Source organism: Dermacentor andersoni, chromosome 7 (genome assembly GCF_023375885.2).
Source record: "Dermacentor andersoni chromosome 7, qqDerAnde1_hic_scaffold, whole genome shotgun sequence".
NCBI lineage: Eukaryota > Metazoa > Arthropoda > Arachnida > Ixodida > Ixodidae > Dermacentor > Dermacentor andersoni.
This window is the reverse complement of record NC_092820.1, coordinates 114,860,524-114,932,612: the sequence shown is the minus strand read 5'-3', so window position 1 is coordinate 114,932,612 and position 72,089 is coordinate 114,860,524. Positions and strand designations below refer to the sequence as shown.

The 72,089-nt window shown below is 46.9% G+C and overlaps 1 protein-coding gene across 1 annotated transcript; it reads left to right on the top strand.

The window, feature by feature from the left end:
• Window positions 1-42,610: 42,610 nt before the first annotated feature.
• LOC126533959 (uncharacterized) lies at window positions 42,611-70,645 on the top strand. The gene is made up of 9 exons (XM_072289505.1): window positions 42,611-42,663; window positions 45,482-45,879; window positions 53,667-53,880; window positions 55,371-55,524; window positions 59,292-59,407; window positions 61,255-61,402; window positions 66,484-66,654; window positions 67,979-68,095; window positions 69,958-70,645. Exons 1-9 carry the CDS (start codon window positions 42,611-42,613, stop codon window positions 70,105-70,107), a joined length of 1,521 nt encoding a protein of 506 aa, XP_072145606.1. The 3' UTR covers window positions 70,108-70,645.
• The last annotated feature ends 1,444 nt before the right edge of the window (window positions 70,646-72,089 follow it).

Here is a 72,089-nt window from a genome sequence, read left to right as displayed (position 1 = left end):
CCAAGCGGGAGCTCTGTAGCATCTCATCATTTAGATTATTTTAACAGGAACACAGGGAACGCATGCTTAACAGAAGTTTCGCTATTTTAATCAAATTTTTTAAAATTTCATGTGACATATGGCATACTTCTTGTCCTTGAGCTAGATTATTTTAAGAGGCAGACATTACTAGTATGAGACATTGAAACACATGTTCAACTGATTAACAAAGATTCACCAATTAACTTCGTAATTATATTAGTGCACATATTGCAATTTATTCATTGTAGCGTGAGCACGGAAGACGTATGCACTTGAACTTCCAGGATGACACCAGTTAAGAAATATTCCCCAAAGTATAGCACAATAAACATGGGTGTTCCAGGTACTTTTGTGCATCAGTGCATAAAAGGGCATGTTGTTAAAAAAAAAGTATGTGGTACAGCAGTGCATTTTTACGGCAACTTTGATGGTGCATGTCTCCAAACAGGCGGCGGCGTTCCGACCTGCGACGCTCCAGAGGGTGCTAAGAATCCCTGGTTCCGGACAGGCCGCCATTGGAATCTGAACCTGGCAACGTTGAACGCTAGAACGTTGTCTAGTGAGGCGAGTCTAGCAGTGTTATTTTAGGAATTAGAGGGCAGTAAATGGGATATAGGAGGATATAGGAAATGGGATATAGGAAAAAAAGAAACTGGGAATTGGCAAGAATCGAATGTATGCGTTAAGAGACAAAGTCAGCAATATCATTACTAATATGGATGAGATCGTTCAAGTGCCTGAGGAGTTCTATAGAGATTTATACAGTACCAGTGGCACCCACGACGATAATGGAAGAGAGAATAGTCTAGAGGAATTCGAAATCCCACAGGTAACACCGGAAGAAGTAAAGAAAGCCTTGCGAGCTATGCAAAGGGGGAAGGCAGCTGGGGAGGATCAGGTAACAGCAGATTTGTTGAAGGATGGTGGGCAGATTGTTCTAGAGAAACTGGCCAACCTGTATACGCAATGCCTCATCACTTCGACCGTACCGGAATCTTGGAAAAACGCTAACATAATCCTAATCCATAAGAAAGGAGACGCCAAAGACTTGAAAAATTATAGACCGATCAGTGTACTGTCCGTTGCCTACAAACTATTTACTAAGCTAATTGCAAATAGAATCAGGAACACCTTAGACTTGCGTCAACCAAAGGACCAGGCAAGATTCCGTAAAGGCTACTCAACAATAGACCATATGCACACTATCAATCAGGTGATAGAAAAATGTGCGGAATATAACCAACCTTTATATATAGCTTTCGTTGATTACGAGAAAGCGTTTGATTCAGTCGAAACCTCAGCAGTCATGGAGGCATTGCGGAATCAGGGTGTAGACGAGCCGTATGTAAATATACTGAAAGATATCTATAGCGGCTCCACAGCCACCGTAGTCCTCCATAAAGAAAGCAACAAAATCCCAATAAAGAAAGGCGTCAGGCAGGGAGATACAATCTCTCAGATGCTATTCACAGCGTGTTTACAGGAGGTATTCGGAGACCTGGATTGGGAAGAATTGGGGATAAGAGTTAATCGAGAATACCTTAGTAACTTGCGATTCGCTGATGATATTGCCTTGCTTAGTAACTCAGGGGACCAACTGCAATGCATGCTCACTGACCTGGAGAGGCAAAGCCGAAGGGTGGGTCTAAAAATTAATCTGCAGAAAACTAAAGTATAACAGTCTCGGAAGAGAACAGCGATTTGTAATAGGTAGCGAGGCACTGGAAGTGGTAAGGGAATACATCTACTTAGGGCAGGTAGTGACGGCGGATCCGGATCATGAAACGGAAATAATCAGAAGAATAAGAATGGGCTGGGGTGCGTTTGGCAGGCATTCTCAGATCATGAACAGCAGGTTGCCATTACCCCTCAAGAGAAAAGTTTATAACAGCTGTGTCTTACCAGCACTCACGTACGGGGCAGAAACCTGGAGGCTTACGAAAAGGGTTCTACTTAAATTGAGGACGACGCAACGAGCTATGGAAAGAAGAATGATAGGTGTAAAGTTTAGGGTTTAAGAAAAGAGCAGATTGGGTGAGGGAACAAACGCGAGTTAATGATATCTTAGTTGAAATCAAGAAAAAGAAATGGGCATGGGCAGGACACGTAATGAGGAGGGAAGATAACCGATGGTCATTAAGAGTTACGGAATGGATTCCAAGGGAAGGAAAGCGTAGCAGAGGGCGGCAGAAAGTTAGGTGGGCGGATGAGATTAAGAAGTTTGCAGGGACAACATGGCCACAATTAGTACATAACCGGGGTAGTTGGAGAAGTATGGGAGAGGCCTTTGCCCTGCAGTGGGCATAACCAGGCTGATGATGATGATGATGATGATGATGATGAAATGGGATATAATACGCCTCAGTGAGGTTAGGACATATGAAGCCTACAGTGCTAAAAAGCGGACAAGTCCTGTGCTAGCAGGGCTTAGCGGAGAGACGAGAACTAGGAGTTGGATTCCTGATTAATAAGAACATACTTGGTAACATACAGGGACTCTATAGCATTAATGAGAGGGTGGCAAGTCTTGTGAAATTTAATAAGAGGTACAAACTGAAGGTCGTGCAGGTGTAAACCCCTACATCCAGTCATGATGACCAATAAGTCGAAAGCTTCTATGAAGACGTCGAAACGGCGATGGGTAAAGTCAAAACAACATACACTGTACCGATGGGCGACTTCAATGCCAAGGTAGGCAAGAAGCAGGCTGGAGACGAGGCAGTGGGGGAATATGGCATAGGGAGTAGGAATAGCAGGGGAGAGTTATTAGTAGACTTTGCAGAACAGAATAATATGCGGATAATGAATGCCTCCTTCCGCAAGCGGGATAGCCGAAAGTGGACGTGGAGGAGCCCGAATGGCGAGACTAAAATGAAATAGACTTTATACTCCGCGCTAGCCCTGGCATCATACAAGATATGGACGTGCTCAACAAAGTGCGCTGCAGTGACCATAGGATGGTAAGAACTCGAATTAGCCTAGACTTGAGGAGGGAACGGAAGAAACTGGTACATAAGAAGCCGATCAATGAGTTAACGGTAAGAAGGAAAATAGAAGAATTGCGGATCAAGCTACAGAACAGGTATACGGCTTTAACTCAGGAAGAGGACTTTGGTGTTGGAGATATGAACGACAATCTTATGGCCATCATTAAGGAGTGTGCAATAGAAGTCGGTGGTAACTCCGTTAGACAGGATGCCAGTAAGCTAACGCAGGAGACGACAGATCTGATCAAGACACACCAATGTATGAAAGCCTCTAACCCTACAGCTAGAATAGAACTGGCAGAACTTTCGAAGTTAATCAACAAGCGTAAGACAGCTGAGATAAGGAAGTCTAATATGGATAGAATTGAACATGCTCTCAGGAACAGAGGAAGTCTACAAGCAGTGAAAAAGAAACTAGGAATACGCAAGAATCAGATGTATGGGTTAAGAGACAAAGCCGGCAATGACATTACTAATATGGATGAGATAGTTCAAGTGGCTGAGGAGTTCTATAGAGATTTATACTGTACCAGTGGCACCCACGACGATAATGGAAGAGAGAATACTCTAGGGGAATTGGAAATCCCACAACGTCGTAAGAAGAAGAGAAAGCCTTAGGAGCTATGCAAAGATGAAGGCAGCTGGGCAGGATCAGGTAACAGCAGATTTGTTAAAGGATGGTGGGAAGATTGTTCTAGAAAAACTGGCTACCCTGTATACGCAATGCCTTATGACTTCGAGCGTACCGGAATCTTGGAAGAAGGCTAACATAATCCTAATCCATAAGAAAGGGGACGCCTTGAAAAATTATAGACCGATCAGCTTACTGTCTGTTGCCTACAAAGTATTTACTAAGGTAATCGCAAATCGAATCAGGAACACCTTAGACTCCTGTCAACGAAAGGACCAGGCTGGGCCGCTATTTTATAGCGGCCCATCCACCACACACGGCTGCCTGATCCCGTTGATAATGTGGGCAGACCGTCGCTCTGACGACTGGCCAAGCGCGAAAAGCCTGAAAAAGCATAGAATCGGAAAAGACATCCCTACAAAATACTCACCCTAAATTCCGTAAAGGCTACTCAACAGTAGATCATATTCACACTATCAATCAGGTGATAGAGAAATGTGCGGAATATAACCAACCCTTATATATAGCTTTCATTGATTACGAGAAAGCGTTTAATTCAGTCGAAACCTCAGCAGTCAGGCAGGCATTACGGAATCAGGGTGTGGACGAGCCGTATGTAAAAATACTGAAAGATATCTATAGCGGCTCCACAGCCACCGTAGTCCTCGATAAAGAAAGCAACAAAATCCCAATAAAGAAAGGCGTCAGGCAGGGAGATGCGATCTCTCCAATGCTATTAACAGCGTGTTTACAGAAGGTATTCAGAGACCTGGATTGGGAAGAATTGGGGATAAGAGTTAATGGAGAATACCTTAGTAACTTGAGATTCGCTGATGATATTGCCTTGCTTAGTAACTCAGGGCACCAATTGCAATGCATGCTCACTGACCTGGAGAGGCAAAGCAGAAGAGCGGGTCTAAAAATTAATCTGCAGAAAACTAAAGTAATGTTTAACAGTCTCAGAAGACAACATCAATTTACAATAGGTAGCGAGACACTGGAAGTGGTAAGGGAATACATCTACTTAGGGCAAGTAGTGACGGCGGATTCGGATCATGAGACGGAAATAATCAGAAGAATAAGAATCGGCTGGGGTGCGTTTGGAAGGAATTCTTAGGTCATGAACAGCAGGTTGCCATTATCCCTCAAGAGAAAAGTGTATAATAGCTGTGTCTTACTAGTACTCACCTACGGGGCAGAAACCTGGAGGCTTACGAAAAGGTTCTACTTAAATTGAGGACGACGCAACGAGCTATGCAAAGAAGAAGGATTGGTGTAACGTTAAGGGATAAGAAAAGAGCAGATTGGGTGAGGGAGCAAACGCGAGTGAATGACATCTTAGTTGAAATCAAGAAAAGGAAATGGGCATGGGCAGGACATGTAATGAGGAGGGAAGATAACCGATGGTCATTAAGGGTTACGGACTGGATTGCAAGGGAAGGGAAGCGTAGCAGAAGGCGGCAGAAAGTTAGGTGGGCGGATGAGATTAAGAAGTTTGCAGGGACGACATGGCCACAATTAGTACATGACCGGGGTTGTTGGAGAAGTATGGGAGAGGCCTTAGCCCTGCAGTGGGCGTAACCAGGCTGACGATAATGATGATTTAAAATGACTCATCAAAACAGACAGTGAAACGGAGGATGACCATGTTCAGGAGTTTGGTCGGCATTGAAAGTCCGACATGCCTAGGGGGTAAAGGGTTGGGGTAGGGGAGGGCCCGATGCTGCATCCGGCACTGGTTTGTAGTGCCGTGGGGCACGCTGTCTCTTCGTACAGCTGGATGTACAGCTGAATAAAAACAACCTTGCACCCTCCCCCAATTATGCTAGTCAGTGCACCCTTTTGGTGTAAGGGTGTTGTGACATCTGGAACTGCCCTATGCTTCTGAAAAAGTTATGATGACGGGATGTTTCTTGAATGAAAACACGCTTCAAGCGTGTTATGATTCGCAGTTCTCACCGTCAAGGGTGTATAATCATTTTACTGTGTGGTTTCACAACCACATTTGTTAATCTGTTTTACATGTGTAAAATTAGGCGCTGTGTTCCGTTATATATGAAATTATTTTTGTAGCCGTAAAGTTACGTTAGTGTGTTTCTCAATATTTCGCCATAATGAACATGCTCACCATTGCATTAGATTATGCTGTTTTTACCTGCCGTGGTTGCTCAGTGGCTGTGGTGATGCGCTGGTGAGCACGAGGTCGCGGTTTCGAATCCCGGCCACCGCGGCCGCATTTCGATAGGAGCGAAATGCGACAACACCCGTGTACTCGGCTTTAGGTGGACGTTAAAGAACTCCAGGTGGCCGAAATTTCCAGAGTACCCCACTACGGCGTGCCTGATGATCAGAAAGTGATTTTGGCACATAAAACCCCATATTTTTTTTATCCTGTTTTCGTCGCGATAGCAATTATATGGACACTTCAGGTGTCTTTCTGCCATCACCGTCGGCATCGCCGCGAGGTTCCGTATAAAGTCCAGGGGCGAGAAAATCGTCGCCGCGCGTCGTGTGAAATGTGCGAGTGAAAGCGTGCTTGGGTAAGCCGTCGATCGTGGTTCAGTCTCGCGCACGCAATCGAGGAAAGCGGGGAGAAAGCACGTCGTCCTCCGTCGCGCGCAAGGATTCGGGGGGTGGTTAAGGAGGGGGGCGCGTTCTACTCCAGGCCGCTGTATCTTCTTAAAAGTTATCCGCCAGAGTCTGCCGCACGCTGTCTTTTCGCGGCCTAGTCCGCGTTGACGCGAGACGCAGCACCAAGGTCAATTCGTTCGCTGCTGCTGCCACGCTTCCTCACTCCAGCGTTTTGACAGCGAGTTTCCGCGGTCACCAAGTGAGATGTGTTTATCCTTGCTTGTGCGCGCGTGACACCATGCCTGTTAATTTATTTAGTACGGCTGTTTACAAGTTTGTACGCCCGAAAAACTGCTATCATTACTTAGTATAGCTAGCTGCCCAATAATTTGATATCGCAATTGATGCTTCGCCTTTCAGCCGAAGCAGAAGCTTTTTTTCCGCAGTTGTATTTTCGCTCTGGGTTTGGTGTATTATACCATAATTAAATATCGGCACAACTATATTGCCGCGGGTATGTGGCAGTGGGGACGAGGTTGGAGTAGCGCGGCTTTTTAGGTTCAGCGTGGAGAAGAAGACGGCACTGTTGGATTTCTTTGACGTTTGATAAGGTGTATTTATTAGTACTGCTCCGTGCTCTCGTCATTCCCACGTCGTTACACTGATGGAGGTGCTGGGTATCAACGGAATCGAAGTTGCATTGATTGGACGGTGAACAGCCTCCGCATAAGTAACGCGCCGCGGCACGTTACCACAGTCTGGCGATGAAAAAGCTTGCCGGACTTCTTCCCGTACCACATCAGCTACAATGGAAGACGCAGGCGCCGCTTCCGTAGGCGCAATAACAAATCCGAGCTGCCGAAACTCTTCTCGCACAACTTCTCGGATCACTTCACGCAGAGGACTGTCATTCTGTGGTGTTGGGCAGCTGAGAACGAGGTCGCGGGATCGAATCCCGGCCACGGCGGCCGCATTTCCATGGGAGCGAAATGGGAAAACACCCGTGTACTTAGATTTAGGTGCACGTTAAAGAACCCCAGGTGGTCGAAATTTCCGGAGTCCTCCACTACGGAGAGAGAGAGAGAGAGAACAACTTTAGGGAAAATGCCTGCAGAGTCGGTTAGGCTCCCTCCACGCAGGGAGGACAAGCTTTTACCGCGACGCGGCCACTACGTCAATCTCGTGCATTGTGCTCCTCGAGGGCTTGGTTCCTCGCTACTTCCGCGGATCCGAGAGGGCCGCCGCCCCCTTCCTCGGGGTGCTGCCCTCTTTCTCCTCGGTTTCGCGAGGTCGCTGCCTCTCTAGAGCTGCCGAGACCGGCTGGACGGCCTTGAGTTGTGTATCTTGGTCATATATCTTCGTTGCAGCCTCTAGCTGCGGCGGGATCGTCGTTTTCTCGCTGGCTTCTTGTGGATTTATACGACAGTCCCAAAGGATGTGAGCCGCGGTGGCTCTCTCCTTAGCGCACAGTCTACATACGTCACTCGCGTACACGCTCGGACACACGTGTTTAGCTAGCACCGGGGTGAGCAGGGACCCCGTCTGTAATTGCCGGTATAACACTGCCTCCTTCCGGGTAAGCCCCGGGTGAGGTGGCGGCATAGTCTGTCTGTTAAGTCTGTACCACTTCACGATCTCGTTGAAGGTGGTCATCTTGTCCTTGGCACTGCACCGCGACCAACACTCCGAGTCGGCCGTGCTTGCAGCTGCGCGGTTGGTTAGTCCTCGCGCGGCCGAGTTGGCCGTCTCGTTGTGGTTCACGTTCCCGCGTTCCGACACGTCACTGCCCATGTGGGCCGGAAACCACTTGATCACCACAGCGCTTGTGCGTCCGATGTCTTCGGCCTTGCGCAGTATGCGCACAGCCTCGCTACATACCATACCCTTGGCGTAGTTCTTCACTGCCGTTCTAGAGTCACACAACACTGTAGTGCATCCGGGGTCGGAGACGGCCAAGGCGATGGCCACCTCCTCCGCCCGGTGCGCCTGTCGAGTCCGGACGCTCGCCGCGGTCTTCGTCGCACCCGTCGATCCCCGGACAGCCACCACCGCGTATGCGTCGCTGCTCCCGGGGTACTCCGCCGCGTCCACGTAGATGGCGCCTTCTTCTCTGGAGTGGAGGTCCACGAGAGCCCTGGCCCTCGCCAACCTCCGCTCCTTGTTATGCTCGGGGTTCACGTTCCTCGGGATCGGGCAGACCCTGAGCTGTCTGTTGATGCTATCCGGTATAGGTACGTCTTTCTGCTGCTCGCCTTCCCTCGGCTCGAGGCCAAGGTCCCGCAGTGTCTTTCTTCCGGTTCTCGTTTCAGAGAGACGCTCGAGTTGCGCCGTTCTCTGTGCTTCGGCTATTTCGTCCAGCGTGTTGTGGACTCCCAGCGCCATGAATTTTTCGGTGCTCGTGCTCCCGAGGAGGCCGAGTGCCGCCTTATACGCCTTGCGTATGGTGGCGTCTATCTTGTTACGTTCGCTCGGCCTCCAGTTGTGGAAAGCGGCCACGTACGTTATGTGGCTAACTGCGAAGGATTGAACGAGCCTAGTCAGGCTCTCCTCCTTCATCCCCGCTCTTCTGTTGGACACTCTCTTGATGAGTCTCATTGCCGCGGCCGCTTTAGCCGAGGGCTTGTTGACCGTTTCACCGTTGACTCTGTTTCGCTGGATGAGCAGCCCGAGCACTCGAATCTTCTCAACCTCCGAAAAAATAAAGAATAAGGAAGAATAAAGAAAGAATAAGGAAGTCGAGTACGAGCGGCCCGAGATCACGGTCAAGACAGCGTTAGGACAAGTAATTCCTCCACTACGGTGTGCCTTATCATCAGAAAGTGGTTTTGGCACGTAAGACCCCATAATTTAAATAATTTTAAGATGCCTGTCGTTATTCGCAGCCAGTACGGAAATGTTCGCCACCGATTTACTCATGTCATGCTGGCGGTATCGTTGCTGTAGGGCCCGTTCAATGGCTTTGGTAACTCCGCCATTATTGTCGGTGAATTTCTCACAAGGCCGGCAAACAGTTGCGCTTACAGTCCCCGCAAGAGATACCACACCTTTCTTTCGTCTGGCATGTGGGCACAACTATATTGTCGCGGGTGTGTGCAAGTGCGAACGGGGTTGGTTCGTACTTGCACACACACAGAAGACGCTGTTGGTTTGCGTTGAAGACTGCTAAGGTGTATTTGCTGGGGCTGCTCCGCATCCTCGTCAATCCCACGTCGTTACAATATGTGCACTTGATTATGCCAATCGCCAAAATTTTGTATTTTGGCAAGGCAGGAGCTGGTCAAACTGTTCGTACCGCCTTCTCTTCGAGTCCCCCTTATCTTTGTGATGAAAAATAAAAGGACTATTTTGAATAATACATATTGTGTTGCATCTCTGAGAAGCTGCTCTCCGTGTGCCGGCACATGAACACCATTGTTCTGACAAGAACGACGACAGGCACAATATTGCCATCACACCATACGCGTGCAGGGCGTGGCATTCTTTAAAACGAATCGTGGAAAAGTCAGGAGTACCTGCTGTGTTCTCAGCCCCACACAAGCAGCGTCGCCAGTGTAACAAGGTGAACTTCGAATCAAGTAAGCCTGCGCCTTGCGACCCAAAACAAGCGATGGCTTTTCTTTCGTGCCGCAACAGAGCGGTGTATCAAATACGGTGTATCTTGCGGTCCTGCGTCAGCCATGCAGAGATGGTGGTGCCTAAATGAGTGCCTCAGCGAACATGCAGGCTACCAGGCGCCCGCTCGAAGAAGCAACCTTCTCTTGCACAGCCGCTTTTGTGGATGTTGCCACGTGTTTGGTGTGAGCAGCATTTTATTTGGACAACAAAACCGGCACACTCGAGAGATTTGCGAGTTCTACGCTTTATAGCGTAGGACAGGACAAAATCAGACACAGGGCAAAAATAGTCATTTCGAATTTACTGCTCCAAATCTCCTACCTGCGCCATTAAAGTGGCGTGCTATCTTGCTTATAGGGGCCGCTACATATTGGCTTTGCTCTACCAGAAAACTGTTGCAACGGGACCACGGAGAATAAGAGTAAAAATGTCGACTGAGTGCAGATGAGTACGGGGCCCGCCAAAAGGGCCACAACTGAGCTCACTTAATTTTTCGAGCGAGTACACCACACTTCCAGCACATTTCTCAGTCAAAAAAAAAATGTTTCTTTTATTTCTCCCCTTCACTAGCTACGCTATCACGAAGTTCTTGCTCGGCACTTGCCAATATTCACTGCGCTCACATTATTCTAGTAGTACTGTCTTAAAGGATAAAACGAGTAATTTTAAACCTCAACACCATTTTCATGGAGCTTATTGTTTGTTTTTGCTCTGTAGTATTTTTGTCTGTTTGCATAGGACACTGTAATCAGTGAATAAGCCGATGTGAAGACCCAAAATGGTAGCGTGCGTACCAGTCCGGTAGGAGCCTTGTTTTGAGGCAGCAACAGTAACCCATCGGGTGAAGAAAACGACCAAAATGAAGCATGTATGCCTACCGTCGTGATTGGGCCTATTGTGCGCGTAAGTGGTCCAATGAGGGATGCGATAACGCAGACTACAATTACGGCCAGGGGTGCCACTATGATTGGGCCACGTGTCCGCGTGAATGGAATGGTTCAGTCGGGAAGCTTCGTAGTGCTTCGATGGAGTGTTGTGTTACGACTGGGCCATGTATGCGGAGCGAAGGCCCAAGAAGAGGCCGTAGCGAAAGACAGAGCTGGAGAAGACGTTGACTGTAGAAAAAGACACCGGCCACCAGCCAAGGGTATCGGACATGACGGACATCTCTGGAGACCCAAGGGGCCGTAGTCAGTGACCAAGGCCGCTAGCCGCCGACGACAGAGTACGAGCGGGGTCTGAAGCCACCTGGCGTTCTGGTGTTACCAGGAACCCGCTACCGAGATCGAGAGCGGGTGCGCAAGCAACGACTGCTGAGAGCCAAGCTCGAGCCTGCGTGCATTGCGGGGACAATCGCTAGGCAGCCCTGACCTGCGATCCTGGTACGCGTCTTCACAACCCCCTTCTTCACCCCCCAGTACCGACACCACCTCGAGCCATCAAAGCCACCGCTAGCCACAGTCTGTTCCGGCTCCACCATCAACGCCGCATCTGCCTGTCCAGAAAGAGTGAGAGTAAACTTTATAGTAACGAGCACACGAGCGTAGGAAGCTCTTCCGCTGTGTAGTGGATGGACCCTCAGCCCAGGAGTCCAGCGGCCTTAGCTGCCCTTATCGATCGGTTGACCACGTTGAGCTGGTCTGTCGAGTTGGAGGTGGGAAGCGCTGCCTCCCATTGCCGTGTGGTGGGGTGTGTTATGGGTGTCAGATGTGGTGTGCCATGTGGTAAAGCGTTGCGCATTGTTCGCAGCGTGCGCAGTTATGGGAATACAGCGCAGGGTGTATGGCGTGTTAGCGACTCAAATATGTATATGTGTTCGCTTGGAGGTTTCGCCATATTATGGCTTCCTCTCGCGTCAAGGCATCATGAGGCCGCGGTAGTGTTCTTCGTGAAAGACGATAGTGTAGCAGGATTTTCGTAAGCGTTAATGGTATGGGCTCGAGGTGGAACTGCTCGGTGTAACCCTCTCGCGGCTCCCGGTGTGCATGCACTCGGCCGTAGGCGTGTGCCTGGTGATTGCCGCGTAAGGATACATACCCCTGAGTCCACACGATTTGTGCGTACGGTGGAAGTTGATGTGCTCCACTCATAATACGATGTGCTGCCCTGGAAACCTGCATGCCGTCTGAGAATCCATCAGAACTATGACGCACTCCTAGTGCGGTCTCGTCGTGATGGCTAACATTATCGATAGTTTCTCTGCCTCCACAGCGTTCGCTCTGGAAACCGACGACGCATTTATTTCGGTCCCGTGACTGTCGTCAACAATGGTGACGCATGCGGTGCTCCTTGCGGTGTTGGGCGCGTCTACATACAAGACATTCGATTGGTTCTCGTACATCCTCGCGAGTGGCTACGCGGACATGTCGCCGTCCTATGTGGAAGTTCGGGTGCATGTTTTTATGAGTCAGTGAGACGTGCATATTTCGCGGTACTCGTGCTGGGACTTTTGTCAGTATGCTGGTCTTCTATGCGGAATATTCAAAACGTTTCAAGACACAGTGTCCCGCCGTTGAGCGTTGTAGCCTTTCATTCTGGTTTGCCAGGCGCGTCTGTAATTTCCCGTCCATTATGTACACCCCTGTCTCCTCGAGGCGAAGTAGCCGTTCCGGGTGGGAGTCCAAGCGCTTGCTTATACGCCTTGCGTATCAGCCGGTCGAGTATCTCCACTTCCACGTTGCTGAAGTTTAAATATGGTGCCGAGTACGCAATGCAACTCACAACCAGAGCTTGCATTAGTTGGATCAGGTCCTCTTCCTTGAATCTCCTTTTCCTGCTGGTAATTTGTTGCATCACGCGCAAGATATGCCTGGTCGTGTATTGTAGCTTCTGTATGGCGTATCCACCTTCCTCCCTCGTCCTTTTGTAAATGTAACCGGAGGATAGGAAATCTGTACACCTGCGGATTTCTCTAGGACCTCTTCGCAGGTGGGTGGTTGGTGCCTGTGTTGTTGCTCGTCCTCATCAGGGCTTCTCGATAATGAGGAGCTCCGACTTCTCCGGCGCGCATTGCAGTCTGCATGTCTCCGCGTATATTGCTGAGACGTCCACTGCCTCCTGCATAACATGTTGTTCCTCTATGGACCCTCCGACTGTCCATATCGTAATGTCGTCCGCATACAAGGTATGTCTGGTTCCTAACGTTTTCTCGAGTTGGGCTGGGAGTTTCATCATGTCCACGTTGAAAAGTGTCGGAGACAGCACTTCTCCTTGTGGCTTTCCTCTATTAGGTGTGTCTGCTCGCTGTGTCCTCACATCCCACGGGTCCACGAGTCTACGCGAACTGACATAGCGTTAGAGCACCGGACCTTTTCTGTTAATGAACTCTTAGGTCACGCTTCGCATTCCATCCCACGTGAAGTCGTGCTTTTAGTATTGGTAGTGTTTGGTTGTGCTACGGTTATGTCTATTGCTCATTTTCTGGCTTCTAATTGAAAACACACTTCCTTGATTGCTTTGGCATGAGTTGTCTGGCTCTCTCTTGTTTCGTTGCCTCGATGCACCGCGCGGCGGCAAGCGTAACGAAAGTCCGCTGATTCCAACATCATTTTACAAAGATACGCGTCTACAAGACAAAGGTATCCTAAGCTGCTTTCGCACAATATGGCATGCAACGAGCACTTCACGCCGTCTATCGGCAGACCCGCTTTATTTCAACTGTGACAGAAGTTATTCCTATGCTACAGAGGTGTACAGGGAAATTAGTTCAGCATACTGAAATTGAGAAAAGCTTTCGTGGAACTTTTCTAGTCCAAAGAATATTAAAAGCTAAATAAAAAATGTGGAAGTGAGAATTATTCTCGTCTAATCTCAACAAAAGTCCACTGCGTTGGGAAAGCATTCCAGTGCACTTGGAGCATTGGTCACCCAAAAAAGCAGAAATCTAAGAAGGCTAAAGAACACGAAGAGGAGCCACTCAGGGCACGAGCATGTGAAGAAAAAAACTCGCAGTTTCGCCTGAATGGTGAACAATCGATTGCGATAGGTCACGCAAGGCCGCGCAAAGTACGCAGTTGCTGGCGGAGTAGAAGCCGGTCCCTCTCCCTCACACACTGCCTCCCCGCTTTCCTCTCTCGTGCGCGCGATTGAGCCGCGACCGTCAGTTCCCCTTGCGCTCGGTCGCGAAATACGCAGCTGCTGCCGGAATAGAACGCCGCCCCCTTCCTCCCTCCCCATCCCCCTACGACCTTTCGTGCGACGGAAGAGGGAGAGTTTGCTTTCTGCTTTTCTCTCTCCCGCGCGCCAGATTGAGCCCGCAACCGTAGGATCCCCTTGCGTGCTTTCATTCGTACATACAGCATACGGCGCGGGGCGACAGTGTTGCCGTCCTTATAATTTATACGGAACATCACGGCGTCCTCGACGGCAAAAATGCACTTGGAGTGTCCATGTAACACCTATCGAAATAGAAGTGTTTTTTCAGCCAGCCGAAGGCACCCAAGCAAATTCCTCTGGTTGGTATGAAGTTGTAGAGGCAATGTATGAATTCAGTGCTCGAGCTGCAGAGAGTATGACCATAGCGCCTGAGTGAGGGCTCGCGTTGTCTACTATAAGTGCCTCATTTGCAAGCCATGAAATGTGGCACTTTTGGTGGTTCTCTCATTTCGCGCATTCCGTCTGTCTCATTTTGCACGGGGGTTGTGGCAAATTGAGTCATCTCTCATTTTTGCACCTAATTTTATTTGATATCGATGATAACTGCAGTACCCTAATTTTTTCCTGACAAGGGAACATAATGACAGCGTTTTTCACAATAATCAATAAAAGCAAGAAATCAGCATCCATCCGCACATTTTGCCTCATTAATATACCTTAATATTCCACCTTAATATGGGATGAAAGAAACACACATGTGATTAAGCCATTAGTGTTTCTCTCACAGAAAGAGTTCCTCTATTTGTACAAAATCATTTTAAATTTATCTATTGATTCTCTATTTCATTTTTTCATTCCTTTCATCTCTCTTCACTTCCGAAGATTGCTTAGGCCCACTCGCCGACTTTCAGTTTCAAACACCCTTGGGCGCGCCGCCATTCATCCCACCCCTCTTTCGTCCTTCACGCAACTCATCTACCTAAATACCCCGCCAGTCGGTCACTTCGCTCCTTTCTGTCTTCAAGCAATTACGAATGGTATAGCGGCCGTTTAACTCTCCTTTGCTGTTTACTATTTAAATGTTCGCGCTACTGTATGAACACCAAAGCCTCGTTGTCCCCCTTCTTCCTAGTTATTTATCGTTATGCGTTTCTCGTCTTCTTGGTCCCTGCACACAAATTTCTTCCTTATATATATTGTGTATCATGGACACTAAAACTTCAGCTCAAATTGAACGTTGTGTTTGTCTCTGTTAAGTGTCCCGTTCTGAGCGCCGTTTTGGTCTCTAGCACTGCACGATCACAGACACCGAATTGCCTGGTGCACAACTGTGAAAAAAGCAGCAGAGGGGAAGGAAATGAACATGACGCAACAATTGTTTGAGAACACCGATATACTCAGCATGTACGACAGCACAGGGCATGATGTGCTACACTGATAAGCTTTGTGCATCACAATACAGTCCATATATATCTCAACCAATTGCAACACTGGGTAGCACTGCTCGTATTGCAGTCTCTGCTCAGTATTTGTATCTGCGGCGTGTGCATTCGATGTTAACCTATATTGGCTTTTACATAGTCAATCACATCGGCTACTGACTCGTATCTTCTGTTCTCTTTATGCGTCTTTTCACTTGAACGCTTGACTATTACACCGATTAGAAGAATAGGTATTTCTGGGTCTAGACTAAAGTCACATCCACAATAGATTTACAATTGCATGTGGCATGCCGTAGGTGGCGGAATACGCCACCATTGAGCTTGTCCTTTTGGTGGGCGTCTTTAGCGCCGCAGTCAGCAAATTATAGTTTCCGATTCTGCTTAAAAACCACTGTGGCTGTGGTTAGCGATAATGAGATATCATATAGTTCCTGGCTGTGTTTGCCCACGTGAATGAGTCTGCGACTCGTCAATGCTCTCTCCCGTCGGTGGTGAATGGCATGCGGCAAAAAAAAAAAGAGCTTTGGGGACCATTCATAATCCTGCAAGAAAGTGTTAGTGCTCGCCTTTCTTTGCAGCGCGCTTTCGACCTCTTGCGACATGCCGCACGCGTTTTCTCAGCTATTCTGAACATACCTTGAGCTTCATTGGCACCTTTTTGCTCTATTTGTCCTGCATTTATCTAGCTTCGACGTTTGTTCGCATTATATATTACACTGATATATTCATACTACACACCAGGGTGGCCAGCGCACGAAGATCGAAGACTAAAAAGAAGGAGGAACCACAAGCGCTTTTCTTGTGTCGTTTCTTTCTTCCTTGTCTTCTGTTCTTGTGCGCTGCTACCCTCGGTATCTAGTATGAACCCGCTTGCTCAACTATCGCCATTACTATTGATACATGCCTTGTTCCTTGTTGCCACGTCGAAGCAGTAGCTGCCGTAATAGTAAGGTTAGAAAGTACTTTTGTTTTTTCAATGTCACGCGTACATTTGCGACTCTTTTCCGGTCACCTCTTCTTTCATTCGCAATAACTGTGTCAAAAATATCGCTTCGCTCAAAACGCGCCTGCATGTATAACAATATCTGCGAATTCTGTTGGCGATTCTAAAGCGATATAATTGTGGTGATCATATTGCCTTCATGACGCATGATGTACACCCGGCAACGTGCACAATAAATTGCAATTACGCTATAATGTACTACTGGCAGTACAAAATAGTCGATGCACTTAACCTGCAGAACAGTTTTCGATGAACGAGGACTGTGCTGACGCCTAACTTTCTGCTTTTACTGTTGCTTGTTTAACTTGTGCACGAGTTCACCGAATGAAGAGGTAATGCCTTAACTCACACCTTTGGCAGAGTCTTATTCGTAACAGTCACAACTTTGCAATATCCAAATGCCTATTTTTCTGCGTATGACGCGTATACGAACGCATGACAACTAGCAGAACAGCTTTGACTTCTTTTCAACTCCCGCACGCTATAATTTAACAGACACTGTTTTGTAAATTCACGAGCATTTCACTAAAACTACTGCACGAAGTCAATTTAGGGAAAGACACTTCTGTCGAATCCCGCAAGGGAAAGGAAGTGCCACGAAATAGAAATTTTTTATCCACCCGAATGTAGCAGAAAAGAACAAAGGGAAACCATACGAGTTTCTCTGAAAGAAAGCTTCTCAAGACAAAATCGTCCTGGTCCGGGATTTGAAGCCGGGACGAACGCCATTTCAGTGGGTCCACTGCGGGCATTGGTGAAGATTATACAGCGGTGTTATTCAACGTAGTGTCCGTTTTCAATAGCGTTCCCACCCTACTGGCAGTTAAATTTACGCGCATAGCACTTGAACGCAATCTGACTGTGACAGATCCTAAACCACTCTAACTAGGAGACATCTGTCGTTTACTGAAATTCTGCCCTTTGAGCACAGACTTCCCGTTCAGCGGACAGCTGGGACTCGGTGGACGACAATTTTATCTTTCAAAAGTCTACTGAGTCTACACTCCGCTAAGTTTCACTATACTCAAGCCTTCTATTTCTTTTAAACTACTGAAGGTTCATGGACCACACACATTTATAGCTACTATCGCGCGATGCCGAACAGTAATTGAGAATATAATGTTTTCTTTTTCAGTTCGAACCCACTATGAGCTTCTTCAAAGAGATTCAACTATTGGACAACTGGGAAGTGTATGTTTAAACAGATACCAAACTTTTGTTACTGGTACCCCGAAGCCATTGTATGACGAGAAACAATGCAACCAATCACGCTGGGCCCATGTCTAGACCCTGTATTACTAGACCTTGTATTTACGTCACAAAAGGAAGTAGACGAAAATATGATACGTGTCTTTATCTTCTGTCTATTATAACACACTTATAATTTTAACCTGAGTTTCTCTTTCTTTTGCACTCTGTAATGTTATGTTTCAATATTTTATTCGGGTTTTCAGTAAACAGATTTCTTCGCTTGCGTCTGTAGTAATAGTGACTGTTTGGTCAATGTGCCACATTTCTCTATCAGAATTAATTTTTGTTGATACTCTAAGTAGACACGTGCCTGTGACGTAAAGCGAGGGGTATAAAAGTGTCGTTCTTTAACAAAAATAAAATAGTTGCTGGAAGTTAGTCCTGTGTGTGCGCCTACATTCTTCCCTCTATCCTTCCACAGGTTGTGCTACACCGAAAAACGTTCAAGATCCTGGTTAGCGCAGTTTAAGTTTGAGCGCTTGTTCACTAGCTCGGGTTTAAAGTTTCAAGAGCAAAAATTTATGACAGGTTAGTAAATGTGGCGGCCTTTTATCTTATATATCTTACATACAGCGGCAGATGTCGGTAACCGTGCCACAATAATCACGGACTACTAAGTTAACGTTGCTAATTATATCCTTTGCTCATATTATCTTAACCACGTTTTCTAAAACCTGTGCTGAAGCCGGCCGGTCCTCGAGAGAATTGTACTTAGAAAAAAACCTTGAAACTATACCACCGGTTTCACGTGTTATGCCAGAAATTCTGTATAAAATGATGCGGTGTTTTATTAAACTGGAGGTCCACATTTGATGACGCAGGCTTTGCGAGAATATGAGTACTGAGGCGCCAATGCAGTTTCCAGTAATCATGGAAAAGGCTGCATCCCAACTAGTCCCGATTTTTCTAAGCATATATTTTCGTAGGACGGACCGGCTTGAAATTTGTCATTCCTGCTTGCACTTAAATCGTCATGAGAAAATCATTAGCCAACATAGCAATATTTTTAGGCAATTACGATCCATTTATTTACGTCCGCAGTCGCTGATGATGCGTCGCTCAAGGTGTGGTGTAAATCCAATGCCGTGATCTTTTAAACATTCAGCTCGTGTCATTTTATTCAGTTGGTGTTTTCTATGTGTTCTCGCTTCCGGTCGCGACTGTTGCGGCGAATATGTGTGGTGTTTACAGAGATAAAGAACCTTATTAGACGAACCTAGATTATATTTGTGAAATATTAGGTCTCTGTATTCACAAATTCACCATTCGTAGCAAGAACTGTGCTTTTGTAAGCGAGCAAACAAATAAAATGTAAATCGAAGGGGTGGCGTCTATTGTGGACTATGGTACCTGTCCTGTCACGTCTGCACTGGCTGATTCACACAGAGTGACCTGAAGCAAGGTCACGTGAAGACGACACAAACTGGTAAGTTTTAGCCCTGTCGGTTCAAATTGAGGAGCCGATGCGGTACGTATGACTGCGCTTTTCTGCGCAATGTAGTGATGCATTGCTGCGCAGAAAAATATGATATATCTATCGATCTGTCTGAATTAATTATTTTCCATTAGTGTCCCTTTAATCGAGTACTGTCCTCGGCGAACTCACCCGGTGTTTTATGCGCACTTCCATTTTCAATATTTTCTGTAAAGATTGTCTCTCAGTATTGTCTCTCAGCCTCGATCATCTTCGCCCCATCTCACTAACCACATGTGTGGGAAAGGTTATGGAGGATGCCTTCCTCAACCGAATTAATCCCCATCTGGAAGACACTACAGCGTATCCTCACTCGGTCATTGGCTTCTGGGCCCACCTGTCGACCCAAGACGGCATGCTACAACTTAAGCACCATATACTTGAAGGTAGAACGCGTACTACTAAAGCTATACTTGGCCTCGATCTCGAAAAAGCCTTTGACAACATAGCGCATTCCACCATTCTTGACCACATCTCACGCAATAATCTCGATGCGCGCACTTTTAATCACGTCAGACACTTTCTCTCCAATCGCACGGCCTTGCTCTCGGTGGGGAATCTCCGCTCTGACGCCCAGACTCTGGGCAGCGCAGCAACCCCACAGGGCTCCGTTATCTCCCCAATGCCCTTTAAGCTCGTCATGATTGATGTTGCCAAGCAGTTGCGGCAGGTGAACGGTGTTACCCACACTATCTACGCTGACGATATAACCATCTGGGCCCACCAAGGCAGTGACGGCCAAGTAGAAACGGCACTACAATCCGCCAATGAAACAGTCGAGACCTATCTCTAAGGCACGGGGCTTCGCTGCTCCCCTGCGAAGTCCGAACTCCTCCTCTGCAGGCCTACTCTCCGTGGCCGCGGTCCAAAATGTTCCACCGCTAAACGCTATCACGAAGACATCTCGCCTCATCTCACGGTTGGCAGCCCCATATCCCTCGTCACCAATATCTGTGTGCTCGGCATGGTCACAGAGGCGAACGGAGCGAATGGCATGGCCATCGCCAAAATCAAGATGAATTGAAGGGGGTCTCCAAACGCCGGGGGGGGGGGGGGGGGGTATGAAAGAGAATCTCCTCCGATTAATCTAGTCATTCGTAATTTGCCACCTCATCTAAGTCGCTGCATATCTAAACTGGTATAAGGCTGAACAGACGAAGCTCAACATCCTCCTACGCGGTGCCTATAAACAAGCCCTCGGCCTCCCCGGTTGCACCAGCACTTCAACTAGGCGTCCATAACACACTGGGCGAGCTCATCGAGGCGCAACGCCGCTCTCAGCTGGAGAGACTCAATCTCACAGAAATGGGCCGCCAATACCCCCCCTCGCTCGGTGTCACCTACCAACGTCAACACGGCCATAAACACCAGATCCCCTCCACCATGGATTCACGCCGACACTATACCTAGAAACATGCACCCCGAATACAACCGCGCGCGCCGCACAGCACGTCCCACGGCTGTTACCGAATCTCTTGCTCGCCACAACGGTGTGAGTTTCATCGACGCCGCCGAAGCCCCACGATACCCGCTTTGCAGCCGCCACCACGCGTGAAGGCTCTCTGCGCCATGCTATCAGCCAAGTAAACCCACACGCTGAGAAGGCTGAAGTGACCATCGCGCTAGCCACACTAGACCTAACATGCCATACCATCCTCTATGACTCCTGCTCCGCCGTTATCAACTATATCAACGGCCGTATCTCACAACAAGCCATGCGCATCCTGTAAAAAGCACCTCTCTCAACCAACCATCAGCTTACAGTCGTCTGGTTCCCAGCTCATGTAGGCACTGTCCCCCCGCACCTCCCCATCCTCAACGAGGTTACACACTCCCTAGCGCGAGGCCTAGTTAAGTGCTGCAACATTCGCGGTGCTGGTCACATGCTACGTTGGGGCCTGCATATAATATTGCCCCCCTTGCCGCGATATCTTTTCTTTGTATTTTGCCACCCTCTGATGGGCTTCTAAGCACACAAGCACGTTGCTGAAGGAATAAAGTTATTGTCTTCCTGGCGCTGCGTGGGTCGTCTGTTCCTTGGGCCGGTCGTCCTGCCGCCCTCAGCGTCTAGCCGCCGAATACGTAGCAACGCGCGGGAGACGGGGAGGCTGCCCCCAGAGGTAGGGATTGCCTGACACGCTACAATGATCGTGTGAAATCCTTCTACTTAGAGCGTAGAACCTTCCCCGGCCCACGCAACAAACTATCTCGAGCGCAGGCTACAACTTTCCGCCAGCTGCAACCCAATACTTCCCCTCGTTATACCATTACAACAAGATCTACCCAGACATCTAACCCAATCCCACGTGCCATATCTGCAAGACACAGCCAGCCGCCCTTCCACACATGCTTTGGGACTGCGCACAACAATACCCCGACACTAACCCCACGACCCTCTCGTCAAGATGGCACGCTGCCCTGCGTAGCTCCGACCTTCACGACCAACTCTGGGCGATTCAGCAAGCCTGTGAGGCGGCGCAGAGACAACACCACGACGTCCCCACGTGGGAGGCCTAGGCCCAGCCACCACCTCTTGCTGGTTTCAATGAAGGTTGTTCAGTCAGTAAGTCAGTACTGAAATACAAGTTAGTTATAACCATAAGCGGAAAACATAAGTACTTCGCGTGCACTCTACTTGTTGTTAACTGGAGCGAATTATTTGGTTCAGGGGTGGCGCAAAACAGCAAATAAACAGAGAAATCAAAGCTTGATCGAGGCTTAATTGCGATTTCTTCCTAGACCACTGCTTCTAAAATGCAGATCCATACCTTCAGCGTAAATTTAAGCATTGCGTTTTGTCTAATTGTTGCTTTCTCCCAAAAATATCGTTAGAACTGCACTTTTCCATTTTCCTAAAGCCACCATATTGAAGAGAATTAGAAGAAAGCATACGAGAGAGCCTTTTTTTTATTTTTTTCGTGGTAGCTACATATACAAGCGCTACCTACTAACATACAAAAGCCTCTATGGTAAGAACAGCAGTATACGGTTATTTTGGTTGCCAACAACTACATTAGCTACTGCGCAGTCCATTTTAGTAGCGACAACGGCGCGTTTTCCTGTTTGTTATGCAGTGCTGTTGGCTTTTCTGGCTTTTATTGTCCCCTTCTCGAAACCTTTGCTACCTCCTCAAATGGGCCGTTCAAATATCTGTGTTTCACTAAGAAATTCAACTGTGTCCCTGCTACATTGCTTCTATGGAGTTATAGGGGTTCCACCCTTTATCTTAGTGAACGCATGCTCGCCGGCAACGTAAGGCTCCCTTACGAAGGCGCCCTTGATAGTTTGTTGACTTATTCTCGACTCCTAAATTACAACATGTATTTTAATGTTAGCTCTATTTCTAACGAATTTACCCAGCTGAAACTAAACGAAATTGTTTCCAGTCATCTACAGTAAACATTATTGGTATATTTTTTATTTGTTTATTTATTTATTTGTTTCTTCATTTAGTTATTTGTTTATTTATTTATTTTCATAATTCATTTTAAGGACCGCACCTACACAGAAAAGAGTGGTACACATACTTATAACAAAAAATACATACATCTACACCAATACATTCTACCATAGTGTGCTGTTCACGGCTGCTTTCAAGCTTGCGTTGTTCGGATTAGCGGTCATGCTAGCAGGCAGGTGGTAATCGGGTGATCACGTGTATTGGTCTTAAAGTATCGTGTTTCTAAGCTCAAGCGATAAAATATTGTTTATAGAAAGGCAGAGAGGTTTGCCTGAGCTATGCTAATCTATACTCGGGGAAAGGGTCGGGGAGAAAGGGTACTGATGAACAGTGATGATTATATGAGGAGAAGGTGTGTATATACAAGTTCACAACGTTGTTGCGTCCCTAAAGCCCTGCGTCTAGCCTAGTGACTTGCAGAAAGGATACAGCAGCAATGGTAATCAAGGCTGCGCTGTTTGCTTTAGGCTAAGGACCTAAAGAAAATCGTCTGATAGCGGCCTCTTATCGATGTTTGCAATAGATGAGACCAGTTGCTGTCAGTCTTGTGCGTTCACGTGATCAAGATTTTCTGCCACTTTACAAATAGTCACAATTTGGAATAGTATCACTGGAATATCTGAGATATCTGTAACTATAGGTAAATGCGACCCCAATATCAATCCGGTGCAGCATGCTTGTTTGGCTTCTTTTTGCTTCTGAGGCACAGGGAATTTTATTTCTTGGTCCCGTTTATGCACTTGCTTTTGTCGTCAATCTGGTTGTGCTCCAACGTACAAGTTCCTAGGTATAAATCAGACCACTATACTTTCAGACCTCAATGCTGTCCAAAACCGGCAAAAAAGAGAAACAAACTATGCGGCGAGCCGGATAAGCTATACTGGTGAAGTTGCGACTAAATATAGATTACCCTCCTGGGTGCCGTATATTGCCGCAGCCCCTTCATGATTATTTCAATTAGCCCTCGGCCCTCAGTATTCCCATGGCTGCGGAGCACTTGACCACGTCGGCGGTCAGAACTTCAATGTAGCATAGTTGTCGTTGAAGCATGTTTTTTTTTTTTGAATACTTATACAGACTTGTCGGAGGACATAATTCAAATGAAAAAAAATACGGAACTTTGAGATGGATTCCTGGGCTTTGTCTCATGAATGAACCACAGCGCTTAATCTAATGTGGCTTTGCTGTGTCTCGAACAGCTCTCAGGGTGGGCTCACGCATCGTAATGTAGCAGACAGTACTAAGAATTTCTGTATCCGGACTAGGCACTATGGGATAATGAACCTCGTAATGTTTGTGACGCCAACCCGTCACAAGTGAGTTTATCTTAGCAGGGCTCTTCGAGGAACTATTCGGCATTGCCTCGGACATCATTGATATTCGAAAGGTTAGGAGACGTAGGCAGCCATATACAGTTCTGACTAACGGCCCTGCCTTCTGCTACAGGGGTCTTCCCCATAGACAAGAGTACAGGGCAAGATTTCTAATCTATAATATACAGAGGACAACATTGGTAAATTCTACAACAATAACGAAAGCCTAGCTATCATCGTAACAAATCTAAAAAGGTGATGTATAGTAAGCATACTACAAACTTATCCTCCAACCTCAAGTCATGATAACGAAGAGAGAGAGAGAGCATTTCTTAGAGGAACGTAAAGTTAGTTGCAAAAGGGCAAATCAAGATACTGCGGTCATGGACGAACTTGATGTGAAAGTCGTGGAAAAGAGCTGGTAGTGGTAGGCCACTGCGGCATTGATTTCGGGAATAGCACAAGAGATACCTTTGTAGAGTTCGCGGAAAGAAATCGACTCAAAATGGTGAACACCTTCTTCCAGAACGGCAATAACATTAAGTGGAGCTAGACCAGACTTCATGGAGAAAGAAGAGATGACAAATTTCGTACGTAAATATTGCCAACCTACGCAAGCAGTACACTTCAGACAATCACAAATAGACCCTTACGGAAACACCAGACTCATGCACGCCATGTATCCAGACATGTACACTACAAACAGATGCACATCGTGTGGCGAGGTTGCCACACTAAATCACATGTTATGGGAGTGTCGGACTTAACAAACAAGTCGGGCAGTGCCGACCCTTCCTTCTCTTTCACCGCCAGCCTCCGGTCACGCTGGATGACCGCACTGCTCAGCTCGAACCTGACAGCACAACTCTGGGCCGTCCAGCGAGTCGAGGAAGCCGCTTCGAGACGAGGTCTCGGAACCGCGTCCGCGGCGGGTGGCCAGACCCACTAAAAAGACGCCAGACTCAAATCTTGTGGACTTGAAAATAAAAGTTTACGCTCTCTCCAGCATAGAGGACAAGGAAGAAGTGTTAGGTAGAGTAAGCGACACTTATCACAAGCTAGGGAGGCGACGGAATATTTTGAATTTTAGAAGGGAAAGAGCCCCATTAGACATAGGGCGACTTTATTTCGTTGTCATTGTGGTTTTCGGCTCTTCGTAAGCCGCTGAACTGTTCTCGTGATTCGGTATTCCCGGACTCAAAATCGTGGACATTATTATAAACCGAATTTATTTGCAGATTGGCGTTAGTGCTTACCCTGAGTATACAATAAACGATGAAAGCGAGTTCACATTAACGAACGCGGCTGCGCATAGGCCTCGGGGCAGTCCGTCGTTCCGATCGGGCACTTGGGAGATTGGTTCGTTGTCTCTCAAGTCTCAGACCACACTGCCCGCTCAGCGGCGCAAATTCTGTACCCAAGCTTCGTGACCAAGGGTCCGAGCTCCATGACTCACATCGGCAGTGGGCGCCACTCGAACTACCCGAGCCGTCTTGCTCCCAACCCAAACACTCTCCAAATTGTCCCTTTTCCAGATGCCGCTAGCAGCACGCTGCACGAAAGAGGATGCTAAACCTACATGTCTCATCTATCGCTAGTATAGGTTTGGGAAGGAAGAACTGCTCATTCCGTCACCGAGCGTAAGGGGAACTGACCATCGCGGCTGAATCTCGCGCGCCATATATGAAGAAAAGCGGGGAGGCAGAGCGGGAGCGAGGGCGGCTTCGACTCCACCAAGAAGCGCATACTATGCATGGACGCGCGCGCTCGCATGCGCCGTATCTTGAGAGGGATCTGCAGACGGCTCATACCTTTGTGCGCTCTGTGTTCTCCCCGCTCTTGCGTTGAAGCGATAGCTCGCACGAAGGTCACTTCGCTCGCTGCTGCTGCCGCGCTTCCTCACGCCAACGTTTTGAGAACAAGTGTCCGCACTAATCGAGTGTGATGTGTTCATGTTTGTGCGCGCTGACACCATGCTTGTTAATTCAGTCAGTAAGCGAATGTTTCCAAGTTTATGCGGGCGATAAAACTTCTTTTTACAAGCTATTGATGCGAAAGCAACAAATCGCCCACTGAGCGAAAAAACCAACATCTGTCATCTGTACTATGTTGCGGCTCAGGGTCGAGGAGGAGAGGCGAACCCTTGGAGCAGATGAAAATTAGACAAAAACCTTTATACATTATGGACAGATATAGCAGGTAATAGCGTACACGTAACGATGCTGAAGAGTGCACCAGACCGACAGCGCGGCTGATGGTGACTCTCTCTAACGATGCGCCGGTTCTGTCTTAAATCCCTTTAGCGCCTTCCTCTTAAGTTGCGGCAGAAGTCAAAGCTGCATACCACCGGACTCCACGGCAAGGGGGTCAGCAGTTCTGTGGAATTTTGAAGGCTGTCAGTGGATTCGTCGTGGTGCTCTGTGCCTCCGTACTCCTCATTTTGACCCACTGAAAGGGTTCGGCAGTTTCGTGGAACTTTTTAAGTCGTCAGTAGATGTTTTAAGCACAAGGATAACCACTTCAAACGAACGATGGGGGAAGCAGGAGCTCACGTTCCCTCAATGATAAGTACGCAGTGTGGCACAACAAGCCAAAAACGGCACCTAAATTTTCACAGGCTGCGACGTCACGTTACGAGCGCGCCTACACGGAGCATAGCGGGTGAAAAGGCAAACCTGCTGTCTGGCTAGCGCGCCAGGTGTCGCGTGAGGGCAGAGAGCATCACAGCGACAACACGTCACCTTCGCTCTCAGAAGCCTGTATTATTCGCCCGTTCCTTGTCCATGGAAGCTCTCGCCTGCGTTCTGCGCCTCATTTAGGCCCAATCAAAATGCACCAACGCGGTCAAGCGTCTCAACGCTCTCGCTTGCCGTTTAAACTTTACACTTAGTTTACACTTACCTTGTTGTTTGCGGAAGACAACGATGGTCACAATTTCATGGACGCATGGTTGGCAAGAGGGCCACGACCACATTTGAAGTGGTGAGTGCGCAGTTCTTAATGATCTCTACAGCAACAGGACCTCGAGAGAGCACACCGCAAGAACCCGCAAGGTCCTCATGCAAAGGAGCACATGCGTGCGTGTGCACGTAGCAGCAGAATTTGCGGTTACGTTCGACGCGTTTGCAATGTTGCTACATCGAGTGGCTTGCGGACGCAGGCCTGATGCGTACGTCAAACCGAAACAGTCTGAACTATGCCACTACCAAATCATTTCTGCTGCGAACCACTCAGTCAAACTTGTTTTTATACTTTGTTTAATTACTGGTGCAGTTAACCCTGTCTGACTAATAAATCTCATACAACATTCCTTTCATTTTGGGATACTAGTGCACCGCTATCAAGATGACGACAAAGGGAACATAAAAACACGGACACTGTGCTTCACCTCAATTTGTTGTTGTTCTTGCTGTTCTCGTTGTTGTTCCTCGGTGTCCTGACGCAACCCACTGTGGGGGATCGGCCGTGAATCGTGCGGTGCAAGGGCACGAGATGATGATGATGATGATGACGATGATGATGATGTTGTTGTTGTTGTTGTTGTTGTTGTTGTTGTTGTTGTTGTTGTTGTTGTTGTTGTTGTTGTTGTTGTTGTTGTTGTTGTTGTTGTTGTTGTTGTTGTTGTTGTTGTTGTTGTTGTTGTTGTTGTTGTTGTTCTGAGTGGCCGTGGCACATACCCACAGTGGGGGATCGGCCATAAATCGGGTGCTTTCAATGAGGTAATTTTGGATTGCCAAGCAAACATTTCTGTGACTGAACCCAATAACGGAGGCTCCAAAAGAAAAGATCACAGGCACTGATAAATTTAGACCAATAGAGTGAAGCGGGATATCGAGTAGTCGTTTTCTTACAATAGAGAAACGTCTGCAAGACAACAAGAAATGGTCTATTGCCTCCGCTTCGCCGCAGAATTAGCATAATGATGAGGGAACCCGACCAGACCTGTGGAGGTAGAAGCTCAACGCAGGTATACGGCAGCGCAGCCTCGAGATGGACACTTCAATTTTCCGCGTTCGGCAAAAATCTCTGTGCCAAGGGTATAGGAGATGTCGATAATCCACAGAGCTGGTAATTGCGGAGCCTGATAGTCCGGCTTGCATAATGACACTCCCGCGAAATCTTGCAGCCGTAACATGAGCAGTCAAAGTCCATCAAAGAACAATCGGGCCACTTCTCGATGCATTTTCTAGAGAGTCCGCAATTTCATTTATAATTAGTCCTTTATGGCCAGGCACCCCAATCAAACGTACGCTTCTCAAGTACCCAGGCACCAATGATTGAAACGTCCTCATCACGCGAGAATCACTAGAAGCTGTAAGGGATGAGCACAATGATAACGAATCAGTGACTATCACGGCTGACGTAATTGATGGTCCTAATTTGCGTAATGCCAGCATCACGGCCATGAATTCGGCTAAAAGATCGGTATGAAATCTGGCAGCCGAAGAGAACTTGTCTTGTCTTGTATCCCAGACAGTGGCGCATACCCACTATGGTAGATTGGCCAAGAAGCAGGCGGTTTTTCGTACGCTTAGAAGTAAAGTCAAACTAGATTTAAATAGTGGAGCGTGGGACTAGAACTGTAATTTAGATGTGCTATGAAAATATTGTTAAGAATCTTGATAAAATAAGTTAACGTAAATAGATGAAATAACAGAAAATATTGATAACTTTAGAAATTCAGCAAGGTACTTTTTTGTCTCTCTAATAAAATTGTAAATTGCAAGAAATGCATCCCTGTGGCTGGATCCCAGTGAGGTCGCACCAAAAGAAAGAATGGTTGGCGAGGTTAGCGACAGCCCAAGTTTGGTGAATGAGTATACTAATAGTTTTCTTTATCTTAGAAAGCGGCCGCAGGAGAGAAAATAATGTTCGATAGTTTCAGGTGCACCGCAAAAAGAACATAGAGGGGACATAGCGAGACCAGACCTGTGTAAGAAAAAATTTAGCGGAGGTATACGACACCTCAATTTTGTAAAAGATACTTCCAATTGCCTTGAAGGACACCAATTAATATTCTATGGGAAGCCAAGATGGTGGAATTCAGAACACGGTGTTAGCAGGGATGTTGCAGTTTTGATATATAGCGAAATTTCTTTACCTAGCCGCGGTGACATAAGCTGATGTCCGCAAAAGAGATATGATAGGGCCGTTCAGGGAAGCTCGTGCGAGTGAATCGGCCATTTCATTCAAGTGCAGCCCATGGTGTCCCGGTACCCAAAGCAAACATACTTTCCGTAAGTGCAGAGGTACCACCGAACGAAAGGTTCTTTGAATTCTTGTATCTAAATATGCAGTTAGTGCTGTACATACAGATAGCGAGTCGGTCACACTAACAGCTAATGGCTCGTTCTTGGGGAGCTTTCGTAACGCTAATATAATCTCTAATAATTCTGCTTTAAATATAAGTGTGAAATCGGGAAGGCGAAGGGAGTAAGACCATTGTAGAGATTCAGGGAAGATGCCCACTCTTGCCTTCTCATTGCACGCAGAAGCGCCAGTAGCTATTACATTTTCAGTGGTTAGTTGGTGTAGGTGGTCGTGTAAGATATTGACTAAATCTCGCCTTGGTAAAAGTTTAGCATGATTCGGAAATATGTCCTCGAACTCAATTTTGAGGTCTATTAAGGCATCATTTGAATGACAAATTTGGCGTATGGACAAATCCAATTGTTGAAACTATGCTTGCACAAATAATATCTGAGGACTGTGCAATCTTCACCACGATACCTGAAAAACTCAGATGGCAGATGGTTCAATGATAAATGCATATTGCGTACGTCTTTTTAAAAAGTCGTAAATTTTAAAAAATGTCTGCACCGTAAGCATGCGGAATCTGCAATCTAGGGTGGGTATATGAGCTTCCTGATATAAAACAGCGTTGGCAACAAATCTAGGTAGCCCGAGACATGACCGCAGAGCTACTCTTTCTAAAAGTATGAGACGTTTAATTTTGTAGGTGAGGCCACCGGAATATATTACGCAGCGAAATTCTAATATGGGCCGAACATACATTTTATAAATAGTAAGTAAGGTAACCCTGCGTAGTCCGGAGCGGCGGTGGCCGAGCCGGCGAAGCATAGCTACAGCTCGTTCTGCCTTTGTTTTAATACGTTCAATGTGACAACGCCAAGTGAGTTTGCCATCGAAAAACACCAAGGTACCTGACTTCGTCAGATTGAGGAATGATTTCCTGTCGGTATTGCAAAGATATATGTACCTGTGCAGTTAATGAGAATACTAAGACCGCACTTTTGCTAATATTTTATGACATACTTAATCTCTCTAGCCATGTCTTTAGCATTCCTAAGTAATTTTGCAACGACTGTTGAAGAGAATGTATATTGCTTGCGGAGGGAAAAAAATGCGATATCGTCCGCATAAACATAAACATGTACTTCCGGAGACAAAGGAATGGTGCTTAGCAAAATGTTCAATAATATAGGGGAAAGAACGGAACCCTGTGGTACACCTCTTGTCTGCTTGTGTTTAGACGTCGAAATACCGTGTTGGCAACAATAAAACTCTCTATCCCTTATAAATTCATAGGTCCAAGCGGTTATATATTTTGGGAAATTCCTAGAGTGAAGCTTATCGAATAGAGTTTATGTTCTCATCTGTGTCTTCGTCTTGCTTCGGCTACACTAGTATCCCAAATTGGCATACCAAGAAGATCGCATTCTGGCACTGCATACTTCTAAGTATTGAACTTCCAGCTTTTATTTTTCATTTAGGCTCTTTTGTAGTTATGTGATTATTAAGGTTATTTATGCCACCCACTCTTGGCACATTTTACGCAGTGGGTATACGCAACACATATTATCTCACACCCCCCCCCGCCCCACAAAACAAAAGTAAAGAAAGAGACAACGCTTGTTGTTTATTCAAGTCTAACTACACCGTAATATAGGACACTTTGTTTCATTTATTATTGGATTATTACATAGTTTTACTGATATTTTTTGTTTGGTGTATTACCACCCTCTTCATGGCCTATCCCCCGCAGTGGGCTCGTCCCGTTGTTGAAGGAATCATTATCCTCATCAGCGTGACTCGCGGTTAGAGCTCGAGCAGCTCGCGCACTTGACCCGGGCGACGGACATTCGGTGCCCTGATCGTTGAAGGGCAGTCTTGCTGTGGCGAGCAGCAACCCCGAGCTTAGTCCCGAGCCCGTGCTTCGAGCCCCTCTCTTTCGCAGCCTGTCTTCTGTGACTCGTCCGTGCAGGTAGGGGGCTAGGGAACCTTCGTTCTCCTTGTCGCGAGAAATCTGTCGCTGTTCCGACTCATAACTGCGCATTTCGGGCTCCAACCGACTCTTCCTTTTATGTACTTCCAGGACGCCCTTGCTCGACGGTGGAGTTCCGAGACTGCGCTTGACTTCGATTCACGTCGGCGATTTCGGCCCCAGGTAAGCACAACTTCAAACGCTACGCACTTAATGCATGCTCCAGCGATGGGCACGCGACAGCGTGGAAGTTCCCCAAACGAATGAAACATCTTTGTTTTCTGCGGTCTAAAATTGCGACGCTCTTCCGTCACCGTTAAGGGAGTGTCCACGTGAGGGCTTATTCAGGTGATACAGTGTTGCCTTTGGCAATCCTCTAAATACACTACTTCAATTTCGAGACGTGCGAGGGGGGGGGGGGGGGGGGGGGGGGGGCAGCGGCACTGCACTGGCTCTGAAATGCGCCCCACCAAGACGCTCATAGCATTCTTGCAGTATACACACCTCAATGACACATCGTAAATAACTTTCGTGCTGGTTCATTTTGGTGCGCGGATGCGTTAGCGCTTGTCTGCATGCAATTCCCACTCCATTAATTTCGTCTTTAGTTCTGTAGCCTATAGGGCAGCATGGAAGCCTGTCGCGACGATAACTTCTCTGGGTACCATTGAGCCCCAGATATAACTAGGCCTAAACTGCGGCTCAGTCCCAGTCGGAAGTAGAAATCTCGCGCCGTTGCCTATTGGGATACGTTTGGGAAGTAGCAGTATTGCGACGTGCAAACGCTTTGTTGAAACTTCGTGGGAATCTAGGCTGCTCTATGAACGGCTTCGGTCCCGAATTCATGTTATCAGTATTCTGCGAATTGTACAGGCATCACTAGCGCGTGCTACTACGATGTCAGCAAGCTTATTCAATTTGGCGCACGTACAAAAGCTGACTCTTGCTACCCTTGTCTCGTCGTACGCGGAGTCGTTCGCCTTTTATATTCGCGTCGCTCGGTGGTCAGGCGTCGTGTTCTCCGACGTCGCGCCTTTCGCCATCGGTCGCTTCGTTTGGTGCAATCGGAACACTGACCTGAGGTTTTTTTTTTTTTTTTTTTTTTTTTGCACGGGGCGGTGCACTCAATAGCGACGTTCTTTCCTAGCTTCACCGATGAAATCCTAAGGTTTGACAGCCATCATTATATAACCACTCCCATCGACTTTGCATGATAGCTAGAGGCTTCACGCTTAGCACGAGAGTGACCAATAGCGATCGTAGCATCTTGCGTTGAGCATGAAATGCTGCAAGCTAACATGGCATTATTCGTATGCACATTACGCAATATGTTCTACATTGTGTGTATATTATATGCTGGTTACAGTTGGGCACTGGTATATTTAGATGCTTTAATTGTACATCAGTTCTTTTCTTTTTCGTGTCGTGTGCCCCCCGTATGTAATGCCTATCTAGACCTTTGTGAAAAAAAAATGAAATGAAATGATATAACGTGTAAATGCTATTCAGGCTGGAATGTTCTAGCCCCATACATTCTATTCTCGCTCTAGATGGTTGTTCGCTTGCCTATACCAATCGTCAAGCCTCCTCCAACATTCTCCGCATTAGCCGTTTATGGGCTGCTTCTTAAATCCCGATGTCTGCTCGCGACATCGAAAGCTAAGCTAATTGTTTAAGAAAGCATGGCGCAACAGCTCGGAAAGTGCCGAGTAAAGAACACTGCGGCGCAGGATTGTCACGTTCCTCTTTGTCCAGTGTCTCCTCCACCGTCGCATCCTGTTCTTTGCTCGCCTTTTTTGGCTCCGAAAGGGGTTCACACGCATCCAAAAACATGCAAGCACTGAACGTAGCCACGTCAACAGAAAGCGGGTCACGTTGCGGTCGCGTTGCGTACTCCAAGCGCGGTGGATTGAGGTTGTTCGAGGTGTCAATACAATGCTGGGGCCATTAGAGGCCCTGTTGGGGGGAGCTCCGGATTATTTTGGATTCGCGGGAATTCTTCAACGTCCACCAGCGTCTAAGAACGCGAGCGTTTCTCATTTTTGCCAGAACCGTAACGCGGGCCCCGTGCCCCGGCAGAAGAACGTCGTCATTGTCGCGGCGACACCGCTGTGATTGATGTGGCACGCGTGAATAGTCACCAGTCGCATCGATTGACTCGCGGTGACCTTCTGTCGCGCTTACTACTTCTGCAGACACGTGCAAATCGCGCGCACCTGACTTTGTTTTATTTTTCTGCTTTCTGTTTCTTTGCTAGCTCGCCAACAGATTTCTCTGAAGGGCGCGCCCGAGGCACCGACCACCACGTGACCCAGAGTTCGTAAGCGAGTCTCGAAAGCCGAGCCGCTTCCCAATTGCAATCATGGGTGAGTAGAGATAGAACTTTTCGACACGCGCATTCATTTTTTTTATACATATAGGATGTCGCCTGGCACGGCAGTTGACGCGGGATGCGCTGCTATTTTTTTTTTTTTTTTTTCAGGTGACCCACCGCTCATCAACCCACAACGTAAGCGCCAATGGCATTCTCGCTTCCCTTGCAACTAGTAGCAGAGAAAGTTACTTAAATTTCAAGCAGCAAGATTGTGTGCGAAACTGCGACTATGTACCTTCCGCATGCTGAGAGGACATTGCTTGTTTACAACTTCACATAGAAAATAGAGTGTCGGCCGCCTACTACCGAGCAGAAGAGGCGATTACTACTATTAAGCGGGATGCTGAGGGCATCTGCTATACCGTCTACGTTGAGAGCATCTGCAATACCTTGCCAAGCCTGGTCACGTTTGATGTTGTTCTCGTAGTTGTGGTCCCGTACGTCCCACAGGACGCGACGCTGTTCCACTACAGTTATTAGGGCCTCGTTGAAGGTTGCTTTGTGCATTTTAGGTGAACACGATGCGCGAGCGAAATTACGGTAGCACGTGCTTTCTTTCACGCACGCGCCAGGTCTGCCGAGGAAAAAAAAAATTGCGCCAGAGAGGTTCCGTCGAGATGCGCAGAGAGCAGGGCCATCTGGTGGCAAAACCCAAAACCAAAACGTCACGTGACCAAATGCCATGTGACTTACCTGAACTCTGATTGGCGGACGCGCCGCACGACGCGTTTTTTTTTTACAACTCCGAGTAGCAGCACGCGGCGGCGCGATTTCGTGACGGATCTTCCTGGGCACGCGTCAAAATGACGCGCGCGTCCCACCATCCGCGCGTCAATCGCGCTTGAAATCGCGCCATGCGGTTCCGCCATAAGACGTCCCCTGGCACTGCAGTTGACGCAGAATGCGTTGTTTTTTTTCTTTTTTTTTTCAGGTGACGTCAGCCCTCGTAAGCGCCAATGACATTCTCGCTTCCCTTGCAACTAGAAAGTTTTTGTCGTTGCTTGCCCATTTTCTCCATAATTCCTCCTTAATTTCTCCTTAGCATACGTCGACTGCTATACCTACCCAAATGTGAAGCAGCGAGCTGGATCCATATCTGGCTAACCTAGCTGTCTTTCCTGTTATTCTATTAACGGTGACTTGCGTGACAGTGATTACGTTTATATATATATATATATATATATATATATATATATATATATATAAGCGAGAAAAAAATGAGGAGGGAAGATAACCGATGGTCACTAAGAGCTACGGACTGGATTCCAAGAGAAGGGAAGCGTAGCAGGGGGCGGCAGAAAGTTAGGTGGGCAGATGACATTAAGACGTTTGCAGGGACAACATGGCCACAATTAGTACATGACCGGGGTAGTTGGAGAAGTATGGGAGAGGCCTTTGCCCTGCAGTGGGCGTAACTAGGCTGATGATGATGATAAACGAGAAGAAAGGGGGTTAGCAGTGGGTCCCGATTTTTATTAGTCACATCATAAGAAGCCAAAAAACACTGATACCAAGGACAACATAGGGGAAATTACTTGTGCTTAATAAATGAAATGAAGAAACGATAAATTAATAGAAATTAAAGTGGATGAAAAAACAACTTGCCGCAGGTGGGAACCGAAATACGAAGGCTATGGGCTCGGTTCCCACCTGCGGCAAGTTGTTTTTTCATCGACTTTAATTTCCATTAATTTATCGTTTCTTTATTTCATTTATTAAGCACAAGTAATTTCCCCTATGTTGTCCTTGGTATCAGTGTTTGTTGGCTTCTTATGATGTGACTAATAAAAATCAGGACCCTTTGCTAACCCCCTTTCTTCTCGTTTATTACATAACGAGGGTCTTGAATCCGGCTACATTGATGCCTTCCGGTAGCATATGTGGGTCTATTGACCAGTTGCCTTCACCCAAAAAGATCACGTTCTCGTGACGCCTGCGGCAAAAAGGATGTTTCACGTACGCCGCCAATATATGTGAGTGGTGGCGCTGGCTACCACTCCAAGGGTTCTACTAGGACACATAAATGCCCAAGAAAGCGGATGGGGAAACAGCGCCGCGGTTGCTCAATTGGTAGAGCATCGCACGCGAAATGCGAAGCCTGTGGGTTCGGTTCCCACCTGCGGCAAGTTGTTTATTTTTAATCCACTTCAATTTCCAATAATTTATCGTTTCTTTATTTCATTATTTAGTTTATTAGGCACAAGTAATCTCCCCTATGTTGTCCTTGGTATCAGTGTTTGTTGGCTTCTTATGATGTGACTATATATATATATATACATATATATATATATATATATATGTATATATGTGTATATATATATATCATAACCTGACACAAATAAAAGAGAAAAGCACAATGCTAGTACGATATGTGGCGCAGGTTTTTATTCAAAAGATCGGGCCGCTCGTCCGCTGGTCCGCTCGTCCTGTCCACTCCTTCGTCACCTCCCGTCTGAAGTCGCGGTTCTTTTCCTCTTTAAACATGTCGGACCAACTGGCCCAAAGTTTCCCCTCTCTTGAACGTTTTAATTTGACTCCATTCTGGGGCCTAATTATTTTTAAGCGCTCTGAGTAATCATATGAATTATACGATTCATTGATGTAATAATAAAAAAATTAAAAAGAACACTCTGCAAAAATAAATACAACTGTAACCACAGTGAAATAAATGTTATTGTTCGCATTTCACTAAGGTCCTTGTGACTAATGATCCATTCCTTAACGTGTATTTCGTCTCTTTTATTTTTATGTTTTATTCTGGTTATTTTTTTATTTATTTTTTGTAGAGGCTTCACAGATACCTATGGTGTCCGGGATGTCTCCGATGCAATCGCGTAAGTATTTCTGGTTAATGCCCATGACACTCTTCTTGTTTTTCTTCCGTGTATTAGAAGGAAGAAAACGATTTGAGATCATTTTTGTTCATAAAGTTGGAGTAGTTAATAGGTATTCGTCGTTATGTTTCTTTTTCTCATTTTATTAGAGCCCCTCAATGACTTTTTTTTCTCTGCCAGTGCACCTATTGTAAGATGTTCCATTGTGGATCTCAGTTAGAATCAGTAGGCACTTTGCTGCGCCCTCAGAATATCTCACTCGTATTGTGTAGTCGTAAAATGGGACCGACCTTTCTAAACTGGGTCATTGGTGTCACGCCTCGAGCAAATGTTGCAGCAAGAAGGCCTGTCACGGACGCAAAGATCTGCAGAGCCAAACGTGACCGACCTGTTGAGGTCACAACAAATTATTCTCTCTCGCCGCCACAGTGATTTCTGCCGCAAACCTTACTTGTTATTACGACATAGTGTTTCGCATGAGGTCACCCTTTAAAAGTCAGAGATTTTGTGTTTTCAGACATCGGCGATTCTCATCGCAATCTATTTCGCTTCGGCCCGATGCTCTCTTTTACTCACACGGAGATTCTGCTAAACATTATAAACATGCCACAGTCCGCTAATACATCATCGTTACGTTATACATCATCTAAGAATAAAACAATAGGAAAAAATATATAAAGTGCGGCCCACATTCACGAAAGCTCCTTATGCTAGATTTCTCCGCAAAAAAAAAATGTTTGAGCTAGGCCTGACGCTGCACATGTCATTATAGATGAAGTCTGTCCAATCGCAAAAAAAAAAAAAAACACTCTCGAAGGAAAAGCTTTGTAGCTTCAGCTCGGGAGGCCGAATTCGCGACGCTCATCGTTTGTAAGTTCTCTTTGGCACTAGCTGGCGGCCTTCGCTGATCAGGAATGGCTCGCATTTGCTGTTACGAATAGTTCTTGAGTACGAACATTGGTGAATACGGACCCAGGTCTTTAACATCAAGGATCAGCCTACGCGACGTTACTCTGTGTTTCGGGGCCTTGGTAACTAAGCTGGTCGCGCAGTGCAACTGTCTGAGCTGAAGTTTAAACGCGTGGTAAAGGTCGAGTTGGTTCTGCTGAAATTAAATTTAGAACGTTACTATACTAAATCAGTTACGCCGTTCTGAGGCGTATCAGTTTTTTAATAGTGTTTCGAGTCAAGGTCACTCACTTAAAAACAAACAGTAAAAACATTGCACGTCAGTATACCATTTAAAAGCTCCACAGAACAGCGAGTCACTTAAAGATTGCAACAGACACACGGCGGTAACACATAGTGCCGAAGTATACAGCAGCTACGATGTCTTTTGTCTTGACCTTCTGATGCCTTCGCCTCAGGTACCTCAATTAAGTATCTCCGAAGCGTCTACAGCTGTAATGTTTTATTGATCAAAGAGCCCACGTGAAGTTATCCGGGGCTATAGCTCCCTGGTGTGTAACATGTAATGATTTAAAATGCAGCCATAGGCAGAGAATCGAACCGTTTCATCGGACAGACGTATTAGCGTACGTGCATAGTGCAACAAAAGCGATTCGCTAATACCGAATCACTCCAGCTCCTCACGGCCATATATACATTTATGACAGCTAAGAACATAACGTCAAGAGAACTTGGGCGGCCATAGTTTCAGATCGTGACCACGTAACGCAGGCTCTCTGAAACGTTCAACCTTTCAATACGACTGAGTGTGCCACGGAAAACACGGAACTCAACCAAATATAAATATCCGCAGTTATCCGCCGACTAATATGACCCCGCAAGAACTCCGAGATCTGGCGACGCCCGCTGCTCGCTGAATATCTCGGAAGCCATGGGCTACCCGTGTGGCCTGTTTTATTCTATTTTAACAAAGTTTCATGCAATTACTAGACGGAACTGTGGCGCCAGTGTCTACGTGAGCTGCGAACCGGGTGGTTTTGTTTGGCTAAACAGGTTTGGCTAAACTTCGTCCTTCTTCATCCTTTAGGCAGTTTCGTAACTTTTCAAACTAACCATTTTCAAGAAAGAGCTGCGTTGTGATTAACTAAATAAACAATAATAAAATTGGTCCTACGGAAAAATTTAAACACAGGACCACTTCAGCACACAATCCCAATATTTCAAATTAATACGCCACGGACGCGTGAACAAGCGAAGCGGCTGCAATTACCAGAAGTTATGCGCGTTGACAGTTCTATTGCCTCCTTCATTTAAAGAAAAGCATAAAGTGCTTTGATATTTAGGCCAGTAAAAGCAGGTAAAGCGTAATAAACAGTCACAAGAACGTTTGAAGCCACAAGCACGAAGATCAGACAAAATTCATGTACTAACCTTTATTCCATTGGTGGCTGAACGATTGCAGTGCTGGAGTTCCTGCTTGTAATTATTACAGGAAACGGTGCCTATTTGAAGGCTAATAATGAGACTATTTGATAATCGGCCCCTACACAGCTTTGCCAAGATTCCTTGCACAGTGCATATATTACCCAAATATACACGTACCCTAAATAAAATGTTGTTGCAGTTGACCTTCAGCACTTGGGACAATAGACCAGAAGACAGAAATTGACTCACCCGCCGTGGTTGCTCAGTGGCTATGGTGTTGGGCTGCTGAGCACGAGGTTGCGGGATCGAATCCCGACCACGGCGGCCGCATTTGGACGGGGGCGAAATGCGAAAACACCCGTGTACTTAGATTAAGGTGCACGTTAAAGAACCCCAGGTGGTAAAAATTTCCGGAGCCCTCTACTAGGCGTGCCTAATAATCAGAAAGTGGTTTTGGCACCCAAAACCCCATAATTTAATTTTCTTTTCAATTTACTCGAAGAGTTTCATTCGGACAGTTTCAAAAGACACAAAGAAGACCCTAAGCAAGTGGAGCTGCGGTCTTGAGTTAGGCAATGTTTTTGGACAGCTGGCAAAGAACCGCCTTTACAAGCGTCAGCACAAGCAGTAAGATTACATTATTAAATATACATCTGGATGTGGCCCGGCCTACGGCAGAACTTTCCATGGACAACGTAAAGGGCTTCATAATAATAATAATGAAATGGAATCTTGAATTTGATGGGGCGGATAGCTATCTTATTCAATTGGGAACTTCGTTCAAGTAAGAATAATTTGAGAATCCTCCAACATAGAGGTAATTATTACGAGCCTTCGCACTCCTTGTGGACATGACGGGCCGTGTTCTGATTAGGTTCCTTCTTCAGGAGTTGCCTCGTCCGCGGATGCGGACGGCGTGAACGAGGAGGAGAGACACGAGCTCATAGACATCGCTTGAGGCATCTTGCACTCCCACCACCGGCCAAGCAACTCGATAAAACGCAAGCGGTCGCGTTTAGGCGACTCTAGACAAACACATACCCACACCCAAAGTACATTAACAAAATCACAGGGAGCAAGAAATGCGACCTATGTAGCCTCTGTTCACAAGCAGGGACACTCACACACATAATGTGGGAATGCACATCACTCCCATTTTCTCATCCCCCCGTCAGCAGCGAAACTGACTAGACAGCCTGGCTCAGTTCCGGGGACGTCGACCGACAGCGTGAACTGGTGGACTGGGCGGAGAAGGCCAAGCAGGCCCAGGGCCTTACTTGAGCCCAATCCCTCAGCCACGTCCCCCTTTACCCTTCCCTCTTTCAATAAGGTTTACGACCACCACCACCAGCACCTTCTTCGGTATTTCCTGAACTAAAATCCCACGCATCAATATTTTTCCCGTAATTTTTCCGTTTTTCAAATCACCACATTGTTCAATCGCGCAAGATGTCGAACTGATTTTGCTTCGAGGTTTCCAAAGCATTATATTGTATGACTGCGTTGAGGAATCCGGTGCAATTTGTTAAACGTTTTGTGAAGTAGGAATTCACGATATTAAAGTTTTGCTGGCGAAAAGACACTGCTGACAGAAGGAAGTCTGTTGCCAAGTCAAATTGGAGATTGTGCATCGCAATAATGTATCATTTTTGGGTGATTACGGTGGTACTAAAGTACAAAGGCAACGCTGCTTAAGAACTAAAGATACAGTGATGGTAACCCTTTGAATAAGAAAACTAGAAGCGCGTATTGCACTGCATTTCTTCTAGTAAGTAAGAATGGTGGCTACAAAAATTAGTTTTCAGTAACTTGGCAGAGCTTTGTGGAGAAAGCAGAATACGACTATGTCCATAATTTTCAGCGATACTTATTTGCGGTGGCGTTTGTGTTTCAATGGCTGAACCTTGGCTTGTAACGGGCAAGTATTTTTGACCCCTGCTTTTCGGCATGTGCTTGCTTTTAGTTCACAAGGACCGTCTATTGGGCTAGTTGGTTTAACATTCGAAATTCTAAATACAGCGCAAAAAATACACATACACATAAACAAGACACGAAAGACGCGGACAAGCGCTTGTCCGTGTGTTTCGTGTCTTGTTTTTGTGCATGTGTATTTTTGCGTTCGGAATTTACATTGTTTTTAGTGTTACGTTATTTTACGCCTTCAGGGAGAAATGGTGCCGAACTGTTTTTGTTGAATCCGAACTCTCTTGTTCAGATTGCGAAAGAACGGAACATTGCATTGACAGCCTTGTCGGACTGCCTACCAAACTTATTCTGTTCCACAGTCCTTAATCACTTTTCTTTTTTTTTCTTATTCGATCCAGCTGGTGAACAGTAAGTAGATGCTCAGTATGTGATGAGCTGATACATAATTGATAGGAAGGGGAAAGTACTCTTCTGAGACCTGTGTTTACAATTAAAGCTCGCGGGGAACGGTAAGAGGAAGCTCTCCCTCGTGGCCTACCCTTATTTTACAATTCAAATACTTATGAATGTAGAAATGCTCTCTTCAGGCAACTGCTGAAACGATTGGAATGAACTTTATTACATTAATAAAAACTCTAATATCACAGACTGCACGACGCAGAATTGTTTAGGGATTTCTAATATTCAAAAAAAGGTGCCAAGCACCAAGGTTTTATAATATGGAGGCACGAATTTTACAAGTCTGTAATTCGCCACTTAAACATACATCACAGTTCCGTAAACTGCGTCTGTTAAAGTCAATGGCCTCTAAAGAACTCAAATTCAATATGTTTAGCCTACAGCTTGCATGAAACTGAGAAAATGTTGACAAAGCTTTTGCGAAAACCCGACACGCAAATTAGTGGTACGTTTTAGAGCTATGTATAATGTCGATGTTATTCATTTTATAGGTCTCGACTAATGGCGTGTGCTTAGTGGACGTACCCTTTATTGCTGTGCTGGAGGGTTTTAAACGCTTCTTTATCAAATTTGAGAATTTCAACAGGAATCATAATAAGTACAATGGCCTTAGCGAAAAATCGTGACGCTACAGCATCAAATCGGTGCAGTGCCTACCGAGTAAAACTACTTCAGCGTTCCTCACCAAAATGATGATGAATTGTGAACCTTGAATTTTTTCGTATTCGGTCACAACAGCCGTTGTTTGTGGAATTTTGTTTGTAATTAAAAACTTACAAATAAGATTTTGCAAACGCTTTCCTTTCACTCTAATTTCGGATCAAGGACATATTTTATGGACAGCGTAGTCTAGTATAATTCTTGGCAGTTTTACTTCCCTGCCTTCATCTGCGCTTGCTTGTGGTTTCTACTTCGGGCCACCCAGCAAAGCAGCTGTTACTCAGCAAAGCAGCTGAGTAACAACTATCTCAGCGTTATTGAAAACAGTTTCCAAAGTACTGCTTTACCTTACTACAAGCGCCAGAAGCAAGCCCGTAACGTCATGGCCGCGATCACTGATAGCGAAGAGTGGAAATGAAGACCAATTTCACTTCTCTTTTTTTTTTTTTCCTCCGCAAAGAAGGAGCGTGACAGCGCACAGTGTTATATTGAAATGTCCGGACCGTGAAACGCGATCTCGCTGCGAAATGGAGCGATTGCAAAGCAACGGTAAATCCGAGTTGTTCTTTTCTTTGTTTTTTGCCGGAACAAAAAAATCTGCAGCAGAGATCACTGATAACGATCGCCACAGGCAGCCTTTAGCTTCTTGAAAGCACGCTGGCCTTACGTTGAGTCACAGCTTCGCGAAGAAACCAAAGCTACAAAATCCTCGTCCCTGTAAACCTAGTGGACGAAGGTTGGCAGTGAAGGCCAGGCCTAAGTGTCAAATGCGTCCGAGTAGCCTTCTCTGCTCAGTTGCCCTATTTTCGCCGCGCGTGATTGTTCCCGCAGGGACTCGACTTCGAACACATTGGCGATCATGGTCATCGCGATCATCATAATCTTCGGGATTACTGCAGTACTCGCCTTCCTTCTCCTCGGTGATGACAGTGAGTATGCGGAAGTTCCCATACACTGAGAAGGGCCAGAACACACGCATGGACAAAGAGTGAGTGACATGTTGATTGTGCCTCACGGGTGGGGCGAACAACAACAGTCGAGCGTTCTTATCACGCGGCTGTCTCGGCTGCTTCGTGCTCGCCCGACGGTGAGACGCAAAAAGTCACGTCACTCAAGGGTGTCTACAAAGGGCGTTGCACTCCTCACGTGGATAGTTTCGCTTTCCCATGTTAAATTCGACGCAGTTCAGTAGGCTGTCGAAAATAAGCAGTGTTTTTTTTTTTTTTTTGCATTTCTGGAAGCCGTTCCAAGTCCCTCGAATGGCGCACTTACGTTGAGATCAATTGCGTGGTTTCTTTTGCTTAAAATGTTACTCAGTGTAGTGTAATTACTTGAGCGAGTCATTTCTAAATGTATCACTCTATGGTAGAAGCGATCTAAAGGAAATCGTTTAACTGTATGAGCTTTCCTTGCGCACACATTTGCGTACACATTTCGTGGAACACCCGGTGTAGAGTGAGACCCGTGGCCACCTTCGCGAAAGAAGCTGGCATCCTTTTTTTTTTCTCCCTTGAAGCTAATAGCAATGACACCGACATTGTGCTTTGCGCTGTGAAAGCGTGAGCGAGCACGGCGAGTAAGCGCCACTCTCCGAGGCCACGGATTCCCGAATGTTTCTTAAACATGGGCAGTCTACGACTGTAAACGTCTTTCTTTCTACGCCTTGTTTCTCTTAACTGTTCCTTTAGGTACTCGCCGAAGTAGCTCAATAGTTATAGCATTCGCGGGTTCCCGTACAAGGTCGCGGCTTCAATTCAGGCCGCGGCGACCCCCATTTCTATGGAGGCGAGAGGGATAAACACTTGCGTAATAGATTTCGGCACAAGTTTAGCAACTACAGGCTCTTAACATGTGTGTGTGTGTGTGTGTGTGCGTGTGCGTGCGTGCGTGTGTGTGCGTGTGCGTGTGTGCGTGTGCGTGTGCGTGCGTGTGTGTGTGTGTGTGTGTGTGTGTGTGTGGGTGTGTGTGTGTGTGTGTGTGTGGGGGTGTGTGTGTGTGTGTGTGTGTGTGTGTGTGTGTGTGTGTGTGTGTGTGTGTGTGTGTGTGTGTGTGTGTGTGCGTGTGCGTGCTTGCGCCTGTGCATCCGCGCATATCTCCGCTACCACGTCGCCTTTTTTCACAGCCTCTGCACGACCTACGGGGACCCGCTACATTTATCCGCTAATATATTTGAAATGCTCTACGTAATTAAAACAATGATTGCTGGTGTGTTTAGAACATGTTGTGGTCACTCGGAGGCAGCGACGTCAGTGGCGCGTTACGGACAAAAACCATGAGAGCAAGAACTGCTTCGCGGTATAGATCACTTTCTTGCAATTATCGTGCTCTCAGTGCAAAGTTTCACCGCTGTGAAGAAAACGAGCCACTCGCGCTTGAGGAGAAGCTTTACGGCTATAGCTTCTGTAAATACGTGGGAACGGAAAAAGTAGTTTTTGTTTTGTAGGCATTCCCTGCAAGCGAAATGAATTTAAGTTTGTTGGATGAAGATGAGAAAGCTAAAATATACCGACTGTAGAATGTAAATATTAAGTGTAGGCTACCAATTTCTTGGAACTGTTAGTTGCAATGGCGAATTTTTCGCAAAACCTAAACAATAAGTGGGGAACTCTGTTATCTCAGTACTGTAGGATGCGATATCGCATTTCTCATAACTGGTACTGTTCAGACTTCTCAAACGAAGGATATGGTAGCATACGCAATGCACTGGTAGCATAATTACCATCGTGTTGCTATATACTACTCAGTGTGACTTTAGCACAACACCCGTAACAATGGTAATTTCACGGAAACAATAAACTCCTTTATCACGTTTGTCCACTTTAGCTGCTGAAAAGGGTGTAATGGACACAACGAGTGATATCTGCTATTAGTATAATCGGTTATCAATTTGTAAACTTTCTACTTTAGTCTCTATTTCTGATTGTCAATTTTCAAGAAATGTTTGTAAAGATAACAATATCCTAAATCAGCCCGCTTGTGGCCGTCAATAAACTTAAGCTTAGCCTTTAAGTGCGCCACTTGTCAACATTGCCTGCGAAATTAGTTAATTGGCCTCTGAGATCATTACTTTCACATGAAAAGGTCAATAAAGGAAAGGACAAATTTCTACTTTTTCTTTTATTTGGAGTCGTAACCCCAGCTACGGTACACCAGTGTGACGTCACTTATTTTAAAGTATTTCACCCATATTTGAGCCATTGTAGCGTTGAAAGCTTTTCTGAAACGTGCCCTGTCTCCTCGTTTAAAATACCATGCTGTTGTTCATCCTTACCGATATAAATTAACTAGGCCTGAGCAGAACCGGTAAAAACAGCTGACGTCACACCGAGCAGACGCGGCAACTTCAAGGTGGCATCACCACTGCTCTTTCATTCTGAGCTCTTTCCTCTTAAGCGTGACTTCGAGTACAGCCATTTGAAGGAAGAGTTTTAAGAGTAGCTTTGCTCCCGTGCGCTGCCATGACCATTTTGTCCCGCGTAGTTAGGACAGACATGGAACTTTGCAAATTTCGGTAAAATCCCAGTCAGTACATTCGAAAATCGTGTGCTCGAACAGAATGCGGTTTGAATGCACAAGGAGTATTTTATCTAGAGCCATATTGTGTAGCCATGCTTTGCCTTCGAATTCTATTTATTTCTTATCATCTACCCCACCGAGTTGTCGATAAGAGCAATAGAGAGGGTGGGGGGGGGGGGGGGGGCGTCGTGAGAACTAATGACGAAGGGAAAAGCATTATAAAAATTAAAGGAATTCTTACATAACATGCGTCATGCAATGCAATATTTGCGTCGTGTTTGTTCTCCTAGTGCCGCGTTACTAATGTCTTATCACTTTCCGCACGTAGTGTCGGATACCGGTCGAGACTCCGAGATCGATTCCGGAGGAGGACGTGGCGGCGGAGGCGGCGCGGAAGGTGGCGGAGGGGGTGGCGGAGGTAGTGGAGGTGGATCCAGTGATGTCGGACCAAGCGGAAAGGGGCCTAGCGGAAAGGGGCCTAGCGGAAAGGGGCCTAGCGGAGGGGGACCAAGCGGAAGCAGACCGAGTGGAAGTGGACCGAGCGGAGCAGGCGGAACCGGTGGGTCCGGAACCGGGCGAGGCGGCCCTTCCCATGTTCCCGACCCCGCCCGTGTTCCTGCCCCCACCCCTGTTCCCGTTCTCGTTCCTCCTCCAGTCTCCGTCGTGCTGGTGACGCCGAGACCAAAGCGTAAGTCCTGTCCACAGTTAGGTCTTCGGTCTATTGCGCTTGTGCTGGTTACTGTCGAACACGTGGTTTTTTTTTACACGCTATTGTGACAATACGCGAGGCTACTGCGCACCGGCTGTATGGAACTAGCTCGATGATAACTATTGATATTGAGGGGAAGGTACTACTGAGAATAAATGCGATGTGGGTGTTGTTGTATGTGAAACTTTTGTGAGCCAGCAAGGCAAAATGGCGAATCACGACAAGAGATGCGCCGGAAAATTCAATGGTAAACGCGTCCCTCAGCCACCATGGTGCTTCAGTGACCTTGTAGAGAAATGGGAAGTTTAGTTCAGCTCTAAAACGTGTTGGGGCTCACATGACACGACATGCTCGACCTTGTCAAAACGTGACACAGAGCCAAAGTAAGATGAAAGACGCGCAGCAAATATCGGCGGCGAAGGTAGTCCGGTAGTTTCTATCTTCACAGCCAGCTAGAATATGCGCGCGCTCACTTGTAAACGGACGCTGAAGGCAAATGTCAGGGGACGCTGAAGGAACCGATGAATTCTCAAGAGCCTCTAAGGCTTCAGTGTTATTGCGAAGACAGCTTTACAAATCGAGAAACAGAGTTAAACGCAGGATACGATTTGAGACTCACCCGTGACTTTCAAGTACTATAGCACGGTTACGTGGCCACTCCTCATTATAATTCTGTCACTGTACTCCAGACACAAGTAATTAAAAGGTCATTGCGTTGCATTATAAGATGGAAGAAAATGCTACTTGTCCACTTCTATTCATTTCAAAGGACTCATTCGCGTTACCCCAGACACCGACGCCAGAGGTCAAAAAATTTCGCTTTCGCTCGCCTTCACGTCACCCACTGTTACGATCGGCCTGCACGGGTACTGAACTGCAAAGCTTTCACGGCCCAGTACAATTGTTTCGATCGACCGGCGGGAGTAGCGATCTTCGGAGAACCGACCTTCGAACCTTTCTCGGCGCCAGCGAATCTAGCAACGTTCGGTGGGCCGTGAATTGTTGGTTGATTCGCTGTCGCTTTCACGGTCTACTTGGAGCAAGAGAACTCCGGGAAAAGAGGGTTTCGCGGTGCTTTCTCACGGGCCCCAGAAGTCGACAAAGTCAATTGACAGACGCGGCGGCTAGCTGCGTTGTCAGCTCTGGAATCGAAAGGCGCCTGCTCGGGTCAAGCGTATCAACCCCAGTCTACGACGACCCACTCCCCTCGGTGTGTTCAGTGAAACCAAAGTGCGGAAGTGAGTGTGTGAAGACTCCCCCTCGAAGGCGGGTCGACTACGATGACTTTGGACGCTCCTATTGGACGAAGGTTGAACGACACTTTTCCCTCACCTAGGGATCTAGGGAGGACTGAGGGTTTTTAAGCAGCCGTTTCGGGCTGCTTGGTGTGCTTTCGTTGTCAGTCATGCTAGACTGATGAAATTTAACTTTCTCCATCCTTCACATAGATATTCTAAATAAATCCCATATTCCTCGTTCTCGATGAGAATAAGTCCCTCCCTTCAACAACGTCCTCAGCGTGGATGAGTCGGACGATGGCATGGATCACTTATTTCATGCCCGACCCCAACTCTTACAGCGCCCTTTCGCACAGTGCTACAAACTCTAGAAAACGATTCCCTGGTTCTAGGGATTTCAAGCCTTGGTTAGGCAATAAGAAAATTTCTTCTGATAAAGGGAAATTTCTCACAAAGACACTGAAGCGGCTAAACTCCTGACGTGACGGCCATGTTCTTATTTCAAATACCTCAGGTTACCTTCCCATTAGCATGTGCAGTACTACTTCATCCTACAGCAGTGCAGTGAACAAATCTCGGCAAGCAAACTAAAAGGTGTGGACGCCCTGGGTCTTTTAACAAAGTGCTGCAAGTACATTTGCGCCGTTCTTACCTCTAGCAGTGTTCGTGCTGTCTGTTCACTCTGAATTAAATATTTATCTGTAAACTGCGATACATGCGTATGCGAGAACATTAGAAAAGGCATGACGGACACCTCTAGGCTTAACCGAACACATACTTAGCACGAAAATTTGGTCATGGCGCTCGCTGTACAGCAGACTATATATTCACGCGTATATTAAAATTTGACCTGGAACCGCCCATAGGCAGGGCAACTTTGGGCAGAGTCCCAGTGTTCATCATATTGGGCTAGTTTTGCTTTACAGAAAGATAAAAATTATTTGTGTATTCTTCTGCGTGGTTGAAAATGGCGTCCAAGTGCGTAAATGCTATGGTGCCAGGTCGTGCACAGCATGCAAAACAAATATTTATATCTATTGCATTGTTTCGTGCACTGGCGCACTGTTTCTACGCTCTTACATTCGTAAGAGAGGTGGGGTGCCAATCTTACAATTTCAAACAAGGTTCCGTGTAATCTTGGCACGGTGCTCTAGGCGCAAAACAGTTTTGAGCGATAACGAAGTGTACACGTGCTGACGTCTTCTCCTGTTAATATGTAAGCTGTATCGGGAGCTGTTCATATTGCCCTACAATTTTCTCATTGGCATTTTTAATGTAACTATAGCGTTTGAAAAGTTGATTATCTCATTTGGCGGAACAAAAAGAATTACCTGAGTATCTCCAAGCGACGGGAAACAGCATTACCTTGGTTCTGCTAAGCTACATGACATTTGCAAACTTTTAAATCTTGGTGCATGGCAGTTGGGACACCCTGTATATTAGAACCGACGCTGGTAGCGACGTCTCGTGATGCCTTGTTCAACCACAACATGGAAGAAAAGCTCTTGCGCTGCGCAGGTCTTCCTTCTTAAGGAAGAAAAAGCAATTATAAGGATTATGTCACCGTCGATGCTTTACACTAGCATATGTAACCATTTCCGTGTCACTGACGTACACGCACGTTTCCGCCAATTCGGTCACACCATGTCGCTTACGTACTCGTACGTTCTCTACGTTCTAGTGAGGGGAACAATACTAAACTGCATTTGCCATCATCTGTGTCATCTTTTTTTCCTTCTGAATAACCGAAAATAAACAGTTGTGTTCGTTTTATAATATCTGCGAAAGCAACCTAGGAATGGGAGTGCGCTTCTTCCTAGAAAGCCCTACATTGAAAGGGTTAAGTAGACAAGATGGTTCATAGCTGTAATAACAGCTCTGTGCCCACTCTGGTTAAACTATGCGCCATGGGAGTCCGCCACCAACGCTGGTGTTCACGTCATCGTCAATCATGGCTCGCAATTCTGCGACGCGCAATAGGACAAATTTAAACTCTGTAATGTTTTGCCCCTTCTGGAAAATTTCCCGAAAGTCCGAATCGCCCTATTGGCTCCCTTTAATTTCCTTGTTTATTTGGCTTAAACTAAGCAAGCACACATTGTGCGCAAAACACATGGAGAGATTGGAAGGAACGGTCGACATGACCGCAAAATGGCAACGGGTGTTTTTATTTTATTATTTTTATTTTATTAATACTGTAAGCCTTTACAGGCTCTTACAGGAGTGGGAACAACAAAGAAGCCGGCCAATTATACTTATTGAATTATGAATAATTTATTGAAGGAACGGCCAATTTATACAAGAACTCTTCCAGGGACCACCGAGTGGCGAAAGCAACATACAACAAGCAAACAATCACCTTAAACTATGGCAAACTGGGGAGTACGTCTGTCCATCTGAGCAGGAATGGTCGCGATTGTGAGAGCTAATTATGCCAGGATATAACTTAAATTTAAACTCAAACTGGCGCCCATCAGAAGTAATAAGGTAATTTAAGGCTTGTTCTGCTTTGGCACTCCTTCGTTCGCAACGTATGGTTCAGAAATGGCGTGAAGGGACTCCCGCACTGAAGAGATGCATATCTAACGCCATTGGCCAATGTGGAACGTATCCGTCTCCATAGGGAGAGCAAGCGCACGAGAACTGAGGCACGCCCAGGAATCCCAACCATCCACGAGAGCATCCACGAGAGCGGTGGGATTGAGCGGCGCCGAGCCATCTTTGCTCCACCAGCCGGGGGAGGTGATTTCTGTACACTAGTGTTCAAACACCCTTGACAAAGCAAACGGGCCGGCTACGAATTGGGAGCAAGCACGACCAGAAAATTTGACTAAGTCAGGCACGTAAGCTTTCTAATGCGTGAATAAATGTGACTTGTGCATTTGGTTCCATAATTCATGTACCTTAAAGTGCTCGAAGAAGAACAACACAAAAGAGACGAGGGCAAGACAGCTACAACGGACGAGCGTTCTTTTTTTCCTACGTGCCATTAGGGATAAAATAAACTTAAATGAGTTTAAGTTCATTTGTACGACTGGAATAAATTGTGACCAGTTTTTAGAACTATTGAACATTTACCTTCAGTCGGCCGTCATTATTTTCGAAAACAAGCATTATGTTCAACGCAAAGGCATTCGCATTGGGTCGTCGCTCACCTCCATTCTATCGAATATTTTTCTTAGCACCTTTGACAGGCGTGCAAACGGCTTTCTGGATCAGTCGTGTGCTCCTACCGTACTGAGGTACGTCGACGAATGCCTAGTGATCGCTAACGCAGTACCGCAGTCGACGCTAGGTGACACAATAGAAACGGTAATTAACACCTTTAAAAACGCGTCCAAGGCTTGCTATAAACATCGCGTGCGACTAGCACATTCGTTACTTTGATTTCGAGCTTACGTTGTTTAACACGCTCACACATTGGTGTTGGGAGTACCAGACACGGCTGAGCAAGCAGCTGATTTCGTATGACAGTGCCCACTCCAAATTAGTAATAACAGGAGTCACTGTGACGTCCTAAATGAAGCACTAAATAAATATTGTGTTCACAAAGTAGATAGCAGCTTTAATAAACAGGTCACGCAGCTGAGCGAAGCCTGTTTTCCATCATATTTAGCTTCTAGCGTTTGTGATAAGGTTGTTCAATATATCAAACAAGCGAGGGTGATAGGAGTAAGGTACAGGTGGTCCCATATCGGCACAAGGTGTTTAACAGCCTCAAGAAGGGTGCGCAAAGGCACAATCTTAATATATTCTGAAGTTCGCCGTGTAAATTGTCAAATACAGGCCCTACAAGAAAGCAAAACCAGACCCTCCCTCTAAGAAACATGGAGTGCACTAAACGCAATGGACAAGAAATGTCGCCTATGAAATCCCCATAAGCTGCAAACAGGTACATATTGGGCAAAACGGGTTCGTAAATAAAAAATCGGGCGGGCATCTGGCTGAGCACTGTTTCTGGCACGTTCCGGAGACATACTAGAAAGGGAGAGACTGGAAGGAAGGCTTTTACATTGCGAGGGCCGAGGCTTGTACATTAGCTGCCCGCCAGTAGCACTTGCCTAGAAAGAGGTTGCGTTTCTGATGCGACAGAGTGTTCACGGCGTCACGGTGATGCAATTCCTTTTTCATGTATATAAACTTTGTTTCTTCAAATAAAAATTTTGTTGGATTTTGGCGCGCGTCTGTTGAAGTAGCTTTCTTACTTTCGTCCTCGTCTCTTTTGCGCTGTCTTTCCTCAGGTATGTTGCACCAACTCACCCACATCAAGCTCCTACTGCTTTTAGTTCTCACAGATCACCTGCTGCACGCAACAGACGTTTCATGTACCCCACTTCGGCTGAGTCTCAGATACAGCACATACCCGATCTTTTTTTTATGTACAACGCCTCTATGATCTTTCCGTTAATGTTGTGTTTGTCTCTTAACGAAATGCGGTTGGTCGAGAATGCCCGTCTGCAAGCACACTTACGCCAATGACCTACGAATTGGGAGCGTTCCTAGCTACACTGGGACAAATCTTGTTCGCTGAGCCCATTGATCATACACCTGCCGCTTTGGTCAATGTGCGACTTGCCGCAGGTTTAGGTCGCCTGGTACACTACTGCGGTTTTGTGCGAAGTGCAGCGCTTCCTGTGTTTTGTTAGACAACTGACCTGTTGCGCACAACATCCTCTCAACGTGAATACCAACCCAGCTTTCAGTTCTTGGAAAACGCACGCACACTTGCAAAGCACACGCGTGGGTGCGTGCGATCTTAAAGAGGAACGTAAGGGAATTCTGAAGGAAAGGTCCTTAATCCCACACAGGTCAACGTTCCTGTTTGGATACGCCTAATCTGACGACTAGAAACTTATTTAAGCGCTGGAAACGCAATGTAAAGCCTATATTAGCGTTTTGTTTTTATATGATGGAGCGAGTTCCCGGATGTGGATAGTTTAGAATATCATTTACTATTTAATTCATTACCGTACTTTCTATACTTTTAGTCACTTATCATTTCACTGCCTTCATCGCACGAATATTCTCTCCATGGGCAGCAATAAAAGTCAACAAGTTGTTTCATTGGCATGCAATGGTGTTTCGGGTGTTGTGGTGCTCTCGCGCTCACTAGCAAATAACGGCCGGCAAGCTGAGCCTGCAGCACGTCTTTCCTGCATTCCATTGGCCGCCACGGTGGCAGTTGCCAGCCTGCTCCTCGCCTGTTAATTGTATATATGTGTTCGAAAGGAATAATAATAATAAATAATAATAATAATAATATTAATAATAATAGTAATAATAATAATGATCGGCCGCCACGCTGCAGCATCACCCGCCGAGTTGATCTGCACGGTGGGCAGCTTCGCGATCGTCCACTACATGTTGATTTAAGCGCTGGAAACGCAATGTAAAGCCTATATTAGCGTTTTGTTTTTATATGATGGAGGGAGTTCCCGGATGTGGATAGTTCAGCATATCATTTACTACTTAATATTTAACTTTTAACCGGCTTCGCGTGCGGTCGATCTCGCGAGTGAAAATCGGTGTGTGGTGATAAAGTGGTTTAAGGCCCACATGGGCAGTGATGTGTCGGATCGCGGCAACAAAAACCACAACGAGACGGCGAATGCGGCGGCGCGAGGACTAACCAACCGTGCCGCTGCCACTGCGGTCGACCCGTCGTGGTGGCGGGAAACCAAGGACAAAACGACTTCCTACAACCAAGTTGTTAAGTGGTACAGACTAAAGAGAAGGACTATGCCGCCACCTCATCCGGGCTGGACCCATAAGGAAGCGGTTTTATATCGACAGCTTCAAAAGGGGTCGTTATTCACCCCGATGCTGATGAGGCACGTGTGTCCAAGTGTTTATGTAAGTGACCTGTGTTGTGTGTGCCGAAAGGAAAGAGCCGCTGCAGCTCACATCCTTTGGCACTGTGCTAAGAATCCGCACGAAGCTGCAACGATAACAACGATCCAGCCGCGGCTCGAGGCCGCAACGAGGTGCTATGACCAAGATGTCCAAACACAGGCCGTCCGGCAGATCTCGGCGGCCCTCGAAAGGCAACGACCGAGCGAAACCGGAGGGAGGCTGCCACCCCAAAAGAGGGGCAGGCGCGGTCGACCAAAGGGAGTAGTGCGGCCGCGGCCGTAGTAGAGGCGCCACACACCGCGAAGACGTCATGGCCGCGTCACGGTGACGCCTCCCTAACAGGGGAAGGCTAACCGTTCTGCAGGCGTTCACAACAAAAAAGTTCCTTCACTCACTCACTCACTGTCTTCATCGCAGGAATATACTCTCCATGGCCGGCAATAAATGTCAACAACTTGTTTCGTTGAAGCGCAATGGCATTTCAGGTGTTGTGGTGTTCTCGGCTGAACACCACAGCTGAGCCTGCAGCGCGTGTTTCTTGCATTCAATTTGCCGCCGCGGTGGTAATTGCCAGCCTGCTCCGCGCTTTCCCTTTCCTGTTGTTTGTATATATGTGTTCAAAACAAGTATTCATGATAATAATAATAATAATAATAATCGGCCGCCACCCTGCAGCTCCACCCAGCGAGTTGATCTGCACGGTGGGCAGCTTCGCGCTCTTCCCCTACATGTACCCGCCGGACGACCTCTGCAACTACGTGTTCTACACCGACGTCGTCGTGGTCAAGAACTCGCTGTACGGCATCGAGGCGGACGCCAGCTGGAAGCAGTTCAAGAAGCACATGAAGACCTACACCGTGACGCAAGGCGGGATTAGCTTCGACGTCCGGTCAGTGAACATTGCACCGCGTGTTCCGTGCTATACTCCCGATTAATCAAAGCTTGTCGGTGACTGATTCTCCAGGTACAAAGGGAGTAGGCGCCGACGTCATAACGGCTGCCATACTTGCAATACAGCGAGAACGTTGAAAAGTTGCGCTTTAGTCAACCTTAGTTTAGTCTGGGAAAGCTAAAACATAAACACCTTATTAGCAGCAGTTAAGTAACACAGAACACACCACCGATTGTAAAGGATTGCTTATTTTGCGGCTTTTCCCTTCGGCGTCTGAGGAAACGCGAAAACGTGGCAAGTGGAAGCTGCGTCGATTCGGCGTCTCTTCCGAGACACATAAAAGCGCCGTCAAACTCTGGCGGACTATACTCACTGTTACCTGTAACGTTTCGTTTTCGCTGTTGTAATTAGGCCTGCTTTGGTCTTTTAGAAATGTTTTACAAATGAAAGCGCGGAACACACCTCACCTGACTCAACGTCCCTGCTCCGCGCGTAGCCAAGGTGACGTGGGTCACGCGCAAACCGCACTTATATATATTTAAAAAAACTGGATAGCACATATTCCATTAACGAATGAAATGATCAGAGCATCCAATATTCGATTCGTATTGTTTCGAAAGCACATAATGTCAAAACGTAATGTTTTGATTGCGACTTCTATATTGACGCGAGCATCGAGTGGCACTTCTTTCTTGCGCAGCACTTACGGTTCACCTTCTGAGACGACCGGGGACGAAATGCAAAATAAATCGGAAATAAAATCGAAAAAATAATGCAGTACAACATTCATGGGTTCGATTATAGATATGATATTGGAGCATAAGTTTAGTTTCAAGTTGAGATACTGGTCTACGCAATACCTAGAATTATTTAGATATCACTGACTACCAAACACCAAAGCACAGAATCGTAGACTTCAGAGACTCACCACGTGAGTGCGACATTAGCGAAATTCCTGGAAACCCGGAAGCAGAAAGCGGAAGTAATGGTGTCACTAGTGACGTCACGCACAAGAAGGTTGCATCATATTTAACCGGCTAAATAATGGAAAGCAGTTGCCTGGCATAGACTGAACATCAGACCAGAAGAGCGGATGTGACGCCACTTCCTTCTCTCTCGCTTCTTTTCCGGCGCGCACCTGCGCACTCGTTACATGCTCTGACGTCAGCACCGGAGAGGTGGTGACGTCAGAGGGGCCGGAACGGTGAGGTGCGCTTCGTGGGCCGCAAGCTAGGGGGATACGCCCCGCCAGGTGGCACGCACTGCACTGCCTCCTCGCCCTCCCTCGCTCCTCACCTACCATTCTTATTATCTACATCGTGATAAGACTTTCACTCTTACAAAATGAAAGATCTTTTGAAACTTCATTGTTTCCCGCGTATAATGAACGTATAATGAACGCATACTAATCTCTCCTCCCAAATTTACACCAATTCGTTTGGCAGAAACGGTGGGTGAAGTGTACCCATTTTTTTTTTTCTATCCAGCTATTTGGTACCCCAGAAGATGGACCACAAGGTTCTGCAACGGGAACTCACCAATCTGGCAGCGGACAACATAAAGCACTACGGCGTACTCAAACTATTAGGACGACTTACCACGCTGGATATATACATGAGTAACGCCATACGTGTGCTTGAAGTGAGTACGCTCCTTCCATTTGCACTGCTAAATAATTAACTTATGGGTTTAAATCGGCCAATAAATCACATTCTTACTACCATTTTTGTACCTAGGGGCACGAGTTATAGACCAGCTTACACGCTTTTCCGCTTTTAAGACTGCAAATTATTTTACGGTGTACCGCGCATGTTCAGGTCACGTTGGTCTCCAACCATGCATTTATGCTCCGCAGAGTTGTGCGAACAAAATAGTGGGCGTAGAAATATATTCTGCTCCTGTTCTTAACAATGAAGAGCTTAAACAGCAGCAGCCTTTATTAGGTATGGGACTTGATGTCTCCATGAGCAGCTTGCTTAAAGTAAGCTGCACCAGCCGGTCACGCGTGAACCAGTTTTAAAGTCAGGTTGACCAGGCGCAGCTGCGAAGGAAAACGGACGCACCGAGAAAAAAAAGAGCTGCTAATCATACCCGTGCGTTCCATTGTCGCTGCGACCTGTTATCCGTGTCGTTAACATTTTATCGCATACCTTTTCCCTTAACACATTACGTGTTGTCAGAATGACACCCACCTTATACCGATGAGTAAGCTACATGTTACAAGCACGTATTTTGTGCAAGTCTTATGTGCGCTCAATATCTCAGTGGGGTATGCAGAACTGACGGCGGGAAGAAGTAGTACACAAGTATAACAATAACGCAATCCGTTCGCGGCACATTTAAGATAGCTACGCGAACAACATGAAACTTTTACTTTGGCGTCAACCTTTTCCCGCACTAGAGCTTCCAGATTTCGATTTAGTTCAGTGCCTTCATTTCTCTTTATACTGAATATATTTGCGCAAAATATATTTCTTCGGATGCTGTCTCTATTTAGGAGCCATATGAGCAGTCGTGCTATGGAGTCTTAAATGTGACTGCACCGTTACCCCGAATACAAAAAATCCGCAAATTGTTTCTAAAAGCCCCTCAGCGCTTTCCGTGAATTTTTGTACCTAAAGTTGACGGCGAAGTACAGTTTATTTACTTCGTTTATTTATTTTATTTTTATTTATTGTTACCTAAAAGGCAGGGGAGGGGGGGGGGGGGGGGTCAGGGTGATGTGGGACTTTACATAGAGGGTGGGCGTATTGACGGCCCGTTATGATTGCAATGATTTCTGCGGGTCCTCAAGAATAGATTTGAAGAAAGCAAAGTTTCTTTATAGTAGCAATGGAACTGGGAAGAGCATTCCAGTTTTCCGCAGTGTGCCAAAGAAAGAAAGATCGCTCGTATACGTAGTCGTACGGGCCCATGGTGGCTAGGCCGTGTTCATGTCGCCGGTTGTGGTGATGCGGTGGGCTGGTGTGATGAACGTGTTATCACGAGGAAATGCGATTGGTAAAAAAAAACCGTGATAAAAGTATGGGCGAGTTCTTTTGCGGCGAGAGGCTAGCGGGGCTAAATCAAACTAGGATTTGAAAGCCGAAACGCTTGTGGCAAAGAAAGTAACCACAGACTACGAATCGCGCGGCTCGGCTTGAGACTGATTTCGAGAGCGTACGTTAAACGATACTGGGGACGGTCGAACGCAGAAACACGCGTATTCCAACCAGGGTTTCGCAGGCGAGAAATCACACGGTGCTAAGGCTGTGTAGGTCGTCAGAAAAAAAAACACAAGAACAAGAATTGCGGAATTAATGACGTAAATAATTTGAACAGTTACACCTGGAGAAATGTGCAGACCTAACTATTTACCGCACGAGTCGTGGAAACTGCCGTATCGCTAAGAACGTGAGCATTTCGTGTATAGTTACGTCGACGCTTAAACGATATTAGCATTGTTTTTTGCGTTAGGTGACATTAGCCATTTAGTGCACCATTTTTTAATTAGTTTAATGTAATGCTTAAGAATAAAGGCATCGTTTCATATGGTGATGGGGCCGTAAACTTCACAGCCATCGGCAAAAAGGCGTACTTTAAAATAGAGATTGCGGGGCAGGTAATTAATGTATATTAGAAAGAGCAAAGGAACTTCAAAGGTTACCATTTGGTGCTACAGAACGAACGTAAGAAAAACCGGAAGAGTAAGAGGTATGATAAACGCATTGTTGCTTATTTGTTAGAGACCCATGAATGCAGTGTGGGACCGTCCGATGGAGATTAAGGCTTGAAAGCTTAAGTATTAGACAAAAGGAGGGGCACTTGGTCAAAAGCAGCCAAGAAAGGTAGCATCAGTGGAGAACTAGAATCAAGGGCTGGTGTAAGTCACGAAGGATAAGAGCAAGCTGAGTGTTACGAGACATCTCTTTCCTCAAGCCATGTTCGTTGGTATTTAGAAAATTATAGAAAGGTGGCAGCATGAGAGTATACAATGTACTTCATAATATTAGTGCAAGTGCTTGTAATCCATAGTGGCCTGTATTTCAGGGAAGAGGATCAGTCACATAGTTTTTTGTAAATTCTAATGTAGCTTGCACAGTCTGAAAAAGCTATAAAATTATTATGTAGACGGAAACCTTCCTTTTTACATTAGCTATCAATGTTTCGTTTCGAGACGACGTATTCCAGAGAAACGTTTCTTTCTTTTTCACGGAGTTATTTCCCTCTAAGTGATCCCACTTGTACTGCCAGTGAAGGGTTCCGGCATAATTTCTTCAAACTGAAGGTATTTTTTACTTATTTTGACGACCACCTAATGTGCGGTAATAGCCCTTTTCTGCCGGGGATACTATGAAGTTCCGCGACATACCGACGCCGTCAATGCAGCGTGACAATACTGTCGAACTCGCCATCTCGTCAGCTCTGACTGACCAGCGGGGCTGCCCCGGCCTCTGTGATTGGCTCAATACGCCACCAACGTAGATCTTGACAATGGGGCAGAACTTGAAGGTAACCTCCCCTCGGGCTACCGAACCTACGCACTTGCGTGTTACGAGCTATGCGCCAGGGCCGCATCAGAATAAGTGGCGGCAGCAGATTCAGCTGACGAGGCCAATGCTTTAAACCTGCAAGGCACCCATCGTTTATACGGTCGCGCAGTATGCACTCAAAGTGCAAACGATTCTGGCGTCAACAAAAACATCTTGCAGAAGCATCGTGTAGTGCTGTCCTTAACCGTTTACCAATCATTTGCTATATAGACGCCGCAGTGAAATAACGAGTAGCAACGTTTTGATCTCTCCCTTCTCAACTCGACGTTAGGCCATTTATCAAATTAGGCTTTCGTGGAACCTAAATTTTCTCCGTTGTTGGTTTGAATTTTCCCGCGCATAACTGCTTTTTTCACAGAATACATAATGTAGTTAGTATGCTCATTCCGAATGCTGTTACTTGCAATTCGCCGGTTCTCGCAAAAAAAAGGACAATGACTTAGTATCAGATCAGAGAGAGAGAATACCTAACATAACCTTTGACATCAGAAAAGAGCTCCGTGTGCTTTCAAAGACCAAAACTTTTGAATAAATATTAACACAGTTTGGCAATCTTGCTGCGTTCTCGAGTTATTCGTCGTCTTTCCTGCCATTAGCCGGAATTACGCTTACGCAGTACCGGTTTTATTAACTTTTATTGTCTCGAAATTTCTTGGCGTCACCATTGCTACTTGCACCCAGTAATATAGCAGCAACTGCATGAAGCAAAAAATGAACCCAGGAAAACAGTAGGGAAACTGAACGGCTGTGGTTTATTGAAACAAAGAAGTATAGAGGCGCAAGAAAGGACATGGTTCCCGTTGATTGCCCTTATTTCCAAGCGCACAATTTTTTAGATTTATTGTTATGCTTTCTTTTTTCACCACGTGCTTGCAGATATTAAGAGCGTCTCAAACGATCAACGCCAGGATCATAATGGCAATCGGCTTGTACGATTACGCCGAGCCGAACGCCTGGGAGCGCTACCGCTCCGAGATTACCAAAGCCGTCGAGTAAGTATCCCGCGTCGCTGACGCCGCAGCCAGTGTTCCCCTTGTGGCTCACGCTCGTTCGATACCGCAAGGAAGTTATATAAATCGAGCGCACGTGTTGAAATGTATGGGGCAGCGGAGCCTTCGCGAAGCGCCCATTAAAATGCTATAAATTTTGCCCATTTCATTCATGCGTCTTTGGCGACAAGGAAGCTGGTTGCTCACGCCTCGGCTCTCGCGGTCCGGCGCTACGCAGTATGACACGCGTGACGATCATCTCGGAGCTAGGTAGCGCTGATACGACAACGTAGTGTAAGTGTTACTGTGGTCCGATGCATGGTTCGAGCATTGGGTTCCGGGTACCGAGGTTCCATCCCACCGTTGGGCCGGTCACTCGATCGATGCTCTTCAAGGGCTCCTCACCAGGTCTGGCCATGTTAAACTGGCAAGTGCAATGCGCACAACGCGCGCTAACGACGGTGCCTACAGAGTATTACACCGCTACGCGCTGCGAAAAAAAAAAGCTGGGTTTTCAAACCGAACTCCATGCGCCGTCCTCCTCGCGGGCGCCGCGCTTCCACCTGGAGAGCCGACGTCAATAGTGCAACTGCGCTTGCGTAGTTCGCAGTACTGTGACGCCACTGACGCTGACACGTGACTGAGAATTAGTTGAGGCAACAGCAACAGTTATTTGTTTGAGCTCTTGTTTCAGTAGACGAAATAAACCATAGAGAAACAAAACCTACAAACCGAATGGCTGTGCGTCCTTGTTTTATTTCGTAAGTGTAGCAAGAGAGATGTACTTGCGTTTCGTCTGCTTCCTCCCGTGCTAGGCAGTCGAGCACGCATAGAACAAAAGTGTCGTTTTCTGCTGTGTTCCAGCGCGCGATCCTGCTCTGTAATGCGCTTGCGTCTGCTTCAGCGTTCGTGTAGCATTGACTTGTATAGCTAGTCAGGTGTTCCCCTGCAAAGCGCTCCAAATTGTGCGCTGCGTGAAACGAGACAAAAGGAACAGCTCGCGCGCAAGACCGTAATCGAAAGTGCGCCGCGCAGCAAGAAAGAAAAAAAAAAGGAGGAAGAAAAAGAAGTTGGGACCTTTGACGTACGCGTAAAACGATCCTCCAGCTCCGCTACTGGACAACGAATTTCGCTTACAGAGGCTAGACGGGGCCAAGTGGAAAGAGTGTCTACGTTGGCGCTGACGCTCGCGTCCTGAAATCATAAGTTCGAGGCACTTGAACTATTCCTATCTCGGCTAGCAGGGATTTACTCACGGTCTCGTTAGTTCATTGTCACAGAAAAAAAACAGCGCAGTCATTATATTGGCTATTATTGAACCAATTTAACTTATCCTTAGGCTTTCTTCCTCTCTTCCTTAGACTTCTACACTGCTGCTGCTGTTGTGAGCGCCGCGTCGGGAGGTTGTTCGCAGCGTGTACATACAAGGCAGGAGCGTGGCAGAAAGGAAAGGAGACGAGGGAAACTCGCCTGGTTCTTCCCATCGCGTCGCTAAACATGTCTCATGTGGACCATGCCATCTGGAGCTCACTAGGCGTCGCCACAATGCTCTCTTGTCAGCTGTAATTATCCGTGACCCCTTACCTTCAAAAGCATTGCAGAAACGGCAGCGCTTACCTTTCTGTACTAAGGGGAGCTTTCCAACTCAAAAGTCGGAAGTTGGAAGTAGCGCCAGTCTACTTGTATGTGTTCCTTTTGTCTTCGTCTTTAGAGCGTTTTTTATGAAAACTGTCAAGATGAACGAACTCGCCCAAACAAAGGTATTGTTGCAGATGTTCTAATGGCGTTGTCCGCTCTTTGTCAAATAAAACTGAAATCAATTGAATCACGTTGCGCTTAACTGTACGCAGACAAACGAAGGCTGACACGGTCATAGCCATCAGTTCCACGGGCTGGATAGAGAACGTAAAGAAGTGCTTCTCCGCTCCGACTTCGATGTTCGACTACAAGAGACTCACCGATCCGCAGAGAACAGCTGCGATGTCCTACCCCGACCTCGTGAGTGCCGCCTCGGTGTAGCTGAGCACTACAACAGTCTTTAGTTTGCTTCAGTGCTTATAGTGCCCAAAAAGCGTGCTGAACAATTTCAACCCGACGGTAACTCAAGCTTCACATGTTAGAGGTCATAAATGTGAAAACAACAGTCGAGGCGATCGACTCCACGTCAAATCCGAATGCGTATTCCGCACGCCTGGGAACGGATTGATTGATTGATTGATTGATTGATTGATTGATTGATTGATTGATTGATTGATTGATTGATTGATTGATTGATTGATTGATTGATTGATTGATTGATTGATTGATTGATTGATTGATTGATTGATTGATTGATTGCTGCGGCACGGTAAGACGCTGAGCTTCAACATCGCTCCGGGTGCAACGGCCATAAGGAAATACCACCACACTGTTTGTTCAGTATTGCAGCACGACGATGCACAGGCGATGCTGCGCAGTGCCGGGGCGATAGCGCGGAGCGTGCGTTGGCCGATTAATGGAATGCTGACATTGTATTTCTGACTGTACAGTTTTTTTTCGTCAAGTGAAAGTCGTAGACCTTAAGATTTGAAGCAATACTGGCAAGCCTCGCAGCACCTCAACTAACGTGGTCACGTGGGAGCAGACCATTGCGAGGTTTTGATCCCGCTCGCTCGGTGGACTCCTATGCTGCTGTTTGTCGCGAGAGCCGATGTAGCAGCCTAGCCAACAACCGATCATGCTGGAGTGTCAAAACGCCGCAATATTCTGCTCCCACCAGACGACCTCCTGAGTCATTACGTCACGACACAGTAAAAACGACAGTGAAAATGACTGTAGAAAATCTAATATAAAAAGTCGCAATTTCGCCCGAAAGGTGAGGCATCAATTGCGATAGCAAATTAGTAGACAACTACACGAAGTAAGGATAGTAGCTAAATTAAAAAGTATAGTGACACGCGCGCACAGGCAAACATGAACATATCTCACTCGATGGGCGCGTACACTCGCTGTCAGAACGCTGGTGTGGGGAAGAACGGCAGGCAGCACCTGCAAGCTAACTGACCTTGGTGCGCCTCTCGCTTCAACGCAAACTAATCGACGATAATACGGCACAGACAAAGCTATGAGCGCCAGGCGAACCTAGACTCTGTACTCATCGCAGATCTCCATATCACATCGACCCGCCCATGTAGTCGTTTTGTGACCTCTTCACCCATCTTCGTCTTTCTTAGCGGTCAATATGATACGCGTTAAACCCCAACTAGGCCAAACTCAAGTTCTTCATCGCAGATCGCTTTCAAGATAAAGCCCACGCGACCGCTCGCGACCGTACCATACGCAGCAGCCGCCGGAGTAAAGCACCCATCCTTCTTCTCCTCCCGGCGCCTCGCGCGCGGCTCAAGACGGCGCGCTTCCTCTCCGCTTTACTGTCCTGCGCGCGCGAGTTTTAGCCACAATCGCCTGCTCATTCTCACATGCTTTCACTCGCACATACAGCATACGGCGCGAGGTGACAACGTTATCGCCCTTGGACGGTGGTGCTTCCTTACAGCCGAAGAGCGGCCGTCAGCAGCGCGCCAAGCGAACAAGTATATGTAGAATGCCCTCAGTTAAGAGTTGTGAGCGTTTGATTGAGCGTTCAAGATGTGTAAACTCGGCCGCTTTATAGGCTGCCAAAGTCCCTCCAAACAGTCCCTTACTTGTCTGTTGCTCTAAGTACGTCAAAAACACCACCGGAAACAACATTCTAGCCTGTTATCGTGCGTTTTTGCCACTTGCCTAGTGGCTCTTGCTTCCTGTATTAACAGAATTAAACAACAAAAAAGCTGGTCTAACGCTATGGGTTGAACAAAACGCCAAAAGCTGTCGCTATTCTCGCTGCTGCTGCTTTCAACTGTATCAGGCGTTTCCGAATTCCGTAAACAGTAATATGTGTAAAGAATTGCCAATATACCTAGTCATACCTATGCGCAACTGCAGATAACAATATTTTGGCGAGGAAATTTACTTCAAATAAGTTTTAACGGGTACGTGGCAAGTGGCCGACTAAAAGGCATCGTGTTCTTTTTTATTTTCACCCAACTTTATCCAGCTAGGCCATTATTTTCTTCAGCTTGCTTGTTACACCAGATTTGGCGGTTAAACTGTTTAGCCCGGCGTTTGTGCTATCGTTCCATTTGCAACTGACCCCAGACATTCATCACCATGACCTTGGGTAATATGGCGCGACGTCAAGCTAAGAAATTTCTGGCACAACTCATCATGATTATCCGAGTATGCTGATGACCGATACGCATCATGTATGAGGCATGCGTGGCTGTTCTCTCACGCTGCTTTCTGGGCACAACGCGCCTTCTGGCGGCAACGCCATGAAGTCCGCGCGTACGCAGTGGCACATATAAACAGTGAGCAAAGTTGGAGTCAAAGAAATCAATTGAAAAGCGGCACCTACTGTTGCGACCCGGTTCTGGGGCTTGTGTTTTAGACTCGGGCGTCACACAGAGGGACGCTTGCCTACTCCACCGCGGAGCGCCTAACATGATAACTGGCCTGCACTATACATGGACGTTGCACCAAGCTCACTTAGTGAACCCCATCGTCCCTCTCTATCGCCGAGAGTTGCGTACTGGTGAGGATGTGAGGTCGGGAGGTTGAAGGAAACGCACTGGTTTATTTAAATTTTTACAACACACCACTGGTCCAATGTATACAGAACACTCCATCTCGGAGCACTTTACATGTCGATAACTCTATGTCATGTCACCACATGCCAGCGTACATGTCTGAGCACAATCTGCGCTACATGAAATATCCGCTTTCAGGGCGTTAGTATTCTTAGGGTACTTTACGCACTTTCCGGGGCTATGAATCTATCTGTGTTTTTATCTGTTTGTCTATTTCTGTATGTTTGTCTCTAACCGTCTTCCCGCCTACCTGTGTCACTAGGTAGTCAGTAGTCTATTGGGTAGCGCATAAGGCTGTCGTACTGGTGTAACAGGGTTCGAAACAAACCATCGGGCCAACCAACCGTGAGTAGGTGGTAATGTGTACATACGTGCCGATCTTCAGCGAACCTCCCTCACGCCGACAAGGGTCACTGTAGACGCGAGACTGAGTGGGCACCGTTGTTCGAAGAAACACTTTGACGCCGACTTGGAGTACCGGGTACGGGCCACTCGACCTGTACTTGTCTCCAATGAACACATTGGTTGCCAACTTGGGTCACTGGGTATGTGCTACTATGAATGTGCCGCACACAACTCACGACAAAGATCCCTTAAGTTTCCCGAGTGCCGAGCCGAATCGTACAAACGTCGCAAGTGTTACCAAGTACAGTGACCTGATCATTAGCAGGCTTCCGCACAAATGCACTGGGTAGGTGCCGTTTTTCAACGAACACCTTTCACGCCAACGCTTTAGCAAGCTGCGCCATGAACGCGCTGGATATGTATACATACACACCGCGTGGTATACCATGCTTCAACGTACCTCTTGCCAACTTTACTCTCCAAAAATGTGCCACTGGGCGTGCAGAAAGAGAGAGGGAACAATTATCAGCGTTCAAAGGCACCGGCGCGCCAAGCTTCTAGTCTCGGAGGCCGCGTGTGCACATCTCGCCAGTGGCACTGAATGGCACAGCGTGTTGAGGAAGAAGCGCTAGAGAGAAATTTGGTTGCCGCATGGCGCGTTTCTCAGCGTTGGCACGCACGGGCGCGCCATGGATTTCGGAGGCCACGCATAGGCTTTGCGGCGGTGGCGCTATATGGCGCCGAGTGTTCTTAAGGAAGTGCGAAAGAGTCCCACTGCAGCACATGCCTCATACATAACTTGTTTCGACGGTGTAAATATATGCCGCTTTATTCATTTCATGCTAAAGCACTACCGTCTGCAGTCATTGTAAGATGAGCTCTGCCGCAGCTGTTGTCTAAACATATAAAAACCGCATATGCCCATGTACCACTTTTTAATGAACGCCTCTGACGCCAACAATTTAGCGAGCTGCGCTTTGAAAGCCCTGGGTCGGTGGCGCTCTTCAGTGAACCTACAGCCAAAGTGTGTCACTGAGTATGTGTCACTAAGCCTGCGGCAAGTGAGGGAACAATTTTCAGCATTTGCAGCGACCCGCGCGCCGCGCTTCTCTTCTCGGAGGGCACGCGCGAATTTTTCGCCAGTGCCGCTAGATGGCGCAGCATGTTCAGAAAGCAGCGCACGAGAAGAGCCCAGTTGCGACATGGCACGTTTCTCAGCGTTCGCAATGCACCGGCGAGCCATGCATTTCGGACGCCACGCCCAAGCTCCGCAGCGGCGGCGCTAGGTGGTGCCAAGTGTTCTAAGGGAAACGCGAGATAAAAGTGCCGCTTCAGTAGACACATCATGCCTAATTCGCTTCGACAGTGGTCATACATTATGTCACTATATTGATTCATTGCTAACGCATTACCATCGACAGTAATCGTGAATTTGGTTCTGCCGCATTTTTAGGCCATCGCTTCTTCTGGGTCATTAGACGAGATAATTAGATTACTCTGTCCTATCCAACCAGAAGCGTCGAAGTGTTTGCAGCTCTCCGCCCTTGATGTCGCACCAACTTTCTGGCCTCCCCCTCTGGTTATTTGCAATCGCTCCCGTATACGTCGCAACCACGATGCAACCACGACGCAACCACAAGTCGACGCTGTTCTCACGGAAGTCGTCGACGTTGGCCCCTTGCATCAATTTGTGCACTCCCCATGGCGGTCAGCTTGTAGCGATTTGAGAAGCCTAGACTTGTCAAATGTTTGAGCTTCCACAGACTGCGTTGGTTGCTGTCACTTCAAAGAGAGTTTGCTTGTTTGCCCGTCAGTAATCAGTGACGGCCTATGTCGTCATCTAGATGAGAGCTGATGACGGAGTCTCTTCGTGGGGAGCACCCAAAAAATACGCGCTGCCGTTTTGAGACGTAACATTACCCTGTGGGACATACTCACGCAAATAATCTACATTTTTAGGCTGCACTGCCTCCGGGATCCAGCAACATTTTTGGTGTAATAGACAGATAGCGAGAAATAAAGCTGGTGTGACAATGCCAAAAATGATATTCGCATTAAAAATACTTGCAGAACACCCAAGGGTACCTGGCCACCTTGAGGTATACCAAGAACACCACCAGGTTGGGTCTCTCTCTGGAGATGGGCACGCTGCTGTACGTGCTGAACGGAACCAAAAGTGATATCGATAAAAGGGCGTACCACCAGTGCAAGAACTTCTACCTCACACAATTAGACACCGTGGTGAGTACTTACCTTTCTTTTTAGTTGAATTCAATGTTGTTCGGCCCCAGTTCCGCCATCGTAATGCTCACAACACGGGATATGATATGTGAAATGATTGCGCCTGTCTGTGTGCATGCTTGCGTGCGTGCGTGCGTGCGTGCGTGCGTGCGTGCGTGCGTGCGTGCGCGCGCGTGTACGTGTGCGTAATATATTGCAAACAGGAGGTATGGCCTTGGAACGGGAGGATCAGTGCAAATACAAACATGCTTTAAATGAGGAAATCGCAGGGACGACACTGCTCGTTCATACGTGACATGTTTGGCGGCATGCTCGAAGAGAGTAGCTAGTACACACGTTTAGCCTACTTCCCAGGCAAGTCTTACATTGCATGGCAGGCTGACTCCTGTTCAACGCACGATCCTGATACCCTGCAACAACCAGTTGCGATGTCATTCGATTGCACGTATCATAATTGGGTGATGCGCTCAAAGGACAGACCGCCGTGCATTGCATTTTTTTTTTTACTAAGGCAACGGTGACCTTTTAATCACCATCGCTTGCCCTTCTTCAGATGTACCAAGGCCACAGGGTACGTTTTGATGAGCCCGACCATAAATCAGAGCCGGTTGGCTTCTCGGGCTCGTCGGGTTAGTGTAGACGACGTGGCCTGGGGCTATTTGGCGATCTTCAGAAGCAACCATGTGGTGCGCGAAATCGACAGCACAAAATTGTTGTCCGTCTTCCCATTTGTGGCGTCTTTCATTCGGCGCAGAACAGGTTTACTGCTCTGTGAACCCTAGTGGATCAGGCCGAAGGAGCGTCGGCGTGGCTTGGGGTAGCCTGACAAAATGTTCGGTTCATTCTCTCGATCGAATAAACCTTAAAAAGTTGTCGTGTCAGCCGGATTTGTGAAGACCCATCCGCGTCGAGTAAATGTCAATGACGGTGATAACTGCCTTCGAACAAGTGGTAGGACACCACTTGGAAAATTTGCATTCTGGGCGAAGCCGCCGTGTTCCGTCAAGTAAACCTAAGTAATTCTTGCTGAAATTAGGTGCGCTCCTTTGAGTGGATTCGTCGACTACTGGGTCTTTGTCAGCGTGTGCTCTGCCAGCACGATTTAAGATCACCAAGGGCTTCTATGTTGGAAAGATTGTGTTCCTCCAATTCCGATTAATTATGGCCATCCGTCCGCCCAGAGGAGGGAAGCCACGCCATGCAGGCAAATTAACAGAACCAGAAGGAATAGAAAAAGGTGAAAAGAATTGTTCGAAAATGTGCTCACTCTTAAAGCCGTGAGTGGCAATGCAACGATAAATCTCTCCCGTGTCCTTCAACGCAGGACTGTCAAGGTTATACAGTCAGCACCTTGCTCCCTGGTGGCATGAAAATAGGCTCGCCGCAAACTCGTAACGACATACTTCTCAGTTGGGAGGACGAAGACTCATTAACAGATAAGGTAAGCCCAGGTACATCTAGGACTTTCACTTCCATAATCCCGTGCCATAGACTGCTCACCCGAGCCTTAACCGCCGCATTCTGAAACCATCATTAACTCCGAAGTTTTTCCTCCAATATGCCGAGTTGAGCAGTGCGCCATCCCTCAACTGAAGAAGACTCTACGCTTCTGAAGAATGACGTGGAGTGTCAATGAAGCCCAGTGACACTTAATGTCGAGGGGCGGCGTTGCCACCAACTTTCTTGAGTCCAGGATCAGCAGTGTGGAGGGACGTTCTAGAATGCGGTGGTTAGAATCCTGTTGATAATGTTTCGGGGAACGTAGGGAAAGGGCTTGTCATTGGGCAGCCACCGACACTGAACTGCTCTGCCGTGTCTGTGTAGCCGCGAGAAAGCACTCAGTACTGCTCTGACAAAGCATTTTTATCGAGAAAACAGGCACACCTAGAACTGCTCGTAAACTTTCGTTACAGGCGCGGGCCACCGTCAAAACGCTTCTCACGTGGCTTTCTGTGCTCCTCGTGTTCGTTCACTGCACGAACACCGTAGGAATGTTCGCTCGCTGCACACCTCGCATGCATTCCCCAATCCTCCACAAACCCTCAAGAGAGCAGCGTTGGAGCAGTTCCAGGCGCTCCTTATTGCCCACTGCAAACGCGCATAAAAATCTGCATGCGCTGTTAACTTTATCACGTCGCCGAAAACGGTGCCAAAGTGTATTGTAGTAAACGAAGCTCTTCAGTTGCAATACAATACAGTTTTGCTTCTTTTTTTTACACGAGCGGACTGGTTCTGTCGGAGGTACATCCAGCGCCAGAACTTTGCAAGGCGCGGTATCTAAAAAAAACGTGGACCTTCTTCGCAGTTTGTTGCAGCATAGTTGATGAAAGCGTAGAACATTGGGCGGTATTCGCGTACGCTGGTGCAGACTGCAAAGCCAAATACTAGGCTGTGCCTACTGTTTATATCTGCGTTTGCACATATGCGCACTTTCGACATAAGTGAGTGAACGAGGCATGCGCGCACGCTCCCGAAAATAGGGTATTCGTTTGTTTGTTTGTTTTCTGGACAAAAACTATTTATTGGATGGCACACCATCAAAGGCTCTATGATAGCCGATATGTTCGTTAATTTGTTTCTTCAAATATGTTAACGCTCAGTTCGAGGTTGAAAATTAGTATCACTCATTGCTGAAGGCATGCGCATTTTGTACGAATGCCGAGACTAGAAACATACTCGCAGACTTCCGGAAAAGCACACCTGTTTTCGACGTACCAATTTCCCACAAAGCCTTTCTCATACGTCGTGGGGCGACACTACATGGAACACTGCTGGTATTATGATGTACCAGTAGCGTTCTAATCCTGTTTTTTGGGTTAGAATGTCTCAAATGTGGTTCGTAGTCTCGGCGTTTCTAAGAGGTCGTGTCTTGTGCACTGACGTCTTTATATTACCCTATAAAAGTGAATTCGGCTGTTGTATTTCCTAAACTACGATAAGATTAGTATTCGCGCTATAGTGCAAGAATCCGGCTTCATCGTTACCGCCTGGGTTTCTCATAACTTGCTCATAACTCGAAGTACACGAGCGTGTCTCTTTTTTTTTTTTTTTTTTTTTTGCACTTCAACACCCCCGGGATCGAACCTGCGACCTCGAAGAAAAGTAGCGCGAAGCCATGGCCTCTAAATTACCATGACGGATGTTACATTGCACAATCGCAATAATTGTGTTAAACACAGTGACCGACTGTCACCGTATTTTAGGCATAGCAATGCTTCGAATATTCGTAAGAGAAAAATAAACGCGTGGACCCATGAACATATCGTTAAAAAAGGACGCGCACTGCGTTCACTTTCTGTGCAGCTGGACGCCCTCAAGAAGTCCGGCAAATTTCGCGAAGGCTGGTCGTGGCTTCTTTACAACGTTCACCTCGGGGACATCTCCAAGAGATGCTCGGTAGACCCTTTCGAGCGGGTCCAGTTCCTCAAAGATCGTCTGATTGCGCCTGACTGAGTCTTCGGAGCGTGGTGGTTGGACTTTTTTTTGGGGTGTGCGGTTTACATCTGTTCGCTTGTGGGACGATACAGACCGTGCCAGCGAAAGAAGCTTTGAGTTGTCTGTGATGTGCTAGATACATTTTGTTATTGGAACGAAGCACTTTTTTTACTTGTTTTGTAAGAGAAAATAGCCACCCGCTCCCCCGGGAGGCAATAGCAAGATGTCGCCGAATTCGTGATGCTGTTAGCCTCGGCGCTCATTGTGGCAGCGATGTATCAGACCTATACAGGAAGCAAGCAAACACCTGTTCACTTGCTTCCCCTGTTCTCCATGTCCTCTAGTCGCCCACGTGTTTATCACGATATGTAGCCGCATCTGGGGTCGTCCGACTTCGTCAGACAGCTCACGTTTCAAGCCTTATACTTGTCTTTCCTACATGGTTGATAAATACACTCTTATGCAAAGTTACACCCTTTGGTTTGTATCTCTGCCACACAACAATCGTCATCTGCCTTGCTTGCGTTTCCTTTCTTGAAAACGCCGCGCCCGCTACTTTCCTGTCGGGAATGCTACGTCGCGCTGATAACGCGAATGCCGTTCGTTACTGGCAAGTACCGGGCTTGCCGCGTTAAAGAAAAATGCGGACAAGACAAATGACGTTTATTGTTGTGCGGCAAAACGAGTAATTTTGCTTAAGAGTATAGAGTCAAGCATTTGACTTTTGCCTACAGCTGCTGACTCGAGTCCCTATGCAGTCCTGACGTGACGAGACCGCCGAATGCTTCTTCCGACGTCGACCAGAAAGCCACACAACACGAGAAACCGTTATGGTGTCGGGGGTTTCACGGAATGGGCAGAAGCTCAAATGTGAATGGTCTGCACGGTGCAGCCACCTGGTGGCACAGAGCTCAACCAGACACGGTAGCATCAACGAAATGTATTCTTCTTTGCTGCTGGCGCAAATTTTTCGCAGGAGCGTAGTCGTTACCGCGTTGTTTTTGTAAATGATTAAAATGTTTTACACTTTGTAAGAGTGTAAAGAGTGTAAGAGCTCTGCGGCAATTGGTGGCTGGACCCTGGAGAGCGATCAGCCAGCTCACGTACGTCTACGGTAAAGTTCCTTCATCAGCTTGAGTTTGGTTACCGCAATACTAGAAACGTTCGGCGCTGCGACAGAATGCTCGCAACGCACGCTGCTTCGATAGCTCTCGTTTGGGGTCGAGTTCCAAGCAGCTGGCGAAGAGATTGTAGAGGCTTAGCACGCTCGCTCCTAAAGAACCGGAAGTCGACGACACGACGTGCCATCATGACGCAGAGCCAGTGAAGGCGGAGCTTAGCCCCGATCACTCGGCGAACGAGTTGCGGAGAAAATGCATGACTATGGAGGAGGGTAACTTGTAATCGTCCGTAGCTCTTTTAATATGAGACGTTTCACACAAATTGTGGTGCGAATGACTAACTTTATCTGCACCTTACGCGTCTACAAAACCGTTTCAGGGGCCCTTTAACTGCGAATTGCATTAACGCCGACAGTCATCGTTAGATGGGTTCTGCCCAAACTTTTTCTTCACGACAGTGACATTACCTGTTCAGCGCCTCTTGGACACGCAGAATTCTATTGGCTCGACTCCAGAAGGCTCCGCAAACATGCGTCAAAACCCGGCATGTAGGAACTAGCGGTAACTTGCGGCGAAGTTTAAATAACTGGTATGAAGAGCTTGCAGCTAGCGGCTCTAAAAGCCTTGCTCGTGAGTCAAACGTCCTGCGCAGATGTATCTCCTTTGTTTAACATGTAGACGACTGTCAACGGTGGGTTCACCTTTATGGCTGGTGAAAAGTTAGTCCTGCACGCCTTGCACCGAGAGATACTGCAGTTTATTTTCCTTGCTCATGATCACTTTGACCTACTGGAAAACTCCCTGCGTTTCTTCCACGAAAACGGGGACTGACATGGTCAAGACCTGTTGGTCTATTCGCCGCATAGTCTGACCTCATTC

Bases quoted from the DNA above. Each gene is read 5' to 3' on its own strand.
- LOC126533959 (XM_072289505.1), top strand. From the start codon at position 42,611: ATGCGGAAGTTCCCATACACTGAGAAGGGCCAGAACACACGCATGGAC. The intron at 55,525-59,291 runs GTGAGTACGCTC...ACGTGCTTGCAG, and splicing joins ACGCCATACGTGTGCTTGAA to ATATTAAGAGCGTCTCAAAC. The intron at 66,655-67,978 runs GTGAGTACTTAC...CCTTCAACGCAG, and splicing joins TCACACAATTAGACACCGTG to GACTGTCAAGGTTATACAGT.